This window comes from Strix uralensis, chromosome 22, assembly GCF_047716275.1.
Source record: "Strix uralensis isolate ZFMK-TIS-50842 chromosome 22, bStrUra1, whole genome shotgun sequence".
Taxonomy (NCBI): domain Eukaryota; kingdom Metazoa; phylum Chordata; class Aves; order Strigiformes; family Strigidae; genus Strix; species Strix uralensis.
The window spans coordinates 5133173-5199792 of record NC_133993.1 but is presented as its reverse complement, the minus strand read 5'-3'; the positions used below and the strand labels follow the sequence as shown (position 1 = coordinate 5199792).

General features: G+C 51.8%; 2 protein-coding genes, 2 pseudogenes and 1 gene segment (V, D, J or C); 1 reads left to right on the top strand and 4 right to left on the bottom strand.

The window, feature by feature from the left end:
• Nucleotides 1-5968: 5968 nt before the first annotated feature.
• On the bottom strand, nt 5969-6787 carry LOC141953406 (feather keratin Cos1-2-like; annotated as a pseudogene).
• A 24463-nt stretch (nt 6788-31250) lies between these two features.
• On the bottom strand, nt 31251-31556 carry LOC141953394 (feather keratin Cos1-2). The gene has a single exon (XM_074891929.1). The coding sequence runs from the start codon at nt 31554-31556 to the stop codon at nt 31251-31253; it is 306 nt and encodes a 101-aa protein (XP_074748030.1).
• Nucleotides 31557-35386: 3830 nt separating this feature from the next.
• On the top strand, nt 35387-38297 carry LOC141953269 (T cell receptor alpha variable 4-like). The segment is given in 4 exon segments: nt 35387-35438; nt 35903-36188; nt 37630-37683; nt 38258-38297. Coding segments are annotated over 4 exon segments (432 nt in total).
• A 10660-nt stretch (nt 38298-48957) lies between these two features.
• Nucleotides 48958-49810, bottom strand: LOC141953289 (feather keratin Cos1-1/Cos1-3/Cos2-1-like; annotated as a pseudogene).
• Nucleotides 49811-56176: 6366 nt separating this feature from the next.
• On the bottom strand, nt 56177-56482 carry LOC141953292 (feather keratin Cos1-2). Its single transcript, XM_074891758.1, has one exon. The coding sequence runs from the start codon at nt 56480-56482 to the stop codon at nt 56177-56179; it is 306 nt and encodes a 101-aa protein (XP_074747859.1).
• Between the last annotated feature and the right edge of the window lie 10138 nt (nt 56483-66620).

The window sequence follows — 66620 nt, the reverse complement described above, 5'->3', positions numbered from 1 at the left end:
GCTTGAGCCCATTCACCCCACAAAAGCCCTTTCCCTGCTCTCTGTCTGTCCCTGAGTACCATGGACATGGATGTGGGCTTTAGGCATGGGATGGAGGTGCTTCTAGGTGCTGGTGGGACAGCCTGTGGGTTCACTCCTCGTCGCATGATGAAACAAGCCATGGAGATGTGACCAGGTAGGCCGTCCCTGCTGTGAGCTTATGTTAGCTGGGGATTTCAGAGGCCACCATGGGTCAAGGGCAGCATCATTGTCTCCAGAAAGAGGGTTCATTCCATTTGCCGTGTACATCTGCTTTGGGGTGGGATAATTCCTGTGTGTGAGCTGATGTCTCTTCACTGACTGTGGGAATGAGGAGGCCACAAAAATGATGAGAGGGATGGAACTGAGAGAAGGTAGACTTAGATTGGTCTTAAGGAAGAAAATTTTTCCGATGAGGGTTTTGAGACCCTGGAACAGATTGACCCGACAAGTAGAGGAAGCACCATCATTGGAAGTGTCCAAGGTCAGGTTAGATGGGGCTCTGAGCAGCCTGATCTAGTGAGAGATATTCCTATCCATGTCAGGAGGTTTGGACTAGATGGTCTTTCAATGTCCCTTCCAACACAAACTGTTCTATGATTCTGTGAGTCTATGAATTATGCTGGTGAGTGAGTCTGGGCTGAAAGAGCCTCTACACAAGGATGTGCTGGAATCTGAGTTGGTCCCACAGGGCTCGAAGGACATATCCCCTGAAGGGATCTTGTTCCATTTCACTCACAACTGCTTAATTACCTATATTTTCTAAGAGTGTGATGCATATTTACTAAGAATGAGATGCAAAGCATGGCACAGAAGTCAGAAGAGACTCCCTCTCCCTCATGTGGAAGAGCTCATTTGGGCAGCGTGCATGGCAGCAGGAGGCTGCAGCAGCACTGCACAGCTCTGGCTTCTGTCCCCAGATGACCTTCTTGGAAGAATGAAGACTACTGGTCAGGGGTGGAATGTGCCTAGTAAGGTGAGGTAAGAGTGTCTTTCCAAATCCCTGCTAAACTGGGAAGGAGGAGTTTGAAGTAGGTATGGAGGGAGAGGTCTCCCACAGACTGAAGAGCAGGGATGTCACAAAGGTAGAAGAGGTATGCACGGGGGAACAGCATGCTAGGGGAGGCTCTCATATTTCCCCTGAGGTGCAGGTGGTGGTGTACTTAGGTGGCTGCTACACATCTCCTGCTCAAGAAGAGGAGGCAGATGACACTTGTGTCAGGCAGTTGGGGAAAGCCTCATAGTCACCGGCGTGGCACACATGGGTGACTTTACCACTTCAGGATCTACTGCAGGAGGAAAATGGCTGGGCACAAGTAAAGTAGAACATCTCTGGAGTGTATGGAAGACAAATATTTGATGCAGGAAATCCATGAATAGATAAGACAGAGGATCTCTTAGACCTGTTACTCACAAATGAGGAAGAACTGTTGGATGATGTAAAGTTCATGGGCAGCCTTGCCTGCAGTGACCAGGAGACTGTGGAGCTCAGGATCCTCAGAGGACTGACCAAGACAAGCAGGAGGATTACTGCCCTGGATTCAGATAAGCATGGCTTAGTCTCATCAGGGACTTGCCTGCTTGGCAGGATACCATGGGAAACTGCCCTGGAGCCCAGAGGGTCCCAGGAGAGGGGGCTAACCTTCAAGACAGCCTCCTCAGAGCACAGGGATGGTCCCTGCAATGTGCAGAACGGTGAGTCAGGAAATGCCAAAACACAACAGGAGTGGACACTTGTAATGGAGGTGAAGGGAATCAAGAAAGTTATCTCTGAGCTGATTGGCAGCAAAAGGAAGGGTACGTATTGCTCGGTGAGGAAGAGGACTTGGTGACAAATGACAGGGAAAAGGCTGAGGTACTCAATGCATATTTCTTTTCGGTTTTTACTGATAGGGCTAATCCTCAGGCCCACCAAAACACTCAACCTTCCCTCAGACTCTCTGGGAATGAGACACCACCCACAGTAGAAGAAGAAAGAACTAAGGAGCTCTTACTCTCATCTGGACATCAGAAGTTCATAGGATCACTTGGGTTGTATCTAAAGGTGTTCAGAAAGCTGTCAGGACACTCTCTACTCAGTCCCTGGAATGGAGATGGAGGAAACACTCTCAGAATCTTTTCCTAAACTCATGAAAGGCTCAAGAAGGGGCTTGGGATCAGCTGACATGAGTTGAGTGAGGCCAAATCATGCCTGAGCAACATCAATGCTTTCTGTGAGGTGGTGGCTGGCACTGTGGGGAAGGGGAGGGTCACTGCCTGGGCTGTGCCTGGATTTTAGCAAGAGCTTTGACATACCCTCATGGGTGCACACACATGCACACCTATACCCACACCGAGGTACGCACACACACGGGCATGCACACACACAGACATATGTCATATCTGTGCACTTGTAAAGAGGTGTGTGCACACAGGTTTCCAAAGGAGCCCATGAGCAGACACAGGCACAGCCACCCCACAAACCAACATGTACACACGGATATTCAACACACATGCTGACATATATGCATCCTCCTGCACCCATGGATGTGCAGATATAATTCAACATTCATGTACAGCGATGTGCTCACATAAAAGCACATACCCACACACACCTGTGCCCACACACTTACATATCTGCAGACCAATGTCACACCTGTCCATGCTCACATGCATGAAGGCACGTGCATGTGATAAAACAGATGCGCCCTCATCAACACATGTGCACAAACACACCCGCAGCCAATGTTTGTGTACACTCCTGCTTGCCTGTGCATTGCCCCAGGCACACACAGGCACACGTATGTGCAAATGGACACGTGAGCACAGCCAGAAGAACATGTATGTGAGCATGAACATTCACAGACGCCACTGAGAACCACGAAGCCTATGCCAGTTCTCAGCCTCTCGGGATGACTCTAGGCAAGTCCTTCAGGCCATAGAGTTAAGGCAGTGGATCAGTTCCTGGTCATTCCCATCAGCTTTAGTGAGATCAAGGGATTGACTGGGCTTCATTACTGTGTTTTTTTACTAGAAAATTGAGATACGAAGCTGCCATGGCCTTTCCAGGCATTGAGCCTCTCCGTGTCCAGGGTCTGTGTGTCAGGGATAACGTAAAAAATAGAGAACATCCATATTGCTGCAGACACAAAGAATCACCACATCACAAGTGAGAAAATTCTTACATCTGTGCTGTTCTTACTGATTTCCTGAAGGGAGACATGAGGGTAGGGACAGGCCCCTGCTCTGTAAAGGAAATGGTGCCTCAGTGGTGTATTCACACAGCAGCAGAGCCTGGTGTCCCCTGGGACAAGTCAGACTCCCCACAGACTGCAGACACTGAGGCTGGGGCAACAGAAATGAGAGTGGCTGGTTCCAGTAAGAGAGGAACTCAGCCTCTTCCAAGCATTCCTTAAAATGTCATTAATTAGTGCAAAAGCTAGAAAGAAAGTGAGAATAGTACAGATAACCTTACATGCCTTCAGATGCTGGGAACCCTGAGCTGCTCTACATCAGCTGCTCTCCCAGAATGAGAGAATCACAGAACAGCTGAGGTTGGAAGGGACCTCTGGATGTCATCTGGTCAAAACCCCCTGCTCAAGCAGGGCCACATAGAGCCAGTTGCGCAGGACTGTATCCAGGTAGTTTCTGAGTATGTCTAAGGAGGGAAGATCAGTGACCTCCCTGGGCAACCCATGGCAGTTCTCAGTCACTCCCACAGCACAGCACAACGTGTTTCCCACTTGCCAGGGCACAGGACACTGTGCATGTCCCATCCACACATGGATTACCCCATTTTGGTCAGTCAGGCTTTTAGAGCATTTTCTTCAAATGGAAACAGATCTTGTCATCATTTCAGCTGTCAAACACCACAGCCTGGCCAGTGTTGGCATTGAACAAATACCAGCAGCTTTCAAGTTCTTGTTTCATGGGGTGTAAATCAAGGTGTACAGCACAGGTTTAAGAATGTTGTAAAGAACAACCACTGTTTTTGTTGCTGGTATAAAACACTGTAAAACACCCCAACCTCTGGCACAAATGCCCTCAGGCTGAAGTGTAAAGCCTGCATGGATCCTGTGGCCTTTTCCTACCTTTCCAAGAGCTCTTTAGTTGGGCCGACAAACCAGAGGTCATGCCAGGAGTCAGTAGCAGCACTTGGGCAGTGCTTTGGTGAAAATTCTTACTCATCTGTCAGAAAAAATGCCATTCTTCCCTCTCCTACAAGGACAATTGCAGATGGTATCATCATTTCAAAGGACCTGAGGTACCTTCTGATTATAACAAGGTTTAGTGTGGTAGCATAGGAGGTCTATACGAGAAGATGATGATGGTTATTAGCAGCATGACTAGGGAAAAATTATTTCAGACATGGAAGTGAAATGCTGTTATAGAGCTTTTGTCTTTCAGTTGTTCTGAGCTGTGCTTCATGAGCTGTAATTCCCTCTTGATGAAGGACATGTGTGTGGGGGGATGTCCTGGTTTAGCCAGAATAGGGTTAAGTTTCCCCAGCAGTGGGGGGGAAGCTCTAGCCGTGTTATTCATATATCCTGCTGATGTCACATCCTGGCACGAGCACGAATCGGTGATTGCGTGCATTGGCGCAGCCAGTTCTCTCTTTGCTGTATTGGTATATACTCTGCTCTGTTCATTGTTATCACAGTTATTGTTGCTGTTTGTTGTGTTGCTGTTGCTCTGTTGTATTAAACCTTTCCTTGTCTCAGACTCGGAGCTTTGTATTTCACTCCCTTTGTGGGGGAGGGGCAGTGGCCGCGTGGTCTCAGACCCCGGCAGGGGCTAAACCATCACAGGGGATTTCCATTCTTCCACTTGTACACTTTTGTCAAGGCATCTGGATGTTCATACAGGAAATAACATATGAGAGTGTAGTGTCTGCTGAGACACATTTCCACCGATCAGAAGGGATGAGATTTACATGTAATGAAATCCTCTCTCCCCACAATGGCAGGAATTCCTGAGCACAAACTCAATGGGGGAACAAATGAAGGAGTCAAGAGCTCTGCACTTACCCACAGCTCTCTTGGGAAGTGCACCCAGCACCCTTGTCCTCACTGATCTTCATGTTCTCCTGCACACTCTGTCTCAGAGCAATTAGATCCCCCTCAGAAATACACTGTCTCACTGTCCCCATTTCTGTGCTGACTACCCTCAACTCCCACAGGTGTAGCTCCGATTTCCAGCCTCAAGACATTCAGCAGCATGGGCGACTTTTCCCTGCTAGTCCTGTCTACACGTGCTGGCCATGGCCCCTAGATTGAGTGGTGGAGGGCAGAGGAAGGTGGAGTAGCAGCTCTGGGCCATCCCAAGGGCTCTTCCCTTCTTTACCACTCTTGCCATTCTGCAAAGCAAATCACCTTTCAGAGCCCAAAGCCAACCCCCTGCCAAGGCAGTGCAGCTCCAGCCATAGCAAGAGGAACGCTCTTGCTCAGGAGCTGATGGGGCTGCTGAGCCCTCAGAGCCTCCTGCCTTTCTGGGCATTTGTGCACAGAGACACAACAAGGCAAGGTCTCCTTGTGCCCTCACCCCCTTCCACCCAGAGCAACACCCTTCTCCTTTGGCAGCTTGGGGACTGTCCACAGAAGGATGGACCATAAGGATGCCAGGCTTGAATGCAACAGAACTTTAATGAGTCAAAAGAGGGAAACAAAGTCACTCCAAGTGGAGGTCAGCAGTACAAGGAACCCCCTCTTAGGGGCAGCTGAGAATCTGCAGTCCTTGGCCATAGAGAAGTTCCTGCATGATGTCTGTGCCTGTCCCAGGGAGAAAGACGAGATAGATGGACCTTACCCAGCTGGCGCTGGTGTGCATGAGGGGAGAGACAGTAAACAATGAAAATGTGAAGAAAGGCAAAACAATTCAGCTATCCTGAAAACAATGTCCAAAATGTTGGTCCTCTGCGCAGCAACATTTTCTGAGTTCCTCCAGGTGTGTCCCTGGGAATTTCCTAACACCTTTAGCAGGGTGGGCACCTTCTGCCACAGTAGCGGCTGGTAATGCAGGAGAGGTCAAAGCCCCCAGAGTTGATGGGCACTCCGTCACAGCTGAGGATGCTGCCAACGGCAGCGGAGGTGGAGGAGCCCACAACGGTGTTCTGTGGGAAGGAGCTGAGGATGGGTCCGGGCAGGGTCACCACCACGGGGGAGGGCTGGATGGCAACGGTGGAGTCCTGGCACTGCCTGACACAGGGCTCATTGCAGCTGTTGGCCAGCGGGGTCGGGCCGCAGGGCCGGCATGGCAGGCACTGGTCGTAGCAGGACATGTCTCTGAGGGTGGAGGTGCACCTGGGTAGAAGCAGGGAGGAAACAGAGCACAAGGGTGGGTGAGGAGCTGCCTGGTTACCCTGTCACCAGGAATCCAAAGCCAATACTGAGTGGGGAGCTGGAAGCTCTGCCAAGAGCCACATGGTATTCATTCCCCCACAAACAGAAGCCAGGCCCAGGGAGGATCTCTCTGAATTTCTAAACCAAAAGCCCCCTCAGCCACACCTCAGCTTCTCTCGCTAAGCACACTTGCTCTCCGCTTCCCTATGTCATGATAAGAAGATCCAAAACCCGGGAGAGGACAGAGCAATTTCAGCTGGGATGTCTCTCAAGTGCAGATCTCCCTTTGGAAGAGGAGGAGAAGGGGTTTCAGACTCACCTGGTTCCCAAGCAGAAGGAGCCAAGAGAAGTGCATGAGAGAGCAGGGACTTGGGCTGCCTTTTATACCTGCCCTTCACTGCCGCAGGACCAGAGGCACCTTTGCAGAGGTAACAATTTTCTGACAAGCTCATCTTGAATGCAAACCATCGCAGCTAATGCTATGGGCTGTGCTTTCATTTCCTGCACTGCTCCTTTTCATTTCCAGGTTTGTGCCATGCCCATTCCCCAGTGAAGGCTTGTTCTGAGCACTGGGATGAAAGGCCCCAGGATTTCTAGGGCAGGAATGCAGCAGTGCTGGCAGAAGACTCAGCTCAAGTGTTGGATGTTTCCAGAGCAGGCAAGTGATGTCAGTCTGGGTCACTCTGGTGGGGCTGTTTGAAGTGTTATTAGAACGAAATTCCAGATATCTTCAGATGGATGCCGTGGGATCCCGCACATGAGGTTATACCATGTCTATATGTTTGCCTCCCTCCCTCCTCAGCTCACCTCAGTGGTCACTTGTGGTTGTTGCCTCCCCAGGTGTAGGTGTTGTGCTGCTGGGGTTTGACCCCATCCTGCCTAACACTGCCCAGTCCCCCGGGATCCTCAGCAGAGTCCATGGTGTGTTGTGTTCCCCTCTGCGTTCTTTCTTGTGTTTCCTTGTAAGCAGCTGTATTTTTGTGAATGCATGTGGGAGCACAAATTTCTGTAAAATTCCATGCTGGTGTGCATGAGCTTGTGTGTATGTGTGACCTTGTGTGTTCTTCATCACGAGGGAACATGCTGCTCATGGCAGGGACACTCTCCTCTGCTCTGTCCATGAGCACCACAGAGCAGCAGGTTGCCAGGGTCAGAAGGAGCCTGAGTGCAGCTGAACGGTGATGGCACCAGGCTGCTAGAGATGTGTCCAGTGAAGACACTCTGAAGTGCAGCCCCTGGCTCCTGAGCCCTCCTTTTCCTGCCCCTCCAAAGCTCACGCTCCGCTGCTGCCAATGTCAGGCCACTACAAGGATGGTTTCACTCCAGCTTGGGTCCTTAGTTTAATTCAGTGTAACAGCAGTGGGAGTGCCTCAGCACGGCTGGCAGTGCCCCCTCCCTGCCTCTCCAGGCCAGGACACGGCTGCTCTCCCCAGCTCTAGAGAGTTCAGAAGGACGGGGATTGCTTTCTGGGCAAGGAGAAAGGCTGAGGAATCCTGCTGACCATGTGCTGGCCATCCCTGAGTGCATCTGCTTCCCGTGCAGTGTCGGTGGTGTCTGGGCTGGGACATGGCCCTCTCTCAGGTCCATCTCCATGACAAATGTATTTGTGCATCACATCAACCTGGTGCTGTGTCAGGCAGGGACCGAGATCTTGGATGAAACAGGTACTGAATTAAAGGAGCATGAGGCCTTATATCGCTGTGCTGTGAGGGGAGGTACAGACCCTGTGGGTATCGCAAGGAAAGCCAAAGAAATGATGACGGCTTGGGATTTCAGCCCACAGAAACCTTCCTGCCTGACACTGGAATCTCACTCTGAGTGCCCAGCAACTGCCCCGAGGAGGGAATTCAAGACAACATCCCCCAAAGCCTGCTGCAGTCCCACAGAGGTGTCACGAAGAGACTCTCTTTCCGACAAGGGCTGTGTACAGTGGGTAAATGTTCTAAGCCCATCTCCCCTCCTGAATATTTGTCTGCCTGGGCTCAGGCCCAGCTTGGACACAGTGCAGCCAAGGCTTCCCCCCTTCCCTTGAGTGACCTCGGGGAGATCAGTGCCAGGGAGCTCTGCTGGGAGAGCTCAGCCAGGGCTGATTCCCCTCAGTGTAGCTGAGGACCACCCTCACTGCTTTCTCAGGAGCTAAAAGGCACAGTGGAACAAGGAAAGGGCAGGGGACGTGCGTACCTACAGTTTAGCAGGAACGTGACAGCCTCTCTCGCACTGCCTTTATGATGAAACTTGTGAGAAATGTGTTCAGCGAGAGGATGATAATGTGGGTGGGATATTGGCTGGACTACCAGGCTCAAACAGTTGTGATGAGTGGTGCAAAGCCCAGCTAGCAGACACGTACTGTTGGGCTTTCTCAGGGATCAGCAGGAGGATCAATACTCCAATGCTTTCATAAACAGCACAAGTAGTGGGAAGGTCAGAATTTTCTGCAAGTTTGGGGATGACACCCAACCACAGGCAACAGGCAGACACTGATCTCTGTCAGCAAATTGTTGCCAGCAGGTCCAGGAAATAAGAGTTGAAAGGAAAGAGAGAAGATGGACTGGACTGTGGAGGTCCTCTGTGACATGAGTCGAGGCAATGAACAGCTTCTGGGATAGGGAAATTTCTAGATAAGCAAGAGGCTAAAAGAAAGAATGAGAACTGGAATGGATTTCCCTGGGAGATTCTGAAATCTTCATCCCAAAGCACCCTGATTTAACGGGAATTGTGCCAAATGGGGGTTGATCCAGACAACCTCTGCAGGACCCTGCTCAGCTACGCTGTGACTGTGTGATTCCCCCTGTCCCCTGCCCTCCCTGAACCCTGCACGCCCAGGTCACCCTTGGCCTCCCATCCCCTCTGCTAGAGAGCAGCTCGGAGGCATTGTGCTCGGCCTGCAGAGGGGCAGCTGAAGGGAGGCTCTCAGCCTCCTCCGTGCCATGGGCAGGAGGTCAGTGGCTGCTGTTTGCAGGCGCTGAGCTCGGGGACAGCTCTGGGAAGCTGCTGCATGTGCTGGGCCAAGGCCCTGCTGCTGCCCCAGGCTGCAGCTGGCGCTGGGCAGGCTTCTTGTTGCTGGGGAGCCCTTGCTGGAGGAGGGAGAGAGTGGGATTGCCGGGAGCGCAAGTGGTGGCGGTGCAGAGCCGCTGAGCACTCTGAGCCCGGGCGAGCCCCCGAGCGGCGCCGGCGCAGGGCTCAGCCCCGGGGCGGAGCTGGCGGCGGCCGAGAGGAGCGGAGGCGGCGGAGAGGAGGCGCCGCGGCCGGAGCAGAGAGCCGGGGCTGGCGGGGGGCAGCGAGGCGCGGGCGGCGGAGCGGCGGGATGCGGCGGGGCCGGGGCGCAGGGCTGGCGGGGCTGGCCGCGGTGCTCCTGGGTGCGCGGGGCTGCCGGCTGGGACGGGGCCAGGGGCTGCGGGGAGCGGGACTGGGCCGGGGCTCGCCTGTGACCCTCCTGATCCTCTTGAACCTTATTCCCTTCTCTGTCCTCCCTTCTGCCCCCAATGAGCTCGTTCCCTCCCAGCTTGCCTCTCTATGCCTTACTCCACTTCTGCATCCATCCATCCATCCATCCATCCATCCATCCATCCATCCCAGCCAATCTCTTTTCCTCACTCCCTTCTCTTCTTCCTCACTCGGACTGTCCTTCCAAACATCCCTTATACATTCCTGTCCCCAAACAACCACTCTCAGAGAAACTGTCTCTCCATCCTGTGTTCTCAGATCACACCCCCATCATCTGTGAAGTGTCCCCACTCCCCTCTCCCGCTGCACGACATGTTCAGCTGAAGCAAAGGGATTCTTCTTTTCTCCTCGGCAGTGGCTGCGGGCAGAGCCCAGGTGCAGCAGGAGCCGTCGGCAGAGACCACCGAGGGCACCGGCGTCACCATCAGCTGCTCCCACCCCAACATCCAGACCGGGAACGTCATCCAGTGGTACCGTCATCTCCCGGGCCGAGCCCCCACATTCCTCGCGCTCGCTGTGAAAGGTTCCAAAGAGCTGCAGGCCCCGCCGGGGCGGCTGTCGGTGGCGGCAGACCGCCGGTCCAGCGCCCTGTGGCTCGCCCGGCCCCGGCGCGGGGACGCGGCGGTGTATTACTGCGCGCTGGGAGACACGGGGAGAGGAGCCGGGGCTGCGGCCGGGCACGAACCGCCGCGGGCGGGGCCGGGCGGGGCCGGCGGGGGCGGGGGGACAGCCCCGGGCGGGCCCGCCAGGGGGCGCTGCCGCTCCGCCCGCCGCGGCCGCCTCGCCCCGCCCGCACCCGCCCGGTCCCGGGCCCCGGGCCGCTTCCCCCGCCCGCCCGGCCCCGCCACCAACACCGGCACCACCAGGCCCCCCCAGCAGTCAAGGCCTGGCCTCAGCACCTCTTCTCATTGACGGCCGCTGCGGGTCTGTGCTCCCGAGGCCACCAAAGAGCCGCGCTTGGGCAGCGCTGCCCAGGGACAGGCAGACGGGCTGGGCAAGGCAGGCAGGGCAGGGCGGGCTTTCCCCCAGGCTCTCTTGCTGCCTCCCGACGGGCTCAGACTCTGCTGCCTAACGGGGCATCCTCGGGCCTGTCTGTAACGGCCGGCCAGCTCTGCCTCAGAAATGCCTCGCCCAGGGGACAGAGTCCCAGAGCTTTTGCCCTTCCCGGGCACATGCACCAAGGGCTCCCCCAAGGCTGTTAGTACCGCCAACAGCCTCCCTGCACGTTCGACGGAGCCAATTAGCAACGGGGCAATTAAGAAACCAACGCACCCAGGAAGTACCAACTGGAGAATACGTCACTACTGGAGTCAGCCCTTACATGGCAAAGGCTCATTCCAACAAACCAGAAACGTTCGTCCAAGCTCTGCCAAGTTCTCTTTACTGTGGTCTACCACCTGTTCCTCCACCCTGGCAGGTCCAGACCTTCATCTGGGGTAAGCTGCTTACCTTGCCTTGCACCAGTGCTTGATTTTATTCCTCTCACACCAACAGAGACAGGCGATTGACCTGAACACACCTTTGGTTCCTCCCTCTTGCCTGGGTAGCTCTTCCAAACAGGGCAGTATGTTGCCCCAAAGGAAACACCAACACAGTCAAGCGGGGTGACCTCGCCAGGGGGCACCTGGCCCTGCTTGTCTTTGTCTTCTCCATTTTTCTCTTCATCTTAGTGGGAATAGCCTCATCCTTGTCCCCGTGCGGAGTGAGCGGCCCCCGAGTCTGCTGATGTGTTTCCCCCTTGGCAGGCTTTCCTACCTGGAGATCTGCTGTGCCACCACCATTGTCCCCTAGAAGCTGGAGACATTCCTTGTCAGCAGAACTACCATTTGTGTTTCCTGCTTTCATTTTTCCACTTCTTCCTGGGTACATTCCTGATCCCCTCAGCCACGTCCTTCTATCATTATGTCACCATATGCAAAGTGCTCAGTGAAAAACGCCATCATGATGAAGAAAGTCTACATCCTGCCAGCGCTGGCAGCGTGGGCAGTGGGCTTTGTGCCCAACTACTCCCAGGTGACTCTGCTCCTGCATCAGCCTTTCTGCACCAAGGAGGTTGTTGTCCATTTCTACTGTGATGCTGGGCCAGCACCATCCTGGCCTGTTGGGGTTGGGCTGACCTTGGCTGGTGGTCAGGTGCCCACCAAGCTGACATGGGGGGAAAAGAAAACAAAATACTCGTGGGTTGAGATAAGGACAGGCAGATCACTCAGCCATTGCTGTCACAGGCAAAACGTACTCAACTTGGGGAAATTAATTTAATTTATTGCCAACTGAATCATAGTAGAGTAATGAGAAATAGGAACAAATCTAAAAATGACTTCCCCCAACCCCACCCTTCTTCTCAGGCTCAATCTCACTCCCACTCCTCTGCTTCCTCCCTGTTGGAAGTTTGGGAAAAGTGAAACAGTGAAAAATCTGCAAATTTTGACACGAATATGAAGATTTATCTCCTGCTCTTCCCCTTCTCTCAAGGACTGTTTTGCAGAACTCTGCAGACCTGATCTCTCATTCTTCCTCTTTCCCCACAAAACCAGCACACACCTGGCACCAAGGAATGTGCTGTGTCATTACACAAGAAAAAATGGCTTGATGGTCCCACCCACTTACACATACACACTTAGATAAATACTACCCTGAGTTTGTGTGTAACTCAGAGGGACGAGAATCCAGTACCAAATCGGAGGGACAGATTGACGGGATTGTGCTTTTCACCCCCCCAAGAAGGGATGCCTTTTGTAAGATTTGGGCCATTGGCTACACCGACAGATTAGCCAGGAATTAAGTGTTTGTGATTGCAATCGATTTTTGTGTGCAGTGCGATATATTCAACCTGCACTTTGTGCATTTATCGTAGGCACTCTCAGAGAGCCTGTACATGTTGCATAAGAATAAACCGTACTGTTCATGAACCCAACGGCTTCTCTTGAACGCAACCGGACCTACAGCACATGGGCTGTTCGTGCACCTGGTGTCCGGCCTCTAGTTACAGCCATAATTGGCATAGCTATTAAGAGATAAGTCCAGGCACCCCTGGCCCCTGCAATCTCTGAGGACCAGCTAGAACACAAGGGGATTCATCTCTTACCAAATTAATTCATTACCTTAAATGCAACACTCCCCCCAAGTGGCACAGAGGAACGGGGAATGGGGGGTGCGGTCAGTTCATAGCACAGTTTCCCTGCTGCTCCTTCCTCCTCACACTCTTCCCCGCCTCCAGCGTGGGGACCCCCCGTGGCAGAGAGTCCTTCAGGGACCTCTCCAAGACAGGTCCTCCCATGGGCTGCAGTTCTTCATGAACTGCTCCAGCGTGGGTCCTTTCCACAGGGTGCAGTCCTTCAGGAACAGACTGCTCCAGTGAGGGTGCCCTGCGGAGCCACAGATTCTGCCAGAAAACTTCCTCCAGTGGGGGCTCCTCTCCACAGGGCTACAGGTGCTGCCTGAAGCCTGCTCCAGTGCGGGCTCTCATGTGGTCACAGCTTCCTTCAGGGCACATCCACCTGCTGTGGCGTGGGGTCTCCACGGGCTGCAGGGTGGATATCTGCTCCACCATGGACCTGCATGGGCTGCACGGGGACAACCTGTGTCACCATGGTCTTCACCACGTGCTGCAGAGGAATCTCTGCTGTGGCACCTGGAGCACCTCCTTCCCCTCCTGCCTCAACGACTTGGTGTCTGCACAATTGTTTCTCTCACATTTTCTCATTCCTCACTTCCAGATTATGTTGTGCAACACTTTTTTCCCCTTCTTACATTTATTATCATAGAGGTGCTACCAGTGTCACTGATTGGCTCAGCTTTGGTCAGTGGTAGGTCTGTCTGAGATTCAGGTGGAACTCGCTCTGTCCAACATGGGGAGGCAGCTTCTGGCATCTCCTCACAGAAGCCACTCCTGCAGCCTGCACCCCTGTCCCTTTCCCCCTAAACCCAATATATTCCACCGCTCTGCTCTGTGAATCACATATTTTAGAATTATCATTAATATATACATCCATCAGACAATCTACAATGTTCAGAAACTTCACTTACATGAACAAAAAGAATTCCTCACACGAAAATCAAAATAACACCATCACAGCACCAACAATAGTGGACATTGTACAGACACTCCTCCCCTCGTCCCTTCACCACAATTACAACAGCAGAAATTCCACACAATTATGCCACTCCCACCTCTGCAGCAATGTTCAGTCCATATTCCGGGGTTCCCCAGGGTTCCATTTTAGGGCCATTTCTCTTCAAAGATTTTATATATGATCTGGATGCAGGAATCAAATGTACTTTAAGTAAGTTTGATGATGATACTGAATGAGGAGGAGCTGTGGACTGCCTGGAGGGTAGAGAGGCCTTGCAGAGAGAGCTGGACAGACTAGAGAGCCGGGCAATCTCCAGCCTCATGAAATGTAAAAAGAGCCAGCGCTGGAATCTCCAGCTGGGACGGGGTAATCCTGGTTATACGTACAAAGTGGGGGACGAGAGGCTGGAGAGGAGCCCCACGGAAAGAGATGTGGAGTTTTAGGTTGATGGCAAGTGAGTCAACAGTGTGTCCTGGCAGCCTGAAGGCTCAACAGTGTCCTGGGGTGCATCAAGCAGAGCACAGCTAGCAGGTCGAGGGAGGTGATTGTCCCACTCTGCACTGGTGCCCCCCCCACTTCAAGTACTGTGTGCAGGTTTGGGAGCCTCAAAATAAGAAGGACATCAAACTATTAGAGTGTCTAGAGGAGGGTGACCAAGATGGTGAAAGGTCTTGAGGGCAAGAGTTATGAGGAGCAGCTGAGGTCACTTGGGTTGTTCAGCTTGGAGAAGAGAAGGCTGAGGGGTGACCTCATCACAGTCCACACCTTCCTCAAGGGGGGCAGCAGCAGGGGAGGTGCTGATCTCTTTCTGGTGACCAGTGATAGGAAATGGAATGGAAAGGAAAAGGTCAAGGTGTTGTGGTTTGATCCCAGAGGTCAACTGAGTACCACACAGCCCTTCACTCACTCCTTCCCCCCGAGAGCTGGGAAGGTAAAAGTTGAATCAAAATGCTCAGGAATGGAGATAAGGACAGGTAGGGGTCGCTCACCCTTTAACGGTAACAGCCAAAGACAGGGTCCCTTGGGGAAGAAAACAGGAACATCTCTGTAATGGAAACACTAAAAAGAGAACAATTAACAGACAGAATGGGACAGTGAGTAGCATTACCATATCTTAAAACACCTCTCCCCACCCCTCCCTTCTTTCCAGTCTCAGTTTTGTTCCCAATATTTCTACCTCTTCCCCAGCGGCACAGGGACATGGGATGGGGGCTGCAGTCAGCATCCTGCTTCTTCCTCCAAGGTGGGGGGCAGCACTCTTCTACACTCTTCTTCCCCCTGCTCCACGGGGCGTCCCTCCAATGGGATACAACCCTCCACAAACTTTCTCTGGCATGAGTCCTCCCCACGGGATGCATTCTTCTCTAGATACTCCAGCATGAGTCACCCCCACATATGTCAGTACTCCCAGTGCCAAACTACAACAGCAGGGGCTGCTTCTTCCCAGAGAGTCCTGGGCGTCCTCCATACATCAGAGGCAAATCTCTGCTCCTCCAGTGACCTCCATGAGTGGCAGGGAGGGCAGCCCTGCCATCTCACTATGCACCTTCTCCCTCTTCCTCCTCCTTCCTTCCACTGACCTCAGTGTTTGCATAGGTTTCCACCTTGTATCTTGTCCTCCATGTCCTCACCCCCTCTCAGGTTTCCTTTCTTAAATACGTTATCACAGAGGTGCAATCACCATCACTAATAGGCTTGGTCATGCCCAGATTGCGTCTGACTTGGAGCTGGGGGAGTTTTTGAGAAACTTCTCAAAGGGGACCACTGCTGTAGCCCCCTTCCCCAGGAACAAAAACCCTGTTACCCAAACCCAGTACCCAAACAAATGGAATGAAGCTGCATCAGGGAAGTTCAGCCTGAACATTAGGAAAAGGTTCTTCACTGAGAGGGTGGTTGGTCACTGGAACAGGCTCCCCACGCAAGTGGTCACAGCACCAAATGTGTCAGAGCTCAAGGAGCATCTGGACGATGCTCTCAGTCATATGGTTTAGTTTTAGGCAGTCCTGCAAGGAACAGGGAGTTGCATTCGATGATCCTTATGGGCCCCTACCAACTCGAGATATTCTATCATTGCATGATGCCATGACATGTCAGCACATGTGAAACCACATGTGCATGCACAGCCAGTTGCACAGGAACCCCTGCACATGCACACACACACACACACATTGAGCCCCGAGACTTGTCATCACATCAGTGTTCACAGGTGCTCATACGCACTTGCACACACACACTTGCATGTCGATAGACGTGCAAGCTCGTGTACAGAGATAGATATGTGCTCGTCTGCACACACAGATGCCCACACACATACACACACACACGCACACTGACATCACACACACTTACTTGCTCACCTGCAAAAACGCCCGGGTACACAAACCCCTGCACAGACACACACAGACAGGCACTTGTTCACACACACACGGGCACACACTCACTCTCACATGGGCATTTGCAAATGCACACCCAAGGGCAAACACACAGGCACAAATGCCCCCTCAGGCACAGGCAGGTGCATATGCACATGAGGAAGCACAGCCTCTCCCCACACTCTGAGAACCAGGACTCCACCAGGCAGCTCTCTGCCTCTGTGCCCCTGACAACTCCAGGCAAGTCCTTGGAAGCCCAGTGCTCAGAAGGGAAATCAGACACCGGCCATCGCTGGTGGATTTAATGACAGCAGAGAGCTTTTGGGCTTTTGTGGGTTGAGCAGAAGCAGTTCAATCGACTGTGTTCTCATTACAGGAAAGAGAGAAGGTGTATTGGGGTCCAAGCTGCAGGGTCTTTTTTGGAAATTCAGCCTGTTCACAGGCAAAGTCTGCTTGTGAGAGACAAAGTCAAAGCTAGAGACCATCCCTATTGCTGCAGCTGCAGGGCTTCCCCACCTTACAAGCCGAAACAATCCCAGAGTCGGACAAGATCCAGCCCATCCCTGGTGATCGCCGTGGGGCAGCTGTGGAGGTCTGGGACCAGTTCCAGTTGAGCACAGGGAGAGGTGCTGCCCTGACATGCTCCCATGGCAGCAAAGGGCTGTGTCTGGGGTGAGCCAGATGCCCTGCAGCTGCAAATGCTGAGGCTGGGACACCAGAGAGGAAGGTGGCCTGATGACATTGCCTTAAGATAAAGACCTGCTCTTCAGTGGGTGTCTGATGTGTCTGAGGGAGAGATGGGCCACAGGGAAAGAGAAGGAGGCAAAGCAAGTGAGGCACCTGGAGAAAATTGCCTCTGTGAGGTACTGGAAGAGACATGAGAAGTTCCCTTTCCACCTGGATGGGGTAAAAATGATAAGATTTGGATCTCAGCTGGAGGTAGAATTCGGATCTGTTCCTCATGCTGGGATGTTCCCAAATTGCTGTGAGACAGGGTTCAGATTCCTGTAGGAAATGCAGGACATCAGGGAGAGCAAACAATAAATATATTGGAATATAGGGGTGCAAAGTAATTCATTCCAGAATAACAATTCCTGTGAGCCTATACAAAAGTGACCCAATTTTCTCTGGGCACAGGAGCCTTTTCAGTGTCTTGAGTAACTTGCTCACCTGAGGAACTTCACCAGAGGTCACTGTAAAGGCCTGTGGAAAGTGAGAGCATCCAGTTCACTAAGGCTGTCTGATCAAATTCCCTTCCCATTCAAAGGGAAGGACAAGTGAAAGGGAAAGTGATAATCAAGGCACACAATGACAGCAGTCTCTCAGGAAGTGATGAGGGAGACAAGGAGGGAGACCAGAGCTCTTCAGCCTCTAACTGATGGGCCATCAGGGAATTGCAGGTGCAGCTTTGAAGTGTTTGAGGCTGAGCTTTGTAAGTGACAAGAAGTGACAAGAGGAACGTGAGGATTTGGGATGTTTGAGGGGGTCCTGCGGTACCAGGGAACAGTTCTGAAGGAATTCTTAGGGTAAAGGTCAAAGGTGGTGGGGAAGAGGGGACTGGGGAGGAGAAAGGGAGGCAGTAGAGGGGAGGAGGGATAAAAGCAGGTCCCTGCCCCTAAGCAGGGACTGGTCAGTGCACTTGCCGGGATGAGCCCTGTGCCTGATCACCACAGTCCCCCCTGATTCCTTATTAAATCCTTTCTTAACCACCCTTCTCTGTAGTTTCACTCCATTTCCCGTGTGTGAGCACTGCAAGGTCTGAGCGCCAGTAACTGGAGAGTCTGGTGTGAAAGAGAGAGCTGGGTGCCAGGAACTGGATGAACAGCCAGTGCCTACAGGGATTTTAGACCTTGGTGCCAGTCACTGGAGAAGGGTCACAGGGCCTTCTGCTCTTTGAACCGTCACCTGGAGGGACTGATGTATAAGCAGTGTGCTTGTGACTCCAGAGGGTGTAAATGTGTGTGTTTTCACTGGGAACTGTGTGTCTCAGCTGTACTGGAGAGAGTCAAACATGGGGCCACTTCCATGATGAAGAGCCTGGAGCGTGTCTCATATGGAGATCCCAGCTGAGAGAGCTGGGACTGTTCAGCACAGAGAAGAGAAGTCTCAGGGGAGCTCTCATCACTGTGTACAAATATCAGGAGGGCGGGTGTGAAGAAGGCAGAGCCAGGCTCTTCTGCGTGGTGCCCTGTGACAGGACAAGAACATTGGGCATGAAGTGAAATACGGGAGGCTCTGTCTGAACACCAGGGAACCCTTTTTCACTGTGATGGTGAGGCAACACTGGCACAGATGCCCAGAGAGGTTGTGGAGTCTCCATCCTTGGAGGTCCTCCAAATCCCTCTGGACATGGACCTTTGCAACCAGCTCTAGGTGACTCTTCCTGAGGCGGGGTTTGGACCTGCTGACCTCCAGAGGTCCCTTCCAAATGTACCAATTTTGTGTTTCTGTAACAGGAGACATGAGGGAATGCTGAGAGAACTGGCCTTCTTCAGCCTTCCAAAGAGAAGTTTGAGATTTTTTCTGATTTCTAACACTTGACTGGGGGATGCAGGGCCAGATGGAGCCAAACTCTTCTTGAGCACATGGAGAATGCAGAGCACAATGGGCATGATCTGCAACAGGGGAAATTCCTGTCAGAAATTTGGAATTTATTTTTTTTTGTCGGTGAGGGTGGTACATGGATGTAGATGGATTGAAGTAAGAATGGCAGTCTGGCTCCTTAAGGTGTTGATTGAAGTACCATTAATTGGAATTAATGCAGAAAGGAAAAGAGGAATAGGACAGGTGATGTTACGCTCCTTCAAATGCTGGGTACCCCGAGTTTTAGAGCATGAGATGGACCTCTAGTAAGGACATGGCAGAAGGTGAAGATCCTACCTGTGCTGAAATTATCTGACATTGTTCTCTTTGGACTTTTAATGGGATTGTCTTAGAAATAGACACAATACTCATCATTTCTACTGTTGAGTAAAATTACATTTCTACAAAAACACGTTGATTCACTCCTAGAAAAGATGTGGACATGCTTGTGGCATCTTTGCTAAGTGGTCCAAGAGATTATATACACCAGAGCACAACATGTGTGTGCCCCTACTCAGGTCAGCTGTCATGCAGGTCCCTAACATCTCCATGAACAATTGTCTTGTGGTTACTGTGGGCCACTGCTTGTGGGGAAATGGGTTCCCTGGTTCATGAGGTATTTCTGTTTGGGAAGAGGGAGAAAGTTCACATGAAATGGAGGGTTTGACAGGGACAGTCGTTTTCTGCCATGTTTGGAGCGGAGTGTCATTCTCCAGGTGTCTGAGACCTACATCCTAGAATGGTGCTGGGAGAAGCCTCAGGGCAGACACTGATGGACTCAGGTGCAGGCAGGCCAGACAATGTGTAAGGGAAGGTGAGAGGAAAGAAACAGGTGTGATAGGAGAGATTCATGGGTATGTGGCTCTGAGGTCAGTGAGAATGGTTGCTGGTTGAGGACTATGGCTCTATTTCTGCTCTCATTTGAAATGCTGAAGTCCAAATGTTGGTGTAGATGTCTGCTGTGACTCTTAGGAAGGCAGATCCATCTCTGTAGCCCCTTGGAGGTTGAGCTTTAGCCTGCTCTTCCACCTAGGAAAGGCTTTGCCAGCCACAGAACACTCCACATTTCTAGGACCCTCCTTTTAGACCAGAAGGAGATGCAACACGTCCATGAGAATATTCCCATTATTACCATTATTGTTACCTGGATCATTATTCAACTCACTGTGGAGGTTTTTTGGAGAAAAGCCAAAGAGACATAATCAAAATGAACAGGCTTTTTTTTACCTCTGTTGTGACTGGTGCATGGGGCCACTCTGGAGTTGATCTGGAAATGGGGTGGCAGTAGGAGTCTCCACCTGCCCATCCCCCACCCCTTCACATGTTCTTTTATGTCTGGGGTGCAGGGCTGCCCCATCCCCACCCCTCACAGGGCAGGTCTCCAGTGGGTGCCCCATGTGCTCTCTGGGTATGTGTCTGGGTGAACAGCCTGATCCCTCATCCTATTCCCTGCTGACCCCTCACCCCTTTCCCTACAGAATAGTTTCTCTGGGTTTGTGGCATCCAGCAGCCTCACTGGAGCCAGGTTCCTCTCTCACCCCGTCAGTTACTCCACCAGAACAAGACACAGGCAGAGCCCCTGGGTGCTGCACAACAGGGTTCATCTCCTATTTCTGAGGATCTGGGCGAGAGGTGTTTTTCCCAGAAAGCTGATGAAAGACAGGGGAGAAGTGACAGAAATGGAGGAGGCTTCTGTTCCCAGAAGAAATAGCAACATCCCCAGAGAGCTGAGGACACCAGGGAAAGGTGTGAAACCTCAGCGACGAAGATACCCCTGACCTCCCAGATGGCCCAGCAGTGGCTGTGCAAAAGAGCAGGTGATTCTAGCTGGGGAGGTGAGGACTCCACTGCCAGCTGAGCCTCTTCCCACAACTGGGACCCCCAGAGCCCCCAGGGCCCCATCACTGTGGAGATGCTGAGAATGCCCCTGGCTGAGGGAGCCACAGGTGTTGCTGCTGGAGGAGGGAGAAACCCAGAAGGAGCATTTCAGGCACAGGAAGAACAGATCGTTTCTCTTCACCACTTCTTCCTTTGCTCCCCCAAGAGAGTCATTTCCGGCAGCTCTGTTATCTCGGGGCTGGGAGGTGCTTTTCTGACTCTCTCTCATTCAGCAAACAGGCAGGTTGGTCTTGACATGAACCTTGGATATCTCATCCTCACAGCCTTCCTGGGGCAAGTGTTGGGTAAGTCCTGGCTTTCTATCAACAAATACTTCTCTTCCCCTGTGGAAACTCTCACAAGTCTTATCAGGATGATGTAGGGAACTACTCTTGCATAATAGGAAATATTGTCTCTAGATGCTCTTACTGTTGGTATTGAGAAGAGAATAGAGAAAAGAGATATCTCAGGCCCCTTCTTCTGTTTTTCTTTCCATTTCAATCAAACTTTATATGCATCTCTCTTATGATCCACCTGCTGTCAGTCTCACTTGTCTCTGCACTCCAACATTTCCCCCTTTCCACCACTAATTAGCAGATCCTGTCAATGCTGCTACCAGGACTTTAAAGCCCTCATCCCACTGACATCAATAAGGTCTCCCATTCTGCTTCCTGGCTGGCACATACCTGCCATGGCCTCCAGTCTCCTGCTGATGGTCAGCACAACCAGGGCTCCCTCTTTCCAACACTGGGCTCAGCATTGCATGTACTCAGGGAGTTAGGAGCCCTCCAAGATGACAGGGATGGGGAAGCAGCATGAATATTTTGCAAGAGTTCCCCAGGACCCTCAGGCTGTTGAAGGGGTGTTGGTCCAGCGCACAAAGAAAAGGCATGACAGGCTGTTCCCTGTGCCTCTGGGCAGTAGGACAAAGAGAAGGAGGAGGAGCAGGGACACAGCACAGCTCTCCTCATAGTCCATGCTGATCTAAGGACAGGCAGCCTTCTTCTCCAGGGTTTTGCATCCATTTCTGGTTTCCTCCCCAGAGACCCTCCCTGCAGAGTCACTGACCTTCTTTTTCTTCCAGGCACCATGGGACAGAGCACAGTCACCCAGCAAGAAGGACAAGTCACAGAGAAGCACAGAGACACCTTTCAGACTAACTGCACATACCAGATTCCCAGCTTTTATGCCTTGTCTTGGTACCAGCAGAGGAAAGGTCAAGCTCCCCAGCTGCTCTCGTGTCAGGCAGCAGCTGGCCCAAGGCACAGCGGCCGTCTCACCACGCTGCTGAACACCACAGGGAAATACAGCGTCCTGCAGCTGGAGGAAGTCGAGGTTTCTGACAGTGCCTTGTACCTCTGTGCTGTGCAAGACACACTGATGCAGGGAGCTTCCTTGGCTGTGCAAGAAGCCAGGGGAGGGAGGGGATATGTGTGTGCAAGGCTGAGCTTGGGGGAAGGGACCCTCAGCTCTCCCCTGGCAGCTCTGCTTCCCCTGGGCACCCAGGGATCTGCAGGTCAAAATATTCGTCCAGGAGGGGACAGTGTCAGTGGTTTGAGATGAAGGAGAAGGTGGTGACAGAGTCTCAGGTTCTCTTGTTCTCACCATGGATTATATGATTCTTGTGCCCAATGGCTATGGTGAGGGGCAGGCAATGTAGAAGATTGTGGCTGTTTGTTCAAAGTTTCCTTGCTGCTGCTCTTTCCTTCCTGTTATTCCCTGTTGCACATTACTTCCTCAGGTTTTCCTGCAGGCCTGTCTCTTAGAGTACCTGCTCTGGGATGTGTCCCTCAGAGGTCAGAGTTCAAAGTACAATGGAAAACAAATAACATGTCACGGGGCAAAGCTTCTTCCTGGAATTGCATGATGATTCCAATTTTGGATAATAGTCTGAACCACCTTGTGGACTCTCCTGTTGCTGTGTCACCATGTGCTGGGATCCAGAGGACCTGCTCTCCCCAGTGCACTCTGCCAGTCCTTGGAGCCCTTCTCATGCCCTACCTCATGGGTCTGCCAGGAGAAGACCTGGCCTTGGGGACAGCTGCCTCATGCCTGGGGAAAAGTCATACACCAGAGATGGACCATGGGGGTTTGGGCACTGACTGCTGTCCTTGGGGTGCCTGTCTGGTGGGAGATGGGGATCTGTGTGTGACAGGAGGGCTCCAGTGTGAGGGCTGGACAGGTTGATTTCAATATTAACCTTAGGGTCATCTTAGCCCTTTGAACTGTGTAACTGCTGGGCCGTGCAGTGATCTCTTTGGGAGATGGAGCGTGTATAGGTGACCTGTCCTTGCTATCCTTGCTCTTGAGAGCAGATCATACCCCCCTCAATCTCGGGACAGGTGGGAAGATGAGAAGGACAACTTCTGGGGCTCTTTTAAAGGGTTTTTTTCACATCATACCCACTCCTGCATATTTGCAGACATCTTTTTACTGAACTTCTTTTCCCAGCACTTAAGCAATAAAAACTGCCTTCTGAACAAACTTGTGAGCTACTGACCACTCAGAGCCTCCAGCAACAGTTGGCTCCTCTCTAGGTGATATCAGTGGTCAGGTTCTTTTTCTGCAGGACATGCTCTGAGGCCAAGGGCCTGTGTCTGAGCAGAGATGCCAGAAGGCAGAGCCCCATGGCCACTGGCTGTGGAGGAGCCAGGGATGACTTCCTCACCTCCAAGAGACAGTACCTGAACGGCCCCCACTGCCATGAGTCCATCCTCCCCTTCCTCTCCGAATGATGATCTGCTTGATCCCCGACCTGATCACCCACCAATCAAGACAATGCCTTTCTTCCTCAGCAACTCGATATAATGTGCACCAATAAAAGGATTGTGTGGAGGCAGGGGCTGGGATGTAGAAAGCTTTAATGACTCTGAAGAGGGAAAAGAGTTCACTTTGAGAGGAGGCAGCCAGAGCAGAGAGAGCACCAACAGCTGCCAAATGTCTGTGCCCATTGGCCATGGTGGAGATCCCAGAAGCGATCCACCATCACAGAGGGAGAGGGGCTAGCAGATCCCCCAGCTTGGCTTTGTGGGACTTACAGGCCAGAAAAGCAGAAGAGAAGCAAGACATGGGAGAGAGTAGAAGGTAGGGGAGTTAGACTTTGGCCGTGTTTTCAGAGAGACCCCACAGCCCTCCTTTGGAAGTATGCTCAGCCTCTCTGAAATCACTGGCCAGGAGCTCTGTCCTCAGTCCGGCATGAGCTTCTGGGTTCCTGGTGGTCCTTGTCCGGGCTGTCACTGGTGGCTTTAGCAGGGGGGGCACCTTCTTCCACAGTAGCGGCTGGTAATGCAGGAGAGGTCAAAGCCCCCAGAGTTGATGGGCACTCTGTCACAGCTGAGGATGCTGCCAACGGCAGCGGAGGTGGAGGAGCCCACAATGGTGTTCTGTGGGAAGGAGCTGAGGATGGGTCCGGGCAGGGTCACCACCACGGGGGAGGGCTGGATGACAATGGTGGAGTTCTGGCACTGCCTGACACAGGGCTCATTGCAGTTGTTGGCCAGCAGGGTGGGGCCGCAGGGCTAATGTACTAATTAAACATATGATATTTGACTAGGTATATAGCAAGTTGTGGCAAGCAATACCATATGCCTTGCATTTCTTCATGGAAAAGGGAGAAGAGGGAGATAGAGGGAATGGGGAAATACAGATCACCGGTCTGGGTTTCTGGATTGATCCCGCCAGCGAGGGTTCCAGGGGGCATCCGTCTTTTTCACTGGCATCTGTCTTCTTCACTTCACTGCACTCTCCAGGCCCTCCCCTTTCTTCCACCCACCCCACCCCACCCCCCCCCCCCCCGCCTTGATTTATACCCACTTTCCTTAGGTCCGTCTCCTAGGTCAACACCCATACCTACGTATCCCATGTACGGGAGGGGTAAGGTGTTTCATGGGATGATGTAATTAGCATGATCATGTTAGCCTTCATTAGCATATTGAGGGGTGTTAACTTTAACATGCATTTTGTGGATAATGAAGCAAAGGTCATTCACCAGACAGATGACCCTTGAAATTTGGCAAGGAGAGCAGAGCCGTCCCGTCTCCACAGGGCTCCCTCCTCCAGCTGCATTTTGTGTTATTCAGGCAGCCTTATGAGCTTCAACCTCCACACCATCCACGTGTGACTCATAGTTTTGTCTTGCAACTGTTTGAGGCATTTCTTTGATCAGCCTCAACTTTTGCTTTCTCAGGCTTTTTTTCTTAGTTTTTCGCAGGTCTGGTTTCTTGTCTCTCAAATCCCACCCCGTGACACAAACACTCCAAGTTCTTCTTTGACCATTGTGATTTCAAAAGGTATAGGGAAAAAGAAGACAGAAGGTGAGAGAGCATATATCTAACTGCTGCAAGGCATACTACTAAAAGGAAAAATTTGCATAATATCACAATACTAATATCTACAAGCCATCTTCCCCACCCCATGAGTCCTGAGGATCCCAGTGATGTGACCCATGACCCAGGGTTCCATCCATCAAACCAGTCCATTGGTTGAAAAAGTTCTCTGTTCCTTTTGACGATCTTCTTCATCGTGGCACGGGTCTCCTCTAGAGAGGTGGTGGCATTGTGGGTGGAGATGCAGCACTCTCCCTCAGTTAGACTCAGCACACTGCACAGTCTGTCTTCCTTCAGCAATGCTAGCCAGATTCTGCAACACCATCTTAGATGCTTGTTGTGTCTGCACCTTTAATTTCCTAAAGGCATACCTTGTTAGTACATAGAATTGCTAAGTTAAATTTTCTAAAACTATTTGAGGTTACACAATCACATTAGCAGGTCTATAAGGATTTAAATGGGAATACAATTTAATATTCAGGTACAATTCATTAATGCTTAATTTGTGGGATCAGACCGCTCCAGCTAGTCTTTGATTACTTCATCTTGCTGTTGGTGGATGTGGTGTTGTCAGGCCTACATACAGTTATATGAGCGAGCACTGTAACCTGTTTGGTATTTGCAAGCACCAGTGTGCAGTCACAGGTGACTCACAGGCTTCTTTTATTTTGGAGGTGGTTCCCAATAAGGTAGCTTAAGGCACAACTCCAGGTTAGCCTTCCCATAAGTGGACTCATTAAATGTACCTGTAAAATTTCCTGGATTGTTGATTGTAATTGATTGGCAATGATTTATTCCACACTCAGCAGTTATAATTCCACAAATTATATAATAATGTAAGCAGATTACAAATAATAACTAGTCGATAATGCCTATAACTATTGAAAGTGCTAAAAGTAACATAGGTCTCCTGTTGTCCAGGATCAATCCCCTGTAAAACAAATATATATATAACAAAAGAATAATGGTTAGAAAGAAGGGACAATCCACCTGGTATTGATACGGTATTGTTTCCCATGGGCATCAGTAACCATCCACGAAGAAATATTGATGGGAGCTTTTAGGGTTAGGGGTACTTGCCCCACGGTGGGCAAGTCTACTAGAACAGGTTGTCCAGGAGAATGGAGCAGGTTTGCAGGGTCTTTAGTCTCCTTTTTCCCAGCGAGTATGGACGGAGGCTTAGGACAGAACGCGGTAAGTCGTGGGCATCCATTAATTCCCCACAGGCTGTTTACCCTCATTGCTGCATCTGGCACCCGTTGTGGCCATCCCAGTTCGTGGGGTTTTAGGGCCCGCTTTAGAAGTCCGTTGGTGCGTTCCACAATCCCATTCACTTGGGGATAGTATGGAATATGGAAAATCCACTGGATTCCTTCATCTCGAGCCCATTCCTGAACCACCCTGGCAGTAAAGTAACTACCATTGTCTGATTGGATCGATTTGGGCTTAGGCAAGCAGCTAAACCAGTGTTCTAACCCCTTCACTGTATTTTCTGCACTTGCTTGAGATACAGCTTTTGATTGGGTTCAGCCTGACACTATTTCCACCCCCACCAATACAGAGCGTTTTCCCTCGGAGAGCCGGAAAGGACCAATATAATCCACCTGTTTGTTTAGTAGGTGGGCAGGGTGGTTTCCTGACTGGGTCTGTCTCCCTGCAGCAGCATTAGAGCCACCAATCAGAACATCGTCGATATATTGATATATCCTGACCCCTTCCCTAGGAGGGATTTGAGCAAGCTCCTGTGCTAGTGCATAATGAGCGATGGTCGGCGAATGGCGGTATCCCTGGGGGAGACGTGTAAAAGTAAATTGCACTCCTTCCCATGTAAAGGCAAAGCGATCTCTGTCTGCCTCTTGTATGGAACCATAAAGAACATATCTTTCACATCAATAGTTGCTAAGATCTGGTGGGCTTGTTCCTGTATGGTTGCAATCAGTTCAGCTATGTCAGGTACTGCAGCTCTTAGAGGACCTGTATTGGCATTTAATCGCTGAGTCAATCGTCAGTCACCACTTTCTGTGAGATTTGCAGACTGGCCACACTGGGGAATTATAGGGTGAGTGAGTTGGAATAATTATCCCTTGTTCTCGCAGCTCTGCTGTCACTGGAGCGATCCCCTCCCTGGCCCCTAACGGTAAGGCGTAAGGTTTCGTGTTAACAATTTTAGAAGGAGGAAGTGCAGGCGCTTGCTGTAAAAGTCTTATAGAGGCAGTTGGGGACCCAAATTTCCATTCCCTTCCTTTTGAATCCACTCAGGCTTGTCCCTTCAATAGGTCAAGTCCCAGGATATTTGTGGGGAAATTTCCCAGGTTCATAATAGCCTCTGTTGCAGTTTCATTCCCAGGTAACCAGCATTTCACCCAAGCAGTCGGCTGTGGCTTAGAGTCCCCGAAAACATCTGTAACCCAGATCTGCTTTTTGTCGGCAACTGTGCCATTGTGCTTGGCAACATCAGCTTGAAGCACTGAGATCTGAGCACCTGTATCTACTAGAAATGTAATTGGCATTTTAAGGGGGCCAAGAGGAAAGGTAATCAACAAGTCTCCCTTCCTATTTTCTGTGAGCCTACTTAAGTGGACCCACCCGCCATCCCCCGGCTCACTTACTGGGGATGGTGCATCCAGTTTCCCCACCCAAAATCAATCAAGTCCTCTTCAGGGGCAGTTGGTGTTTGAGAAGCAATTACCACCATCTCGTTAGTTTTCAGTTCTGTCCCTCCCTTTGCCTGAAAGGTCTGCTCAGTTGAGGGGGGCAGCTTCCTTTTGTCTTTCCAGTCTCGAATGAGCTTTTCTAAAACTGTAGTAGGCATACCGTCCATTAACTCTCGGGGAATCCCGTGTCCAATTCCCTCAGTCCACAGGAGGTTTTTCTTTGCCCTTAACACTTGTGGAGAGGAAGGAAACGACTTTTCCTACAGTTCCACTCTGAGTACTGAGGGCTTAGGTTTACTCATTCCCCCAGTAAGGCCCATTCTCCGGCCGTAATTTATTAAGCCCTGAGCTATCTCTCCCCAGGTCATGGGTCCTCCCCCTGCCAGTCTCCCCCCTCATGGGGCTAATGCATTCCACAAACGATCTTGTAATTGTACTGCGTATGATTTCAAAGAGTCCAGCAAGCCCTGAATCAGGGGAGTCATTTGATCGGGGTTAGCAATTAATAGCATCGGGGAAGGCTGCTGCAGAACCAAATGCCTGTCATGAATTAATTGGAGACAACCAGCCTTCTGCAGACTTTTGGTCAAATGATTTATGGTTGGGATCTCAATACATACTGGATCCCCCCTTTCCAAGGGGTCCAGACCCCCAGCCCAATAAGCAGTTCATTAACGACCACAGCTCTCTCTGGTCTTCAGTAATTAAGAAAACCTGTGGCTCCCAGTACCCCTGAGCCTCATCTTCTGATAACAAGATTTGGTTGCCACCAGTCAAAATACTCTCCACACATATTCAGTCCCGGTTTCCTGAGCTCGTCGGATACATTTCTCCTGAATTTTTGCAAGCTCAGTTGCTGGATATGGTGTAGTTCGAATGGTGACCTGCGGAGCTCTCCCACCCTGACCATTGGTGGTCTCCATTTTAATTAATGGTCTTAAATTTGCCCTCTCATTTTCAGGGTAAAAAAATTCTCGACTTTAACTCCTTTGTTGGATACAAGGGTCTAGCTGCTGATTTTGCCAGAGTTCACTATCAGGAACAGAGCCAAGATCTGTCCGGTTGCAGGTTTCTTGTTCATTCCCCTCTTTTTCAGACCATGAATTTTTTTCTCGATCCAAGGCAGCTAACAGAGCCGTGTGAGGTTGCTGAGTGGTGTTACGCTCATCAGGTAATTGGCTTTTCAAAACTTCAATTTGCTCTTGCCAGAGTTTAGTTTTTTGTTCAGTAACATTACGTTCCTCAACCAATTAATCCTGGAGAGCTTTTACCAGATCTTGTAAGGATTTGATCATTTCCCCTGCTAGTTCTTTGTTAAAATGTTTATCTTTTTGGGCTGCAGTCAGTGCTGCCCCTAATATATCACACACTATAGCTTTTCCTTTGCCTTGCACCCCCGCAAGCACGCTGATATAGCTTGCCAGAGCTTCTGGATTATGCCTGTTTCCGTGGGCCCAAACCTTTACTAAAGAAGGAGGACAAGCCTTCAGTCCTTCAGTTTCTCAAAAATAGGGGAGCAGTCAAGCACCGACATTTCCCAGCCAGTCATGGCTTGCCACTGCTCAAACCTGTCTGGTTTCTTGTCTCTCACACACGGCCACCTCCACTCAGTTGCCCAGGAATGGCAAGGTGGTTGTTTTGAGTATCTCTAAGGAGGAAAAATCAGTGACCTCCCTGGGCAACCCATGGCAGTTCTCAGTCACTCCCACAGCACAGTACAATGTGTTGCCCCCTTGCCAGGGCACAGGATACTGTGCACGCCAATCCACACACGGATTATCCCATTTTGGTCAGTCATGCTTTTAGTGCATTTTCTGGAAACAGATCTCATCATTATATCAGCTGTAAAACACGACAGCCTGGCCAGTGTTGGCAGTGAACAAATACCAGCAGCTTTCACATCCTTGTGTCATAGGGTGTAAATCAAGGTGTACAGCACAGGAATAAGTGTGATAAAAAGAACAGTTGCTGCTCTGTAAAATACTCCAACCTCTGGCACAAATACCCTCAGGCTGAAGTGTAAAGCCTGCAAGGATCCTGAGCTCTTTTCCTACCTTTCCAAGAGCTCTTTAGTTGGGCCGGCAAACCAAGGGTCATGCCAGGAGTCAGCAGCAGCACTTTGGCAGTGCTTTGGCCAAGGGTCTTACTCATCTGTCAGAAACAATGCCATCCCTCCCTCTTCTATAAGGAAAATTGCAGACAGTATCATCATTGCCAAGGACCTGAGGTACCTTCTGCTTGTTACAAGGTTCAGTGTGGTAGCATAGGAGGTCTATATGAGATGATGATGATGGTTATTAGCAGCATGGCTAGGGAAAAAAGATTTCAGACATGCAAGTGAAACACCGTTATAGAGCTTCTGGCCTTCACTTGTTCTGAGCTGTGCTTCATGAGCCGTAATTGACTCTTCATGTAGGATGAGTGTGGGGATTTCCATTCTTTGACTTGTACACTTTTGTCAAGGCATCTGGATGTTCATATAGGAAATAGCATATGAGAGTGTAGTGTCTGCTGAGACACATTTCCACCGATCAGAAGGGATGAGATTTACATGTAATGAAATCCTCTCTCCCCACAATGGCAGCAATTCCTGAGCACAAAATCTCTGGAGGGACCAACGAAGCAGTCAAGAGCTCTGCACTTACCCACAGCTCTCTTGGGAAGTGCACCCAGCACCCTTGTCCTCACTGATCTTCATGTTCTCCTGCACACTCTGTCTCAGAGCAATTAGATCCCCCTCAGAAATACACTGTCTCACTGTCCCCATTTCTGTGCTGACTACCCTCAGCTCCCACAGGTGTAGCTCCAATTTCCAGCCTCAAGACATTCAGCAGCATGGGCGACTTTTCCCTGCTAGTCCCGTCCATGTGTGCTGGCCATGGCCCCTAGATTGAGTGGTGGAGGGCAGAAAAATATGGAGTAGCAGCTCTGGGCCATCCCAAGGGCCATTCCTTTCTTTACCACTCTTGCCATTCGGCAAAGCAAATCACCTTTCAGAGCCCAAAGCCAACCCCCTGCCAAGGCAGTGCAGCTCCAGCCATAGCAAGAGGAATGCTCTTGCTCAGGAGCTGATGGGGCTGCTGACCCCTCAGAGCCTCCTGCCTTTCTGGGCATTTGTGCACAGGGACACAACAAGGCAAGGTCTCCTTGTGCCCTCACCCCCTTCCACCCAGAGCAACACCCTTCTCCTTTGGCAGCTTGGGGCGTGTCCACACAGGGAAAGACCACATGGACGTCAGGCTTGAATGCAGCAGAAATTTAATGAGTCAAAAGAAGGAACAAAGTCACTCCAAGTGGGGGTCAGCAGCACAGGGAACTCCCTCTTAGGGGCAGCTGAGAATCTGCAGTCCTTGGCCATAGAGAAGTTCCTGCATGATGTCTCTGCCTGTCCCAGTAAGGGAGAGGATATAGATGGATGTTACCCAGCTGGTGCAGGGTGGTGTGAGGGGAGGCAGTAAACAAAGAAAATGGAAAAAAAGGCAAAACAATTCAGCTATCCTGAAAACAATCTCCAAAATCTTCATCCTCTGCCCAGCACCATGTTCTAAGTTCCTCAAGGTGTGTCCGTAGGGATTTAACAGCACCTTTAACAGGGTGGGCACCTTCTGCCACAGTAGCGGCTGGTAATGCAGGAGAGGTCAAAGCCCCCAGAGTTGATGGGCACTCCGTCACAGCTGAGGATGCTGCCAACGGCAGCAGAGGTGGAGGAGCCCACAACGGTGTTCTGTGGGAAGGAGCTGAGGATGGGTCCGGGCAGGGTCACCACCACGGGGGAGGGCTGGATGGCAACGGTGGAGCTCTGGCACTGCCTGACACAGGGCTCATTGCAGCTGTTGGCCAGCGGGGTCGGGCCGCAGGGCCGGCATGGCAGGCACTGGTCGTAGCAGGACATGTCTCTGAGGGTGGAGGTGCACCTGGGTAGAAGAAGGGAGGAAACAGAGCACAAGGGTGGGTGAGGAGCTGCCTGGTTACCCTGTGACAATGGAGCCAAGGAGACTGCTGAGTGGGGAGATGGAAATTGTGCCAGGAGCAACATGGTCTTCATTCCCCCACAAGGAGCAACCTGGCCCACGGAAGCTCTCTCCTAATTCATAAACTGAAACCATCTTAACCTCCCAGCCTCTCTGTAAGCAGACCTACTCCCCTCTTCCCTCTGTCATGACAAGAAGATGAAAACCCCAGGACAGAAGAGGGCAATATCATCTGGGATGTCTCTCAAGTGCAGATCTCTCCGGGGATGAGGAGAAGGGGCTTCAGACTCACCTGGTTCCCAGCAAGAAGGAGCCAAGAGAAGGGCATGAGAGAGCAGGGACTTGGGCTGCCTTTTATACCTGCCCTTCACTGCCGCAGGACCAGAGGACCCTTTGCAGAGGTAACAATGTTCTGACAAGCTCATCTTGAATGCAAACCATCGCAGCTAATGCTATGGGCTGTGCTTTCATTTCCTGCACTGCTCCTTTTCATTTCCAGGTTTGTGCCATGCCCATTCCCCAGTGAAGGCTTGTTCTGAGCACTGGGATGAAAGGCCCCAGGATTTCTAGGGCAGGAATGCAGCAGTGCTGGCAGAAGACTCAGCTCAAGTGTTGGATGTTTTTAGAGCAGGCAAGTGACGTTAGTGTGGATCAGTCTGGTGGGGCTCTTTGAAGTGTTGTTCTCAGGAAAAAGCTCCAGTCATCCTCACCTCGGTGCCGTGGGCTCCTGTGCATGAGATTGTGCCACGCTGTTGTCTTTCTGTGCCTCCCTCCTCAGCTCACCTCAGTGGTCACTTGTTGCCTCCCCAGGTGTAGGTGTTGTGCTACTGCGGTTTGACCCCATCCTGCCTAACACTGTCCAGTCCCCCGGGATCCTCAGAACAGTCCGTGGTCCCTTGTGTGCCCATCTGTGTTCTTTCCTTGTCTTTACTTGTAAGCAGATGGGTATTTTTGAATGCATCTGGGAGCATAGACTTGTGTATAGTTCCATGGCGGTGTGCAAGAGCCTCTGTTTGCGTATCCTTGTGTGTCCTTCATCACGAGGGAATGTGCTGCTCATGGCAGGGACACTCTCCTCTGCTCTGTCCATGAGCACCACAGAGCAGCAGGTTCCCAGAGTCAGAAGGAGCCTGAGTGCAGCTGAACGGTGATGGCACCAGCCTGCTAGAGATGTGTCCAGCGAAGACACTCTGAAGTGCAGCCCCTGGCTCCTGAGCCCTCCTTTCCCTGCCCCTCCAAAGCTCACGCTCCGCTGCTGCCAATGTCAGGCCACTACAAGGATGGTTTCACTCCAGTTTGGGTCCTTAGTTTAATTCAGTGTAACAGCAGTGGGAGTGCCTCAGCATGGCTGGCAGTGCCCCCTCCCTGCCTCTCCAGGCCAGGACACAGCTGCTCTCCCCAGCTCTAGAGAGTTCAGAAGGACGGGGATTGCTTTCTGGGCAAGGAGAAAGGCTGAGGAATCCTGCTGACCATGTGCTGGCCATCCCTGAGTGCATCTGCTTCCCGTGCAGTGTCGGTGGTGTCTGGGCTGGACATGGCCCTCTCTCAGGTCCATCTCCATGACAAATGTATTTTTGCATCCCATCATCCTGGTGCTGTATCAGGGTGGGATTGAGATCTTGGATGAAACAGGTACTGAATGAAAGGGGTATGAAGCCTGATATCGCTGTGCTGTGAGGGGAAGGACAGACCCCGTGGCTTTCACAAGGAAAGGTAAAGAGCTGATGACTGCTTTGGTTTTCAGCCCACAGGAACCTTCCTGCCCCACACTGGAATCTCACTCTGAGTGCCCAGCAACTGCCCTGGGGAGGGAAGGGACATTAGATTTGAGACCACATCCCCAAAGTCTGCTGCAGCCCCACAGGCGTGACATGAAGAGATTCTCTTTCCAACAAAGGCTGTGTAGAGTGGGTAAAAGCTCTAAGCCCATGTCCCCTCCTGAATATTTGTCTGCCTGGGCTCAGGCCCAGCTTGGACACAGTGCAGCCAAGGCTTCCCCCCTTCCCTTGAGTGACCTCGGGGAGATCAGTGCCAGGGAGCTCTGCTGGGAGAGCTCAGCCAGGGCTGATTCCCCTCTCCGTGGAGCTGCTGCTGAACTGAGGCTCTCGTGTAGCTGAGGGAAACCTTGCTGGTGTGTCAGGAGGTAACAGGCACTGTGGACAAGCAAAGGGCAGGGGAGGTGTGTACCTACAGTTTAGCAAGACCTTGACAGCCTCTCTCACACTGCCTTTATGTCCAGATTGTGGAAGAATGGGTTTAGGAAGAGGATGATCACGTGGGTGGATTATTGGCTGGACTACCAGACTCAAAGAGTTGTGACCATAGTACACAGCCCAGCTGGCCATCGCTCATTAGTGTGATCTAGTAGTAGGGATCAGTAGTAGGACCAATGCTGTTTAATGCTTTCATGAATGCCATGAGTCGTGGGAAATGGGGGAGTCCCAGGAAGTCTGTGGAAACATCCAGCAGTGTCTCCAGGCTGGAGAAATGGGCTGACTGGAATCTCAGGAAGGCCAAAAAGAGCACGGACAAGGCTTTGCAGTTGATGGAGGAACCAGGCCATGCAGTCATGCAGGCTGTGGGCTGGCTGCCTGGGAAGAAATCCTCACAAGAGGATGTGGGGTTTTAGGAGACACCCAGCTGAAAATGAGATAGCAGTGTGCCATTGCAGAAACAGGAGCAATTGCATCCTGAGCTGTGTTAGTCAAAGGGTTGCCAGCAGGTCCAGGAGGGTGAACCTGCCCTCGGGCCCTTGTGAGACCACATCTGCAGTACTGCCCCCAGGCTGGGCTCCCTGCTCCAAGAGGGAGATCAACACACTGCAGCACATCCAACAAAGACCACCAAGTTGATTGGGGGCTGACAAACATGAACTGTGAGGAGATGCTGAGACAACTGACCCCACTCATCTGAGAGAAGGGAAGGCTCAGGGGAGAACTTCTTTCTTTCTACAACTACTTTTTCAGAGGAGACAGAGCAGGTGGGCCTAGTCTCTGGAAGTGTGCAGGAGATAGATCAGGGGGAGTTCTGATCAAGCAATAGGCTCAAAGGAATAAGGAGAGAAGGAACGTGTTTCCCAAGGAGGGTTTGCAGTCTCCATTAGGGGACATGTTCGGGGCTGGACTGAATGTGACTCCGAGTGACGTGATCTTATCAGATCTGTTCCAAGCAAAGCAGTGATCCAGACAACCTCTGTGTGTCCCTGCTCAGCTACGCTGTGACTGTGTGATTCCCCCTGTCCCCCGCCCTCCCTGAACCCTGCACGCCCAGGTCACCCTTGGCCTCCCATCCCCTCTGCTAGAGAGCAGCTCGGAGGCATTGTGCTCGGCCTGCAGAGGGGCAGCTGAAGGGAGGCTCTCAGCCTCCTCCGTGCCATGGGCAGGAGGTGAGTGGCTGCTGTTTGCAGGCGCTGAGCTCGGGGACAGCTCTGGGAAGCTGCTGCATGTGCTGGGCCAAGGCCCTGCTGCTGCCCCAGGCTGCAGCTGGCGCTGGGCAGGCTTCTTGTTGCTGGGGAGCCCTTGCTGGAGGAGGGAGAGAGTGGGATTGCCGGGAGCACAAGTGGTGGCGGTGCAGAGCCGCTGAGCACTCTGAGCCCGGGCGAGCCCCCGAGCGGCGCCGGCGCAGGGCTCAGCCCCGGGGCGGAGCTGGCGGCGGCCGAGAGGAGCGGAGGCGGCGGAGAGGAGGCGCCGCGGCCGGAGCAGAGAGCCGGGGCTGGCGGGGGGCAGCGAGGCGCGGGCGGCGGAGCGGCGGGATGCGGCGGGGCCGGGGCGCAGGGCTGGCGGGGCTGGCCGCGGTGCTCCTGGGTGCGCGGGGCTGCCGGCTGGGACGGGGCCAGGGGCTGCGGGGGCCGGGGCTGGGCCGGGGCTCGCCTGTGACCCTCCTGATCCTCTTGAACCTTATTCCCTTCTCTGTCCTCCCTTCTGCCCCCAATGAGCTCGTTCCCTCCCAGCTTGCCTCTCTATGCCTTACTCCACTTCTGCATTCATCCATCCATCCATCCATCCATCCATCCATCCATCCATCCATCCATCCATCCATCCCAGCCAATCTCTTTTCCTCACTCCCTTCTCCTCTTCCTCACTCGGACTGTCGTTCCAAACATCCCTCATACATTCCTGTCCCCAAACAACCACTCTCAGAGAAACTGTCTCTCCATCCTGTGTTCTCAGATCACACTCCCATCATCTGTGAAGTGTCCCCTTCTCCCCTCTCCCGCTGCACGACATGTTCAGCTGAAGCAAAGGGATTCTTCTTTTCTCCTCGGCAGTGGCTGCGGGCAGAGCCCAGGTGCAGCAGGAGCCGTCGGCAGAGACCACCGAGGGCACCGGCGTCACCATCAACTGCTCCCACCCCAACATTCAGACCGGGAACCTCATCCAGTGGTACCGTCAGCTCCCGGGCCGAGGCCCCGCATTGCTCGTGAGCTCTTTTCAGGGCTCCAAAGAGCTGCAGGCCCCGCCGGGGCGGCTGTCGGTGGCGGCAGACCGCCGGTCCAGCGCCCTGTGGCTCGCCCGGCCCCGGCGCGGGGACGCGGCGGTGTATTACTGCGCGCTGGGAGACACGGGGAGAGGAGCCGGGGCTGCGGCCGGGCACGAACCGCCGAGGGCGGGGCTGGGCGGGGCCGGCGGGGGCGGGGGGACAGCCCCGGGCGGGCCCGCCAGGGGGCGCTGCCGCTCCGCCCGCCGGGGCCGCCTCGCCCCGCCCGCACCCGCCCGGCCCCGGGCCCCGGGCCGCTTCCCCCGCCCGCCGGGCCCCGCCACCAACACCGGCACCACCAGGCCCCCCCAGCAGTCAAGGCCTGGCCTCAGCACCTCTTCTCATTGACGGCCGCTGCGGGTCTGTGCTCCCGAGGCCACCAAAGAGCCGCGCTTGGGCAGCGCTGCCCAGGGACAGGCAGACGGGCTGGGCAAGGCAGGCAGGGCAGGGCGGGCTTTCCCCCAGGCTCTCTTGCTGCCTCCCGACGGGCTCAGACTCTGCTGCCTAACGGGACATCCTCGGGCCTGTCTGTAACGGCCGGCCAGCTCTGCCTCAGAAATGCCTCGCCCAGGGGACAGAGTCCCAGAGCTTTTGCCCTTCCCGGGCACATGCACCAAGGGCTCCCACAAGGCTGTTAGTACCGCCAACAGCCTCCCTGCACGTTCGACGGAGCCAATTAGCAACGGGGCAATTAAGAAGCCAACGCACCCAGGAAGTACCCGGTGCAGCAGAGCTCCTCCTGCCCACGGGCAGCCGGGCAGCCCTCGGCTCACACGGAACATACAGGGCCCCTCCTCGGGCTCCGGCCTTTCCCCCCGAGGACAGCCAAGGGAACCCCGAGCAGGTGCTTTCCTCTGCCCCATCCCCACGGACACTCCAGGGCTGAGTTGCTAATGAAAAGCTTTCCTTGAGAAAGAACAGCCAGAAGGGGTTGCACATTTCGTTACTTTGTAAAAGCTCCGATATACAATGAAAAACTGCATCCTCAGCTACAGGCTGTCACGGAGCTTTCAAAATGTTTCTGCTCATGTTACAGATTCATCCCACCGAGTCAGAAGTTCAAGCTCCACAGCCAGAGGAGAAGCAGATGTCGAGGGCACAGGCAGCTTCAGGTGCTCCCCACAGTGGCTCATTGTTGAGACCATAAGCCTGTTTGACAGGATTCAGATTTTTTTGATTTGAGGCCCAGGAGACACAGTAAAAGCCTGGTCTGGGCACCTGAGGTACCTTAAACTTGGCTGGGTGCCAGGTGCCCCACCAAGCTGCTCTATCACTGCCCCTCCTCAACTGGACAAGGGAGAGAAAATATTACCAAAGCCTCGTGAGTTGAGATAAGGAAGGAAAGATCACTCAGCAATTACAGGCACAGGCAAAACCACTCACTTTGGGGAAATCAGTTTGATTTATTGCCAATCAAATCAGAGTAGGATGGTGAGAAATGAAAAACAAGTCTAAAACAGCTTCCCCCTTCCCCCCTTCTCAGGCTCAGCTTCACTCCTGAATTCTGTGCCTCATCCCCCTAAGCAGCACAGGGGGATGGGGAATGGGGGTTGTGGCCAGTTCATCACACATGTCTCTGCTGCTCCTTCCTCCTCACACTCTTCCTCTGCTCCAATGTGGGGTCCCTCCCATGGCAGACAGTCCTCCATGAACTTCTCCAACGTGGGTCCTTCCCATGGGCTGCAGTTCTTCACTGAGAAGCGCCTACAGGCTCCAGCCGGTCCCTGGGGAACCCTGTGTGGCTCGAGTAGCTGACACAGCTCTTCAAAGTCCATGGTCAGAGGTTTCTGAGGCACAGATTGAAGAACCATCCCTGGTGCATGTCCCAGTTGGACTTCGTAACTGTGTTTGCAGGGAACCACTGGCAGGGGGACAAACAAGGCAGAGTCACAGGCATGGCCAGGCCAGCACATGGATCAGCCCCATGGTCACATGGGATCAGCCCCTCTTGTCCCTGTTTCCAGCTCTCCTCCCATGCCTGCTCCAGGACAAACTGCCTTGATCTGTGTCTCTGCTGCTTCCCCTACACAACCCCTTGCACAATCCCCAAATGCTTTTCCACTGCATCCCGTAAGGATTTCAATTCCATTGTAGGCAGAAACACCCCTAAGTTTATAAGATGATCCTCTTTTCTCACTCTCCTCAGAGGTGTCACCTCCAGACAAGAATTCAACTGTGATATCTGAGGGGTATCCCTGGACAAGATGTCTGTGGAGCAGAGGGTTGTGCTGGATGTCCTCCTGCCCAAGAGAGGTCATGTCTCTGACTCTGGCTGGAATGTTTACAGCACGTGCTGTTCCCAGATATATTTCCCTTGAAAGGCCTCATCTGTGGTGTGGGGAGAAGGGAAAGAGAACTCCTGTAGGGACAGGGACTCCTGCTTCCAGCTGCCTTTGGCTGTTCCAGGTTCTACCTCCCTTCAGACTCTACCGAGGGACAAGGAGCACATCAGGTGCTGCGAAGGGGCCTGCCTCCAACCCCAAGAGAGGTGGGTGCAGGCCCCTGTCTCTGGCTGGACACGGGATGGCAGGAGAAGCTCACCATGGATGCTCCTCCCATGCTGGGGGCTGGTTGGGCTGGTTGTGATCTCCAGGAGCAGCAAAAAGCAGGCAAACAGCCTGCAGCTTCCTATTGCCTGACAGCAGGCTGCTTGATATCATCCTTCAGGCTCCTGCCTGAACTTCCAGGTGCACCAGACCCCATTGGCAATGTTACTGGAGCTGAGTGTCAGCGCTTCTACAGCAGGGTATGTGTGTCTGAGGGGATGCTCAAGCACCTCCTGACTTGGAGGGCTGAGAAAAGCCCATTTGTGGCCTGACTGCCCAAAGAGGAGCCTCCCAGTGCTGAACAACCTCCCCTTGGGCCTTGCAAACCTGGAACACAGTAAGAGTCACAATTTGGTTTCTTCCTTAGGGCTGAGCACTTTAACAACTTTAATTTATCTCCCTACAGAGCCTCCCCGGGCAGAGGTGTGGAGTCCCAAGCACATCTGTCTGCAGCAGCAGGGAGAGTGTTGCTCCACCCTTGACACTGAGGTTTGGTGGATGCTTTGGGCTGGCAGAGGGAGGAGAAGTGGTGAACTCTCAAGTTTCGTCTCCCTCTTTCTGTGTGTACCCTGGACATGCCGTGCATGGGAGTGTGTGACATGGTCCTGGTTTTCCTGGCAGCACTGGTGGCACTGGCATCTTTTAGTGAGACACAACATTCAGGCTGGGGAGGAGCAGGGCAAGAGGTTGTCCTGCCAGTGGTGGGAGGGGAAATTCGAGTTGTGACTCTGCAGGAAACTGGGACTGATTCTGTAGGTAGAGCAGGGACTGCAGGTGGGACTGGAACATTGTCAGGGAGATGTCAGCTGTGATGGGAATGGAGGGAGGTAGAAGACTCTGCACATCCCTGTGAGTGTTCACAACCACCTTTCTAGGGGTTGTTTTTGCACAGGTGTTTCGAGAAAGACAGAACTGCTAGGGTAGAGTCCAACACTAGAAATGGAAACTTCTCTCCCAGGCATATTTGACAAAATGCTTTCAGCCTGTGTAGGAATGGCCAAAATCATCAGGAGAAGGCTGGGTCAATGCAAGGAGTGTTGAAATTCCTTTCTGGCTTTACAGGTCATGCGCAGAAGGACTCTGTGCTCCAATCCCCTCCAGAAGGGACCATCCAATCAAGATACAACACAACACTCTACTTTGATTTCTTCACCAGGTATTCCAACCCCGACATCTACTGGTAACAGCAGCTCCCAAACCAGTCCCCTCCAATGCTGCTGGGGTTGAGCAAGTACAAAGCTCGTGTGGATTCAGGGAGGTTCTCCTCTGTGCTGTCTGCAGAGGAATCCCAGGTGCTTCTGTGTGTGGGGGATGCCGAGCTCCAGGACAGCGCTCTCTGTCTCTGCATGCTGAGTCCACATCTGTGCCCTCAGTGTGCAGCACTGCACAGGAAGGGGAGGGTGTGTGCTGGGGAGCGACTCCCTCCCCACCACTGCCTGGGTGTAGCTCTGAGCTCAGCCTGCCCAGGAACTGCACACTGGTGCTGGGGTGAGGCTGGGTCTCTGCCTGCCCAGCCTGTGCAGCAGGGAGAAAATCTGGGCATATTGCAATGAACCACAGAACTGGATGGGTTGGAAGGCACCTTCTGAGATCATGCAGGCCCTGTTCAAGCTGGGTCAGATAGAGCAGGTTAACCAGGACCATGTTAGTTTGGGTTTTTAAACTGGTGTCCACTACCTCTAGTTCTGTCAGTGGGCACTGCTGTGAAGAGTCTCTTCTTCATTCCCTCCCATCAGGTATTTACAGACACTGCCAAGATCCCCCTCGAGCCTTCTCTTCCCCAGGCTGAACACTGCCAGCCCGCTCAGCCTGTCCTCATAGGAAAGCTGCTCCAGTCCCTGCACCAATTTGCTGGGCTCATTCAGCTATCTTTCTTGTACTGGGGAGCCCAGAACTGGACCCAGCACTGCAGAGGTGGCCTCACCAGAGCTGAGTAGAGAGGAAAGATCAGGCCCCTTGTCCTGCTGGTGATGTTCTTCCTACTGCAGCCCAGGAGATGCTCTTGGCCTTCCTTGCCACGAGGGTGCATTGCCACAGCAGAGTCGGGAACAATCGTGAGCTTCCGAAACTGAGCAGACACAGCCATGAGTATTCAGGAGAAGTATCCCAGCTGCTTATCCAGCTCTTACTCTTCCTCAACATCCACCTGTGAACATTATAGGAGGAGGGGGCTCTTGGTAGAAGATGTAAGTGCTCCTGTGGCTTTACCTCCTGGAAATAAAAGCCAAAGGAGGGAAAATGTCCTCCTAGCCCTGCACCTGGGGATCAGGGAAAGCCTCAACATGTGTCAAAGGCCCATCAGCCAGACACTGGACAAGATGCTCTCTTCAACCCCTTGAGTTGTCCCCCTGCTTTTCAGGTCTCTTTCTGCAATAAGGACACCCAGAATCACCACGAGGTTTCCCCCCAGAGCCTTGACTCAAGAGATCCTATTGTTTCAGGGGACAGGACCCTTTCAGTGCCTTGAGGAACTCACCTGAGGAACTTCACCAGAGGTCACTGCAAAGGTCTGTGGAAGGTGAGAGTGGCCAGTTCACTAAAGCTCTCTGATCAAGTCCTCTTTCCTTTCGAAGGGAAGAACAACTAAAAGGGAAAGTGATAATCAAGGCACACAATGACAGCAGTCTCTCAGGAAGTGATGAGGGAGACAAGGAGGGAGACCAGAGTATTTCAGCCTCTACTTGATGGGCCATCAGGGAACTGCAGGTGAAGCTTTGAAGTGTTTGAGGCTGAGCTTTGTAAGTGACAAGAGGAACCTGAGGATTTGGGAAGTTTGAGGGTGTCCTGGGGGAATAGGGAAGAGTTCTGAAGGAATGCTTAGGGGAAGGGTCAAATTTGGTGGGGAAGAGGGGACTGGAGAGGAGCAAGGGGAGGCGATAGAGACGAGGAAGGAAAAAAAGAGCCAGTAGCACAGAAGCAGGGCTCAGTCAGAGCACATTTTGGGATGGTTCCTGTGCCTGATCACTACTGTACCCCTTGTCTTATGAAATCGTTTTTCAACCATCCTACTGAGTAACTTCACTCTCTTTCCAAGTGTGAGGTTTGCAAGTTCTGAGTGCAAATAAGTGGAGAGAGTGATGTGAAAGAGAGAGTTGGGTGCCAGTATTTGGAGAGCCAACCAATGCCATAGGGATTGTAGGCCTGGGTGTCAGCAGTTGAATCACCAGGGTGTGTGCTGTAAAATCTACGTGCCAGCAACTGGAGAAGGGTCACAGGTCATAGAGCCTATCACCCTCTGTGCCAGCAGCTGGAGGGACTGGAGTGTAAGCAAGGTCTGGGTGCCAGCAACTGGAGAAGGAAGAAGGTGGCAGAGGGGTCATACATCTTGCTGTCAGCAACTGCAGGGACCACACTGCACATGTATGTGTGGCAGGTCTAAGAACCAGTGACTGGAGGGACCTCAGTGTGTTTCTCATTCTTCTTTCTGAAATGAACCCGATGGTCATGGGTGTGTATGTGGAATTGGCAGCATATTTCAGGGAGTGGGCAGAAAAGCTGTATCTGAAGTCTGAGACAGAGGTGGGTAAGGGAGCCCAGGGCCCACTCATGGCTGCTAGACAGGCTGATATTAACAAGCCATGGTAATGTTATAGGGATCTAAGCGTGTGGGGATGATGGTGAGAGGAGTGGGAGATTTCACACACCTTTTTACTAGTGAACATCAGGCTGGCCTAGCCAGAGAGAAGGAGGAGACCCAGGTGCTGGGTGAGAGGGCCCAGGCTCCAGGCACGGCTATTAGATGGGCTTAGGGACAGTACTGTTTTTTTTAGGGATGCACAAACGTGAGTTTTGAGTGACAGCAGAGGGTGTAAGCGTGTGTGTTTTCACAGAGAACTGTATGTCACAGGTGTACTGGAGACAGTCAAGCCATGGGCTACTTAGGTGATGAATAGCCTGGAGCATGTCTCATATGGAGATCCCAGCTGAAAGAGCTGGGACTGTTCAGCACAGAGAAGAGAAGTCTCATCACTGTGTAAAAATATCGGAAGGGAGGGTGTGAAGAAGGCAGAGCCAGGCTCTTCTGCATGGTGCCCTGTGACAGGACAAGAGGCATTGAGCACAAAGTGAAACACAGGAGGCTCTCTCTGAACACCAGGGAACAATGTTTGACTGTGAGGGTGAGGAAGCATTGGCACAGGATGCCCAGAGAGTTTGTGGGGTCTCCAACCTTGGAGGCATTCAAAAGCCATGTGGACATGGTCCTGACAATGCAGGTCTAGGTGAGTCTCCTAAGCAGGGGATTGGAGCAGGTGACCTTCGCATGTCCCTTCCAAATTTAAGAATGCTGTGATTCCATAATGTGAGACATGAGGAGAAGCTGAGAGAAATGACCTGTTTCAGCCTTCAAATGAGACACTAAAGGGAGAGGTTTCTAACCTTCTAACACTTGACTGGAGGATGGAGAGAGGAGCCAAACCTGGAGGATGATTGGAGGAAGCCAGAGGGAGCAAAACTCTTATTGAGCATAGTGATTGAAAGAAAGGCAATGGACACAGTCTGGAATAGGGGAAATTTATAGTGGAAATTAGGAATGTGTTTTGGTTTTACCCATGTGGTTGGAGCATGGGTGTAGATGGATCCCAGTAAGAATGGCACTGCAGCTCCATAAGGTGTTGGTTAAAATACCATTAACTGAGATAAGACAAGAAGGAAAAGGGGATGGCACAGGTAATGTTATGTCCCTTCAGATTCTGGCAATTCTCAATTATGGATCATGAAAAGGACCTTGAGTTGGGGTTTGTCACGTGCAGCAAATCCTGCCCGTTCTGAGATTCACTGACATTGTCGTCTCTGGAGTTGTCATGGGATTTTCTTAGACATAGGCAAGTCTATTCATCATTTCTACTGCTGAGCAAAATAACGTTCATATGAAAACACGGTGTTTCATTCACTCCTGGGTAAAGACAAGGACATGTTTGTGGCATCATTGCCGAGTGCCAAGTGATATATGGAGCACAGCACAGCACGTGTCCGTGCCTGCTCAGGTCAGCTGCCATGCGCATCCCTAACTCCTCCAGGAACAATCATCTTCTGGTTACGGTGGGCCACTACAGGCAGGCAGGGAGATACACTGGTTCCTGAGGTACTTTAGTTTGGGTAGAGGGAGAAAGCTGATACTGCCTGGAGGATTCAAAAGGGACAGTCGGGATCTGCAGGGCTTGGAGTGTCATTCTTCAGGTGTCAGAGAGCTGCATCCTAGAGGTGTGCTGAGGGAGGTGTAGGGGCAGACACTACGATGGAGCCAGGTGCAGAAAGTCAGACAAAGAGAGTATTAGGGATGTTGAGGGAGGAGACACAAGCATCAAGAATGGAGAGACTCCCAATGAGGATGGTTGCAGGTTGAGGACTATGGCTGTGTTTCTCCTCTCAGTAGAAATACAGAAATCCTCATCTTCCTGAACATGTCTTATGTCTGCTACGAAGCCTAGGGAGGCAGATCCACCTCCAGAGCTTGTTGTAGGGTTGTTACTATAAAAGCCAGCAGAGGAACTCTCTAAGACTCCTTTTGGAGTTTTAGAAAGCAGGCATTCTTTGTTGCTGTGCTGGGCACACACGCAAATATCTTCATATTGTGTGCCCACGAGTGTGCCTAAGATCTATATGTGGCAGCTAATATACAGTGTGATCATACATAGTCATAATTTTTCTGAGAAGTGAGCAACATATGCATTGGATTTCCTGCAACTAATTATAATATCTGCATCCCAATTTTCTTGCTGGGTGGTGGTCTTGAGGGGTCCCTGGTGGTCGTTGGTAGTCTTCCTCACCATGTCTGCTGGTTGACCTCAGTGCTCACACATGCTCACAAAGGCCTGTTTAGGAGGTGCTGTGCAGCTGTGTTGTGTCTTGAGCTGGTGTGTTTTAATTTGCCCTGTCCGTGTTCCTGTTATCTTTAAGAATAGGCCCCGACTGTCTTATTTATTACTGTTTTCTCTTCAAACCCCTTTCTTCTTCACAAAAGCACCAACCTTCAGCTGTATCTGCACACTCCAGATGTTACATTGACATTGACCTACTTTATTCTCAGAAAAAAGGATGTTCAGCAAGATGAAAAAGCAAGATGAAAAAATCTGTTAGCAAGCTGTTTTGGCTCACAGGGTAAGCTTCAGCCTGTTCTTCCACCTGGGAAAGACTGTGTTGTCCTTAGAACCCACCACTTCTCTAGAAACCTCCTTTTACAGCCTGAGGAGGTTCAGCACTTCCATAAGAATATTCCTGTTATTAGCATTATTGTTACCTGGATCATTATTCGCCTCATTGTGGAGGTTTTCTGTTGGAAAGCCCATATAAGACTTAAGGAAAATGACCAGGATGTTATCTTTGTTGTGACTGGTCCATGGGACCACTCTGGAGTTGATCTGGAAAGCAGGTGGCGGTAGTGGTCTCCACCTGCCCCTCCCCCCACCCCTTTGTGTGCCCTTTCAGCTCTGGGGTGAAGGGCTGCCCCATCCCCACCCCTCACAGTGCAGCGCTCCAGTGGGTGCCCCATGTGCAGCTTGTGTGTGTGGCGGTGGGGGGTGATTCACTGATCCCTCATCCTGTTTCCCTACTGACACCTCAGGCCTTTTCCCTATGGATTAAGTTGTCCTTCTTGCCTCTGGGTTTGTGGCATCCAGCAGCCTTGCTGGAGACAGGTTCCTCTCTTAGACTGTAGTTTACACCACCGGAGCAGGACACAACCATAGACCCTGGGCTGCTGCACAGCAGGGCTCACCTGCTATTTCTGAGGTTGTGGGCGAGAGGTGTTGCAGAGCAAAGAAATGGGAGACGTGAGAGAAACAGAAGAGACGTCTCTTCCCAGAAGAAATAGCAGTGTCCCCAGAGAGCTGAGGACCTCGGGGGAAGATGTGAAACCCCTGACCTCCCAGATGGCCCAGCAGTGGCTGTGCAGAAGAGCAGGTGATTCTAGCTGGGGAGGTGAGGACTCCACTGTCAGCTGACCGGGAACAGCCTCTTCCCACAACTGGGACCCCCAGAGCCCCCAGGGCCCCTCACTGTGGAGATGCTGAGAATGCCCTTGGCTGAGGGACCCACAGAGGAGGGAGAAACCCAGAAGGAGCATTTCAGGCACAGGAAGAACAGATTGTTTCCCTCCCCTGCTTCTTCCTTTGTTCCCACAACAGAGTAATTTCCGGCAGCTCTGTTATCTGGGGGCTGGGAGGTGCTTTTCTGACTCTCTTTCACTGAATAAATGGGCAGGTTGGTCTCGATATGCAACTCGGATATCTCATCCTCACAGCCATCCTGGGGCAACTGCTGGGTAAGTCCTGGCTTTCTAGAAACACATAGTTCTTCTTCTCCTAAGGAAACCCTCAGCAGCCTTATCGGGTCCATATGGGGAAGGAGTCCTGAATAACAGGAGAACACTGGGAAAATGTCAGCTGAAATCTGTGGTTTTCACTGGTTCTCTCAAAATGCTCTTACTTTTGAAAAGGAGAGAGGAGAGATACCTCAGGCCCCCTCTCCATCTTCTCTCTCCCCTTTGATCCATTCCTCTCTACCGCTCTCTTCAGATCCACCTGCTGTCACCATAGGAGATCTCAGCTGTCTCTGGGGTCCAATGTTTCTCGATTTCCAAAGCAGGTTAGCAGATCCTATCAGTGCTGCTACAGGGACTTTAAAGCACTCATCCCACTGACCCCTGAGGATCCTAGGGCCCTCAAGTCTGCCTCCTGCCTGGCACATCCCTGCCATGGCCTCCACTTTCCTCCTGGTTGTGAATATATCCAGGGCTCATCTTTCAAACACTGGTCTCAGCTGTGTGTTTACTCAGGGACCAAGGACCCCTCAGAGATAACAGGGATAGGGAAGCAGGAGGAAACTTTTTAATGCAGTTCCAAGGGCCCCTCAACATTACGGAGGGGTACTGGTACCAGCACACAAAAGACAAACATGACAGTCTGTTCCCTTCACCACTGGACAGTAGAAGAAGAAACAGAAACACAGCACAGCTCTCCTCAGGGTCCATTCTGGTCTGAGATCTTGGAGCTCCTGTCCAAAACTAGTCTCCACCTTGCAGTGCCCAGGCCTCATGATGTTACTGTAGGGCAAGGGACAGGAAGCTTTCTCCTCCAGGGTTTTACATCCATTTCTAATATGCTTATACAAGGCTTCCCAGCAGAGCTATTGAGCTTCCCTTTCTTCCAGGCACCATGGGGCAGACCACAGTCACCCAGCAAGAAGGACAAGTCACTGCAGAGGAGAGAGGCACCTTCCAGATCACCTGCACATACCAGGTCTCTAACCTTTATGGATTCTCCTGGTACCAGCAGAGGAAAGGCCAAGCTCCCCAGCTGCTCTCATATCAGGCAGCAGCTGGCACAAGGCAGAGCACCTGTCTCACCACGCTGCTGAACACCACAGGGAAATACAGCGTCCTGCGGCTGGAGGAAGTTGAGGTCTCTGACAGTGCCTTGTACCTCTGTGCTGTGCAAGACACCCTGGTGCAAGGAGGTTCCTTGGCTGTGCAAGAAGCCAAGGGGAGGGAAGGGATGTGTGTGTGCGAGGCTGAGCTTGGGGGAAGGGACCCTCAGCTCTCCCCTGGCAGCTCTGCTTCCCCTGGGCCTGCAGGGATCTGCAGGTCAAAATTTTCTTCCAGGAGGGGAGAGTGTCAGTGGTTTGAGACGAAGGAGAAGGTGGTGACAGAGTCTCAGGTCCTCTTGTTCTCACCATGGTTCACATGGTTTTTCTGCCCATTAGATATGGTGAGGGGGCAGGCAGTGCAGGAGGTTGTGGCTGTTTGTTCAATGGTTCCTTGCTGCTGCTCTTTCCTTTCTGTAATTCCCTGCTGTGCATTGCTTCCTCAGGTTTTCCTGCAGGCCTGTCTCTCTTAGAGTACCTGCTCTGGGATGTGTCCCTCAGAGGTCAGAGTTCAAAGTACAATGGAAAATATAAAGAGGATGTTGTGGGGCAACGCTCCTTCCTGGAATTGCATGATTATTACAATAGTGGATAATAGTCTGAAACACCTTGTAGATTCTCCTGTTGCTGCATCACCATGTGCTGGGATCCAGAGGACCTGCTCTCCCCAGTGCACTCTGCCAGTCCTTGGAGCCCTTCTCATGCCCTACCTCATGGGCCTGCCACGAGAAGACCCGGCCTTGGGGACAGCTGCCTCATGCCTGGGGGAAGCTCAGGCAGCACAGATGGATCATGGGGGCTTGGGCACTGGCTGCTGTCCTTGGGGTGCCCTGTCTGGTGGGAGCTGGGGGTGTGTGAGTGACAGGAGGGCTGTGGTGTGAGGGCTGGACAGGCTGAATTCAACATCTACCTTAGGGTCATCTTAGCCCTTTGAACTGTGTAACTGCTGGGCTGTGGGGTGATCTCTTTGGGGGATGGACGCTGTAGAGGTGACGTGTCATTGCTATCTTTGCCCTTGAGTGCAGGTCACACCCCTCATTCTCGGGAGAGGTGGGAAGATGATGAGGAGAAGTTCTGGGGCTGTTTTAAAAGATTTTTCTGCATCCTTTGCTGGTATCTTTTGACTGAGTTTCTTTTCCTAGTACTAAAGCAAGAAAAACTCCCTTTTGCACAAACTTCTGAGCTACTAACCTCTCAGAGCCTCCAGGAGCATTGGACTCCTCTCTAGGGGATAGCAGAGGTCAGGTTCCCTTTCTGCAGGTCATGCTCTGAGGCCAAGGGCCTGTGTCTGAGCAGAGATGCCAGAAGGCAGAGCCCTATGGCCACTGGCTGTGGAGGAGCCAGGGATGTCTTCCTCAGCTTCAAGAAACAGTGCCTGAGAGGGCCGACTGCCATGTGTCCCATCCTCCCCTTCCTCTCCAAATGCTGAAACATCTGCTTGGTCCCCGACCCGATCACCCACCAATCAATAAAATGCCTTTTTTCCTCAGCAACTCGATACAATGTCCACCAATAAAAGAATTATGTGGAGGCAGAGGCTGGGATGCAGAAAGCTTTAATGACTCTGAAGAGGGAAAAGAGTTCACTTTGAGAGGAGGCAGCCAGAGCAGAGAGAGCACCAACAGCTGCCAAATGTCTGTGCCCATTGGCCATGGTGGAGATCCCAGAAGGGATCCGTCATCACAAAGGAAGAGGGGCCAGCAGATCCCCCAGCTTGGCTTTGGAGTCTTACAGCCTAGAAGAAGAGAAGAGAAGAAAGTCATGGGAGGGCGTAGAAGACAGGGGAGTTAGACTTTGGCCATGTTTTCAGAGAGACCCCGCTGCCCTCTCTTGGGAGGATGCTCAGCCTCTCTGAAATCGCTGGCCAGGAGCTCTGTCCTCAGTCCAGCATGAGCTTCTGGGTTCCTGGTGGTCCTTGTCCGGGCTGTCACTGGTGGCTTTAGCAGGGGGGGCACCTTCTGCCACAGTAGCGGCTGGTAATGCAGGAGAGGTCAAAGCCCCCAGAGTTGATGGGCACTCCGTCACAGCTGAGGATGCTGCCAACGGCAGCGGAGGTGGAGGAGCCCACAACGGTGTTCTGTGGGAAGGAGCTGAGGATGGGTCCGGGCAGGGTCACCACCACGGGTGAGGGCTGGATAACGATGGTGGAGTTCTGGCACTGCCTGACACAGGGCTCATTGCAGCTGTTGGCCAGTGGGGTGGGGCCACAGGGCCGGCAGCAGGGCTCGCAGGGCTGGCACTGGTCACAGCAGGACATGTCTTGAGGCCCGAGGAACACCTGGGAGAGAGGGCAGGGAGGAAGAAAAACATGGGGACGTGTGAGGAGCAGCTTGTCAATGCACCATGAGGCAGCTACAGAACATGCAGTGCCTAAATCTGAAGTCTATGAAGAGATGAATGAGGGTTTCTTGGACTCATCCTGAGACTGATCAAAAAGAAGCACCAGCTCCTATGTGGCTACTGTCTATCCCTGAGTACAGAAGCCTCGTCACTACTGTTCCATCTTCCCTCCAAGATTAACTCTCCCCACTCCCCTCTCACATGACAAGCAGCCCCAAGATCTGGTATAGAACAAAGCCAGTCTCAGCTGACAGATTCACTGAAGTGAGACTTCCTTTGCGAGAAAGCAGAGAAGGAGAACGGGCCTCGGACTCACCTGGTTCTCAAGGAGACGGACACAAGAGAAGTGGCTGAGAGAGTGAGGAGCTGGGCTGGCTTTTATCCTGGACCTTTACTGCCCCAGGCTGACAGAGGCATCCCTTGTAGAGGTGGTTATTATCTGACAAGCTCATCCTGAATGCAAAATATCCCGCCTAATGCTATGGGCTGTGTTTTGCCTTCCGGAATTGCTGTCTTTTCATTTCCTGCTTGATGTCAGGTACATTCCCCAGTGAAGGCATCTTTTGCATCACAGGATGAGAGGCCCAAGCATTTCCGGAGCATGACATACAAACATGCACACACACACACACACACACACACACAAAGCTAGACCTCTAGTAATTCAGAGTTTATTGAGAAGACTCAAGACTCCCAAAGAGAGAGTCATATATACTGTCCACTCAAGTGTTGGACTTCAGAGAGTCATATTCTCCCAGCCCTGTTTCCAAGGGTTCCGTGTGGCTGAGGGAAGACAGGTGTGTCCTTGGTGAGAGCGGGAGATGCAATTGATGAGAGAATTGTGTCCAGCTTGAGCCCATTCACCCCACAAAATCCTTTTCCCTGCTCTCTGTCTGTCCCTGAGTACCGTGGACATGGATGTGGGCTTTAGGCATGGGATGGAGGTGCTTCTAGGTGCTGGTAGGAGAGCCTGTGGGTTCATTCCTGATCGCATGATGAAACAAGCCATGGAGACGTGACCAGGTAGGTCAGCCCTGCTGTGAGCTAATGCTAGCTGGGAAGTTCAGAGGTGACCATGGGTCAAGGGCAGGATCAGTGTCTCCAGAAAGAGGGTTCATTCCATTTGCAGTGTACATCTGCTTTGAGGTGGGATAAGTCCCATGTGTGAGCTGATGTCTCTTCACTGACTGAGGGAAAGAGGAGGCCACGAAGATGGTGAGAGGGATGGAACACCTCTCCTATGAGGAAAGGCTGAGTGAGGTGGGATTGTTCAGCCTGGAGAGGAGACAGGTCTAGAGAGACCTTCTTGAGGTCTTTCAATTCTTAAAGGGAAGCTTATAAGAAAGACAGAGAAAGATGTTTTCAAAGGGCCTGTAGTAATAAAGAGGCAATGGCTTTAAACTGAAAGAAGGTAGATATAGATTGGTCATAAGGAAGAAAATATTTCCTATGAGGGTTTTGACACACTGGCAGAGATTTACCCAAGAAGTTGAGGAAGCTCCATAATTGGAAGTGTCCAAGGTCAGGTTAGATGGGGCTCTGAGCAACTTGACCTAGTGAGAGATGTCCCTACCCATGTCAGGAGGTTTGGACTAGATGGTCTTTCAAGGTCCCTTCCAACACAAACTCTTCTTTGATTCTGTGAGTCTATGAATTATGCTGGTGAGTGAGTCTGGGCTGAAAGAGCCTCTACACAAGGATGTGCTGGAATCTGCGTTGGTCCCACAGGGCTGGAAGGACATATCCCCTGAGGGGATCTTGTTCCATTTCACTCACAACTCCCTTAATTACCTATATTTTCTAAGAGTGTGATGCATATTTACTAAGAGTGAGATCCAAAGCATGTCAGAGAAGTCAGAAGAGACTCCCTCTCCCTCATGTGGAAGAGCTCATTTGGGCAGCGTGCATGGCAGCAGGAGGCTGCAGCAACACTGCACAGCTCTGACTTCTATCCCCACACGACCTTCTTGGAAGAGTGAAGACTACTGGTCAATGGTGGAATGTGCCCGGCAAGGTGAGGCAAGAGTGTCTTTCCAAATTGCTGCTAAACTGTGAAGGAGGAGTTTAAAGTAGGTATGGAGGGAGAGGTCTCCCACAGACTGAAGAGCAGGGATGTCACAAGGGTAGAAGAGGCATGCACGGGGGAACAGCATGCCAGGGGAGGCTCTCACACTTCCCCTGTGACACAGGTGGTGGTGTACTTAGGTGGCGGCTATGCATTTCCTGCCCAAGAAGAGGAGGCAGATGACACCTTTGTCAGGCAGTTGGTGAAAGCCTCAAAGTCACAGGGCCTGGTGCTCATCTGGTACCACCTCAGTACCTACTGCAGGAGGAAAATGTCTGGGCACAAGCAAAACAGGACATATCTGGTGTGTATGGAATACAAATTTTTGATGCAGGCAATCCATGAATGGATTAAGGGAGAGGATCTCTTAGACTTGCTAGTCACAAAAGAGGAAGAACTGTTGGATGATGTAAAGTTCATGGGCAGCCTTGCCTGCAGTGACCAGGAGACTGTGGAGCTCAAGATCCTCAGAGGTCTGACCAAGACAAACAGGAGGATTACTGCCCTGACTTCAGAAGAGCACGGCTTATTCTCATCAGGGACTTGCCTGCTTGGTATGCTGCCATGGGAAACTGCCCTGGAGCCCAGAGAGTCCCAGGAGAGGGGACTGACCTTCAAGACACCTCCTCAGAGCACAAGGATGGTCCCTGCAATGTGCAAAGAGGTGAGTCAAGAAAAGCCAAAACGACTGTAGTAGACACTTACAAAGGAGGTGAAGGGAATCAGGCAAGATATCTCTGAGCCTATTGGCAGCAAAAGGAAGGCTGAATAGGTGAGGGCTCATTGGTCAGTGAGGAAGAGGACTTGGACAAATAACAAGGAAAAGGCTAATGTACTCGATGCCTGTTTACCTTCAGTTTTTATTGATATGGCGTCTCCGCAGGCCCACCATGTCCCTGAACCTTCCCACAGACTCTCAGGGAATGAAGCAGCACCCACAGTAGAAGAAGAAAGAACTAAGGAGCTCTTACTCTCATCTGGCCATACACAAGTTCATGGGATCATTTGGGGTGTATCCAAATGTGTTCAGGGAGTCTCTACTCAGTCCCTGAAAAGGACATTGTGGTGGTTTGACCTTGGCTAAATGCCAGGTAACCACCAAGTCGCTCTATCACTTCCCCCCCTTTCCCCTTTTTTTCTCAACAGGGCAAAGAAGGGAAAGAAAATAAGATAGGAAAACAAAACAACCCTTGTGGGTAAAACAAAAGCAGTTTTAATATAAGCAAAGCAAAGTTCTGCGCGCGGAAGCAAAAAAAAGAAAACAGATTTATTCTCTACTTCCCATGAACAGGCGATGTCGGGCCTTCTCAGGAAGCAGGGCTCCAATACGCGTAGTGGTTGCCTCGGAGGACCAAGGGTGACCCCCCCCCTTCCTCCTTTCTCCCAGCTTTATACTGAGCAGACGTCATATGGTCTGGAATATCCCTTTGGTCAGTTCGGGTCAGCTGTCCTGGTTGTGTCCCCTCTCAAGATCTTGCCCACCCCATCCCACTGTGGGGGGGGGAAATGTCAGAAAGAGCCTTGGTGCTGTGTAAGCACCACTCAGCAGTAGCCACAACACCAGTGTGCTATCAACACCCTGCCAGCTCCCAACATAAAACACAGCACCATGAGGTCTGCTACAGGGGAAAACCAATTCTGGCTCAGCTAGACCCGGTACAGACATGCAGGAAATACTCTCAGAAGCCGTTCCTAAACTCATGAAAGGCTCAAGACGGGCTTGGAAGCAGCTCACATGAATTGACTGAGGCCAAATCATGCCTGAGCAACCTCATTGCTTTCTGTGAGGAGGTGACTGGGACTGTAGGGCAGGGGAGAGGCACTGGCTTGGCTGTACCTGGATTTTAACAACAGCTTTGACATACCCTCATGGGTGCACACACATGCACACCTATACCCACACCAAGGTATGCACACACACAGGCATGCACACACACAGACATGTGTCATATCTGTGCTCTTGTAAAGAGGTGTGTGCACACAGGTTTCCAAAGGAGTCCATGAGCAGACACAGGCACAGCCACCCCACGAACCAACATGTACACACAGATATTCAACACACATGCTTACATATATGCATCCTCCTGAACCCAGGGGTGTGCAAACAAATTTACCTGTACGCTGATGTACAGCGACACGCAGGCAAAAAAGCACATACCAACACATATCTGTGCCCACACACTTACATATCTGCAGACCAATGTCACATCCGTCCATGCTCAGCTACATGAAGACACGTGCATGTGATAAAACACATATGCCCTCATCAACAGACGTGCACAAACACACCCGCAGCCAATATTTGTGCACACTCCTGCTTGCCTGTGCATTACCCCAGGCACACACAGGCACACGTATGTGCAAATGGACACGTGAGCACAGCCAGAAGAACATGTATGTGAGCGTGAACATGCACACACAGCACTGACAACCAGGAAGTTCAATGCCAGCTCTCAGCCTCTTGCGATGACAAGTCCTAGGCAAGTCCTTCAGGCCCTAGACTTAAGGCAATTAATCAGTTCCTGGCCATTCTCATCAGTTTTAATAAGAACAAGGGTTTGACTGGGCTTCATTCTGGTGTTTCCTCACTAGAAAAGTGAGAGATGAAGCTGCCATGGCCTTTCCAGGCATTCAGCTTCTCTGTGTCCCAAGTCTGTGTGTCAGGGATAACGTAAAAACTGGAGAACCATATTGCTGCAGCCACAAAGAATCCCCACATTGCAAGTGAGACAACTCTTACAGCCTTAGATGCTCCCAGCTGTGCTCAGTGGTCTCCTGAAGGGAGATGTGGGGCTGGGGGACAGGCCCCTGCTCTGTAAAGGAAATGGTGCCTCAGTGGTGTATTCACACAGCAGCAGAGCGTGGTGTCCCCTGGGACAAGCCAGACTCTCTACAGACTGCAGACACTGAGGCTGGGGCAACAGAAATGAGAGTGGCTGGTTCCAGTAAGAGAGGTACTCAGCTTCTTCCAAGCATTCCTTAAAATGCCCATTATTAGTGCTAAGACAAGAAAGGAAAGCAGGATTATGTCCGTGACCTTACATCCCTTCAAGTGCTGGAAAGCCTGAGCTGCTCTACATCAGCTGCTCTCCCAGAATGAGAGAATCACAGAACAGCTGAGGTTGGAAGGGACCTCTGGATGTCACCTGGTCCAAGCCCCCTGCTCAAACATGGCCACCTCAAGCCAGTTGCCCAGGACCGTGTCCAGGTAGTTTTGGATATGGGAAGGCCTGTGACCTCCCTGGGCAACCCACGGCAGTTGTCAGTCACTCCCACAGCACAGTATAATTTGTTGCCCCCTTCCTAGAGTACAGGACACTGTGTATGTCTCATCCACACATGAATTACCCCATTTTGGTCAGTCAGGCTTTTAGAGCATTTTCTTCAAATGGAAACAGATCTCGTCATCATTTCACCTGTCTAACACTAGAAACTGGCCAGTGTTGGCAGTGAAGAAATACCAGCAACTTTCACATCCACTTTTCTTAGGGTGTAAATCAAGGTGCACAGCACAAGAATAAGTGTGATGTAAAGAAGAGCTCCTACTCTGTCAGTCAATGGTTTAAATCACCATAAATAAAACCCAACCTCTGGCACAAATACACTTAATTTGAAGTGTAAAGCCTGCATGGATCCTGTGCCTTTTTCCTACCTTTGCAAGAGCTCTTTAGTTGGGTCGAGAAACCAGGGGTCATGCCAGGAGTCAGTGGCAGCACTTTGGCAGTGCTTTGGCCAAGGGTCTTACTCATCTGTCAGAAACAATGCCATCCCTCCCTCATCCAGAAGGAAAATTTCAGAGAGTATCATCATTGCCAAGGACCTTCTCCTTGTTACAAGATTCAGTGTGGTAGCGTAGGAGGTCTATATGGATGATGATGTTTGTCATTAGCAGCATGACTAGGGAAAAAAATTTCAGACATGCAAGTGAAACGCTGCTATAGAGCTTTTGGCCTTCAGGTGTTCTGAGCTGTGTTTCATGAGCCAGCCTCAAGACATTCAGCAGCATGGGTGACTTTTCCCTGCTAGTCCAATCCATGTGTGCTGGCCATGGCCCCTAGATTGAGTGGTGGAGGGCAGAGGAATGTGGAGTAGCAGCTCTGGGCCATCCCAAGGGCTCTTCCCTTCTTTACCACTCTTGCCATTCTGCAAAGCAAATCACCTTTCAGAGCCCAAAGCCAACCCCCTGCCAAGGCAGTGCAGCTCCAGCCATAGCAAGAGGAACGCTCTTGCTCAGGAGCTGATGGGGCTGCTGAGCCCTCAGAGCCTCCTGCCTTTCTGGGCATTTGTGCACAGAGACACAACAAGGCAAGGTCTCCTTGTGCCCTCACCCCCTTCCACCCAGAGCAACACCCTTCTCCTTTGGCAGCTTGGGGCGTGTCCACAGAGGGAAGGACCACATGGAGGCCAGGCTTGAATGCAACAGAACTTTAATGAGTCAAAAGAAGGAAATAAATTCACTCCAAGTGGAGGTCAGCAGTGCAGGGAGCCCTGGGGGCAGCTGAGAATCTGCAGTCCTTGGCCATAGAGAAGTTCCTGCATGATGTCTGTCTGCCTGTCCCAGGGAGGAAGACGAGATAGATGGGCCTTCCCCAGTTGGTGCTGGGGTGCGTGAGGGGAGAGGTAGTAAACAAAGAAAAAGGAAAGAAAGGCAAAACCATTCCGCTATCCCAAAAGCAACCTCCAAAATATTAATCCTCTACCCAGCACCATGTTCTGAGTTCCTCAAGCTGTTTCCTGGGGTTTGTCGGCACCTTTAACAGGGTGGGCACCTTCTGCCACAGTAGCGGCTGGTAATGCAGGAGAGGTCAAAGCCCCCAGAGTTGATGGGCACTCCGTCACAGCTGAGGATGCTGCCAACGGCAGCGGAGGTGGAGGAGCCCACAACGGTGTTCTGTGGGAAGGAGCTGAGGATGGGTCCGGGCAGGGTCACCACCACGGGGGAGGGCTGGATGGCAACGGTGGAGCTCTGGCACTGCCTGACACAGGGCTCATTGCAGCTGTTGGCCAGCGGGGTTGGGCCGCAGGGCCGGCATGGCAGGCACTGGTCATAGCAGGACATGTCTCTGAGGGTGGAGGTGCACCTGGGTAGAAGCAGGGAGGAAGCAGAGCACAAGGGTGGGTGAGGAGCTGCCTGGTTACCCTGTCATAGAGGAGATAAGGCCACTGCTGAGTGGGGAGATGAACGTTTTGACAAGAGCCACACGGTCTTCATTCCCCCACAAAGAACAACCTGGCTAAACAAAGATCTCTCCTTATGCATAAACTTAAACTCTACTCAGCCCCCCAGCCTCCATAAGCACACCGTGTTCCCACTTCTATCTGTCATGACAAGAAAATCCAAACCCCAGGACAGGACAGAGCAATATCAGCTGGGATGTCTCTCAAGTGCAGATCTCCCTTTGGAAGAGGAGGAGAAGGGGCTTCAGACTCACCTGGTTCCCAAGCAGAAGGAGTCAAGAGAAGTGCATGAGAGAGCAGGGACTTGGGCTGCCTTTTATACCTGCCCTTCACTGCCGCAGGACCAGAGGCACCTTTGCAGAGGTAACAATTTTCGGACAAGCTCATCTTGAATGCAAACCATCGCAGCTAATGCTATGGGCTGTGCTTTCATTTCCTGCACTGCTCCTTTTCATTTCCAGGTTTGTGCCATGCCCATTCCCCAGTGAAGGCTTGTTCTGAGCACTGGGATGAAAGGCCCCAGGATTTCTAGGGCAGGAATGCAGCAGTGCTGGCAGAAGACTCAACTGAAGTGTTCGATGTTTTCAGAGCAGGCAAGTGATGTCAGTCTGGGTCACTCTGGTGGGGTGTTTGAAGTGTTGTTCTCAGGAAAAAGCTGCACCCATCCTCAGATGAATGCCGTGGGCTCCCGTGCATGAGATTGTGCCATGTCATGTTCTTTTCCAGCCTCCCTCCTCAGCTCACCTCTGTGGTCACTTGTTGTTGCCTCCCCAGGTGTAGGTGTTGTGCTGCTGGGGTCTGACTCCATCCTGCCTAACACTGCTCACTGCCCAGGGATGCTCAGCAGAGTCCGTGGTCCCTTTTGTTCCCATGTATGTTCTTTCCTTGTCTTTACTTGTAAGCAGATGGGTTTGTGTGGATGCACATGGGAGCAAAGATTTGTGTATAATTCCATGCAGGTGTGTACAATGTGTGTATGTGTGACCTTGTGTGTCCTTCATCACGAGGGAATGTGCTGCTCATGGCAGGGACACTCTCCTCTGCTCTGTCCATGAGCACCACAAAGCAGCAGGTTGCCAGGGTCAGAAGGAGCCTGAGTGCAGCTGAACGGTGATGGCACCAGCCTGCTAGAGATGTGTCCAGGGAAGACACTCTGAAGTGCAGCCCCTGGCTCCTGAGCCCTCCTTTTCTTGTTCCTTCAAACTTACGCTCCGCTGCTGCCAATGTCAGGCCACTACAAGGATGGTTTCACTCCAGCTTGGCTCCTTAGTTTAATTCAGTGTAACAGCAGTGGGAGTGCCTCAGCACGGCTGGCAGTGCCCCCTCCCTGCCTCTCCAGGCCAGGACACGGCTGCTCTCCCCAGCTCTAGAGAGTTCAGAAGGACGGGGATTGCTTTCTGGGCAAGGAGAAAGGCTGAGGAATCCTGCTGACCATGTGCTGGCCATCCCTGAGTGCATCTGCTTCCCGTGCAGTGTCGGTGGTGCCTGGGGTGGGACACAGCAAAATGTACATTTGTAGATCATCGGTCTGGTGCTGCATCAGGCAGGACCTGAGACCTTGGAGCAAACAGATAAGGAATGAAATACAGTGTCCTGCAGCTGGACGAAGTCGAGGTCTCTGACAGTGCCTTGTACATCTGTTCTGTACGTGACACCCTGGTGCAGGGAGCTTCCTTGGCTGTGCAAGAAGCCAGGGGAGGGAGGGAATGTGTGTGCAAGGCTGAGCTTGGGGAAAGGGGCCCTCAGCTCTCCTGTGACAGCTCTGCTTCCCCTGGGCATGCAGGGATGTGCAGGTCAAAATTTTCTTCCAGGAGGGGAGAGTGTCAGTGGTTTGAGATGAAGGAGAAGGTGGTGACAGAGTCTCAGGTCCTCTTGTTCTCACCATGGTTCACATGGTTTTTCTGCCCATTAGATATGGTGAGGGGGCAGGCAATGCAGGAGGTTGTGGCTATTTGTTCAATGGTTCCTTGCTGCTGCTCTTTGCTTTCTGTTTTTCCCTGTTTCACATTGCTTCTTCAGGTTTACCTGCAGGCCTGTCTCTTAGAGTACCTGCTCCGGGATGTGTCCCTCAGAGGTCAGAGTTCAAAGTACGATGGAAAACATAAATAACATGTCATGGGGCGACACTCCTTCCTGGAACTGCATGATTATTAGAATAGTGGATAATAGTCTGAACCACTTTGTGGACTCTTCTGTTGCTGCGTCGTCATGTGCTGGGATCCAGAGGACCTGCTCTCCCCAGTGCACTCTGCTGGTCCTTGGAGCCCTTCTCATGCCCTACCTCATGGGCCTGCCACGAGAGGACCCGGCCTTGGGGACAGCTGTCTCATGCCTGGGGGAAGGAATCTCATGAAGCACAGATGGACCATGGGGGTTTGGGCACTGGCTGCTGTCCTTGGGGTGCCCTGTCTGGTAGGAGATGGGGGTGTGTGAGTGACAAGAGGGGTCCGGTGTGAGGGCCAGACAGGCTGATTTGAACATCAACCTTAGGGTCATCTTAGCCCTTTGAACTGTGTAACTGCTGGGCTGTCCAGTGAACTCTTTGGGGGATGGAGTATGTAGAGGTGACCTGTCCTTGCTATCCTTGCCTTTGAGTGCAGGTCATACCCCCTCATTCTGGGGACAGGTTGGAAGATGAGGAGGAGAACTTCTGGGGCTGTTTTAAAGGATTATTCTCACATCACCCCTTCTCCTGCATCCTTTGCAGACGTCTTTTGACTGAGCTTCTTTTCCCAGCACTAAAGCAAGAAAAACTCCCTTCTGCACAAACTTGTGAGCTACTGACCTCTCAGAGCCTCCAGCAACATTTGGCTCCTCTCTAGGTGATAGCAGTGGTCAGGTTTCTTTTCTGCAGGTCATGCTCTGAGGCCAAGGGCCTGTGTCAGAGCAGAGATACCAGAAGGCAGAGCCCTACGGTCACTGGCTGTGGAGGAGCCAGGGATGTCTTCCTCAGGTCTAAGAAACAGTGCCTGAGAGTGCCCCACTGACATGTGTCCCATCCACCCTTCCTCTGGGCATGATAAAACTTCTAAATAAAAGGATTATGTGGAGGCAGAGGCTGGGATGCAGAAAGCTTTAATGACTCTGAAGAGGGAAATGAGTTCACTTTGAGAGGAGGCAGCCAGAGCAGGGAGAGCACCAGTAGCTGCCAAATGTCTGTGCCCATCGGTCACGGTGGATATCCCAGAAGGGATCCATCAACATGGAGGGAGAGGGGCCAGTAGATTCCCCAGCTTGCCTTTGGGGGTCTTACAGGCCAGAAAAACAGAAGACAAGAAAAAGATGGGAGGGAGTAGAAGGCAGAGGAGTTAGACTTTGGCCATGTTATCAGAGAGACCCAGCTGCCCTCCCTTGGAAGGATGCTCAGCCTCTCTGAAATCACTGGCCAGGAGCTCTGTCCTCAGTCCAGCATGAGCTTCTGGGTTCCTGGGGGTCCTTGTCCGCGCTGTCATCAGTGGGTTTAGCAGGGGGGGCACCTTCTGCCACAGTAGCGGCTGGTAATGCAGGAGAGGTCAAAGCCCCCAGAGTTGATGGGCACTCCGTCACAGCTGAGGATGCTGCCAATGGCAGCGGAGGTGGAGGATCCCACAACGGTGTTCTGTGGGAAGGAGCTGAGGATGGGTCCGGGCAGGGTCACCACCACGGGGGAGGGCTGGATGGCAACGGTGGAGTTCTGGCACTGCCTGACACAGGGCTCATTGCAGCTGTTGGCCAGCGGGGTGGGGCCGCAGGGCCGGCAGCAGGGCTCGCAGGGCTGGCACTGGTCACAGCAGGACATGTCTTGGGATGTCAATTGCACCTGGGAGAGAGGTCAGGGAGGAAAGAAAACATGGGGATGCATGATGAGCAAATTGTCGCTGCAGTATGAGGCTGTGCAGAGATGTATTGGGGGCGTTCTTGACCTCATCCTGCCAGAGTCCAAAAGCTCTACCCCTGAGTACAGAAGCCTTCTCAGTACTATTCCATACTCCCTCCAAGCTTAACCGCTCCCCACTCCCCTATCCCATGACAAGCAGCCCCAAGATCCAGTATAGAACAAAGCCAGTCACAGCTGACAGGTTCACTGAAGTGAGATCTCTTTTGAGAGAAAACAGAGAAGGAGAAGGGGCCTCAGACTCACCTGGTTCTCAAGGAGACAGACACAAGAGAAGTGGATGAGAGAATGAGATGCTGGGCTGGCTTTTATCCTGGACCTTTACTGCCCCAGGCTGACAGAGGCATCCCTTGTAGAGGTGGTTATTATCTGACAAGCTCGTCCTGAATGCAAAACATCCCGCCTAATGCTATGGGCTGTGTTTTGGCTTCCGGAATCGTCTTTTCATTTCCTGCTTGATGTCAGGTACATTCCCCAGTGAAGGCATCTTTTGCATGACAGGATGAGAGGCCCAAGCATTTCCAGAGCAAGACATGTCAACATGAGCAGAGGACTCACCTCACATGCTGGAGGAATCCAGTAAAGGATACTCAAGGTAGACCAAACAGCTGGCTTAGACAACACACACAGACTCACAAGCATGTGAACATGCACACACACGCACACACACACACACAAATCTAAACCTCGTCATTCAGAGTTAGTTCAGAAGACTCAAGGTGCCAAAAGAGAGACATATATATTGTCGCCACAGGTGCTGGACTGCAGAGAGTCATCTTCTCCAGACTCTGTTTCCAAGGGTTCCATATGGCTGAGGGAAGACCGATCTGTGCTTGTTGAGCGCGGGAGAAGAAACTGATGAGAGTAACATGCCCAACTTGAGCCCAGGACAGACTGTAGGTTCACTCCTGGTCGCATGATGAAGCAAGCCATGGAGATGTGACCAGGTAGGTCATCCCTGCTGTGAGCTTATGTTAGCTGGGGAGTTCAGAGACCACCATGGGTCAAGGGCAGGATCAGTGTCTCCAGAAAGAAGATTCATTCCATTTGCCATGCACATGTGCTTTGGGGTGGCATAAGTCCCATGTAGGAGCTAATGTCTCTTCAGTGACTGTGGGAAGAGTCTGCAGAGTCTGTTAGAGCGGGTCCAGAGGAGGCCTCAAAAATGATGAGCGGGATGGAACACCTCTCCTATGAGGAAAGCTGAGTGAGGTGGTGTTGTTCAGCGTGGAGAGGAGACGGATCTAGAGAGACCTTCTTGCAGCCTTTCAGTTCTTAAAGGGAAGCTTATAAAATAAACAAGGAAAGAAGTTTTAGAAGGGCCTGTAGTGACAAAGGAGCAGTGGCTTTAAACTGAGAGAAGGTAGATTTAGATTGGTCTTAAGGAAGAAAATATTTCCTATGAGGGTTTTGAGACCCTGGAACAGATTGACCTGAGAAGTTGAGAAAGTCCCATCATTGGAAGTGTTCAAGGTCAAGTTAGATGGGGCTCTGAGCAACCTGACCTAGTGAGAGATGTTCCTACCCATGGCAGGAGGCTTGAACTAGATGGTCTTTCAAGGTTCCTTCCAACACACGCTCTTCTTTGATTCTGGGAGTCTATGAATTATGCTGGTGAGTCTGGGCTGAAAGAGCCTCTACACAAGGATGTGCTGGAATCTGAGTTGGTCCCACAGGGCTGGAAGGACATATCCCCTGAAGGGATCTTGTCCAATTTCACTCACAACCCCTTAATTACCTGTATTTTCTAAAAATGAGGTGCACATTTTCTAAGAGTAAGATGCAAAACATGGCACAGAAGTCAGAAGAGACTCCTTCTCCCTCATGTGGAAGAGCTCATTTGGGCAGCGTGCATGGCAGCAGGAGGCTGCAGCAACACTACACAGCTCTGACTTCTATCCCCACACAACCTTCTTGGACGAGTGAAGACTACTGGTCAGGGGTGGAATGTGCCTGGCAAGGTGAGGCAAGAATGTCTTTCCAAATTGCTGCTAAACTGGGAAGGAAGTATTTAAAGTACGTATGGAGGGAGAGGTCTCCCACAGACTGAAGAGCAGGGATGTCACAAGGGTAGAAGAGGTATGCACGGGGGAACAGCATGCCAGGGGAGGCTTTCACACTTCCGCTATGGTGCAGGTTGTGGTGTACTTAGGTGACTCTTACACATCTCCCGCCCAAGAAGAGGAGGCAGATGACACCTTTGTCAGGCAGTTGGTGAAAGCCTCACAGTCACAAGCCCTGGTACTCACCTGGTACTACCTCCAGCTTTACTGCTGGAGGAAAATGGCTGGGCACAAGCAAAACAGGACATGTCTGGGACCTATGGAAGCAAATTCTTCATGCAGGCAATCCATGAATGGGCTAGAAAAGAGGAACGCTTAGACCTGCTACTCACAAATGAGGAAGAGCTATTGGATGATATAAAGTTCATGGGCAGCCTTGCCTGCAGTGACCAGGAGACTGTGGAGCTCAGGATCCTCAGAGGACTGACCAAGACAAACAGGAGGATTACTGCCCCTGCCTTCAGCAGAGCACGGCTTAGTCTCATCAGGGACTTGCCTGTTGGTATGCTGCCATGGGAAACTGCCCTGGAGCACAGAGGGTCCCTGGAGAGGGGGCTAACCTTCATGACCGCCTCCTCAGAGCACAAGGATGGTCCCTGCAATGTGCGGAATGGTGAGTCAGGAAAAGAGAAAGCACAGCTGGAGTGGGAACTTGTAATGGAAGTGAAGTGATACAAGAAAGTTATCTCTGAGCCGATTTGCAACAAAAGGAACGATACGTATTGTTCGGGGAGGAAGGGGACTTGGTGACAAATGACAGGGAAAAGGCTGATGTACCTGATGCCAATTTCTTCTGTGTTTTTACTGATAGGGCTAATCCTCAGGCCCACCACAAACCTCAACCTTCCCGCAGACTCTCTGGGAAACAACGCAACCCACAGCAGAAGCAGAAAGAACTAAGGAGCTCTCTACTTTCATCTGGACATACACAAGTTCATGGGATCACTTGGGATGTATCCAAAGGTGTTCAAGGAGCTGACAGGACAGACTCTACTCCGTCTCTGAAAGGAAAATGGAGCAAATATTCTCAGAAGCCGTTCCTAAACTCATGAAAGGCTCAAGACTGGACTTGGGAGCAGCTCACATGAGTTGACTGAGGGTAAATCATGCCTGAGTAACCTCATTGCTTTCTGTGAGGAGGTGACTGGCAGTGTGGGGCAGGGGAGGGGCACTGGCTGGGCTGTACCTGGATTTTAGCAAGACATTTGACATATCCTCTTGGCTGCACACACATGCACACCTATACCCACACTGAGGGATGCACACACACAGACGTGTGTCATATCTGTGCACTTACAAAGAGGTGTGTGCACACAGGTTTCCAAAGGAGCCCATGAGCAGACACAGGCACAGCCACCCCATAAACCAACATGTACACACAGATATTCAACACACATGCTGACATATATGCATCCTCCTGAACCCAGGGGTGTACAGATATAATTCAACATTCATGTACAGCGACGTGCAGACATAGAAGCACATACCCACACACACCTGTGCACACTCTCTTACATATCTGCAGACCAATGTCACACCTGTCCATGCTCACCTGCATGAAGGCACGTGCATGTGATAAAACACATACGCCCTCTTCAACTGATGTGCACAAACACACCCGCAGCCAATATTTGCGCACACTCCTGCTTGCCTGTGCATTGCCCCAGGCACACACAGACACACATATGTGCAAATAGACACGTGAGCACAGCCAGAAGAACATGTATGTGAGCATGAACATGCACACACAGCACTGACAACCAGGAAGTTCAATGCCAGCTCTCAGCCTCTTGCGATGACAAGTCCTAGGCAAGTCCTTCAGGCCCTACAGTTAAAGCAACGAATTAGTTCCTGGCCATTCCCATCAGCTTTATTGAGATCAGGAGTTTGAGTGTGCTTCATTCTGGTGTTTTCTCACTAGAAATGTGAGAGATGAAGCTGCTATGGCCTTTCTAGTCACTGAGCCTCTCTGTGTCCAGGGTCTCTGTGTCAGGGATAATGTAAAAAGTAGAGAACATCCATATTGCTGTAGCCACAAAGAATCCCCACATCACAAGTGAGAAAATTCCTACAGCCTTAGATGCTCCAAGCTGTGCTTATGATTTCCTGAAGGGGTGGGGGACAGGCCCCTGCTCTGTAAAGGAAGTGATGCCTCAGTGGTGTATTTACACAGCAGCAGAGCGTGGTGTCCCCTGGGACAAGCCAGACTCTCCACAGACTGCAGACACTGAGGCTGGGGCAACAGAAATGAGAGTGGCTGGTTCCAGTTAAAGAGGAACTCAGCCTCTTCCAAGCATTCCTTAAAATGTCATTAAATAACACTAAAGCTAGAAAGAAAGAAGGATAGTGTAGATAACCTTACATGCCTTCAGATGCTGGGAACCCTGAGCTGCTCTACATCAGCTGCTCTCCCAGAATGAGAGAATCACAGAACAGCTGAGGTTGGAAGGGACCTCTGGATGTCATCTGGTCCAAACCCCCTGCTCAAGCAGGGCCACCTCAAGCCAGTTGCCCAGGACCGTATCCAGGTGGTTTTGGAGGAGGGAAGATCAGTGACCTCCCTGGGCAACCCATGGCAGTTGTCAGTCAGTCCACAGCACAGCACAACGTGTTTCCCACTTGCCAGAGTACAGGACAATGTGCACGTCCCACCCACACACGAATTACCCCATTTTGGTCAGTCAGGCTTTTAGAACATTTTCGTCAAATGGAAACAGATCTCGTCATCATTTCACCTGCCTAACACTAGAAACTGGCCAGTGTTGGCAGTGAACAATACCAGCAGCTTTCACATCCTTGTTTCATAGGGTGTAAATCAAGGTGTACAGCACAGGAATAAGTGTGATGTAAAGAACAGCTTCTGCTCTTTCAGTCGGTAGTATAAATCACCATAACTAAAACTTAACCTCTGGCACAAATGCCCTTAGTTAGATGTGTAAAGCCTGCATGGGTCCTGTGGCCTTTTCCTACCTTTCATAGAGCTCTTTAGTTGAGCCAGCAAACCAGGAGTCATGCCAAGAGTCAGTAGCAGCACTTTGGCAGTGCTTTGGCCAAGGGTCTTACTCATCTTTCAGAAACAATGCCATCCCTCCCTCTCCTACAAGGACAATTGCAGATGGTATCATCATTGCCAAGGACCTGAAGTACCTTCTGCTTATTACAAGATTCAGTGTGGTAGCATAGGAGGTCTATATGGGATGATGATGATGGTGATTAGCAGCATGACTAGGGAAAAAAGATTTCAGAGATGGAAGTGAAATGCTGTTATAGAGCTTTTGTGTTTCCGTTGTTCTGAGCTGTGCTTCATGAGCCATAATTCCCTCTTGATGAAGGACATGTGTGAGGGGATTTCCATTCTTCCACTTGTACACATTTCTCAAGGCATCTGGATGTTCACATAGAAAATAGCATATGAGAGTGTAGTGTCTGCTGAGACACATTTGCACCAATCAGAAGGGATGAGATTTACATGTAATAAAATCCTCTCTCCCCACAATGGCAGCCAGTTCCTGAGCACAAACTCTCTGGAGGGACCAATGAAGCAGTCAAGAACTCTGCACTTACCCACAGCTCTCTTGGGAAGTGCACCCAGCACCCTTGTCCTCACTGATCTTCATGTTCTCCTGCACATTCTGTCTCAGAGAAATTAGATCCCCCTCAGAAATACACTGTTTCACTGTCCCCATTTCTGTGCTGACTACCCTCAGCTCCCACAGGCGTAGCTCCAATTTCCAGCCTCAAGACATTCAGCAGCATGGGCGACTTTTCCCTGCTAGTCCCATCCATGTGTGCTGGCCATGGCCCCTAGATTGAGTGGTGGAGGGCAGAGGAAGGTGGAGTAGCAGCTCTGGGCCATCCCAAGGGCTCTTCCCTTCTTTACCACTCTTGCCATTCTGCAAAGCAAATCACCTTTCAGAGCCCAAAGCCAACCCCCTGCCAAGGCAGTGCAGCTCCAGCCATAGCAAGAGGAACGCTCTTGCTCAGGAGCTGATGGGGCTGCTGAGCCCTCAGAGCCTCCTGCCTTTCTGGGCATTTGTGCACAGAGACACAACAAGGCAAGGTCTCCTTGTGCCCTCACCCCC

Bases quoted from the DNA above. Each gene is read 5' to 3' on its own strand.
- LOC141953394 (XM_074891929.1), bottom strand. From the start codon at position 31,556: ATGTCCTGCTACGACCAGTGCCTGCCATGCCGGCCCTGCGGCCCGACC.
- LOC141953292 (XM_074891758.1), bottom strand. From the start codon at position 56,482: ATGTCCTGCTATGACCAGTGCCTGCCATGCCGGCCCTGCGGCCCAACC.